The sequence below is a fragment of the Lactuca sativa genome, chromosome 2 (genome assembly GCF_002870075.4).
Source record: "Lactuca sativa cultivar Salinas chromosome 2, Lsat_Salinas_v11, whole genome shotgun sequence".
NCBI lineage: Eukaryota > Viridiplantae > Streptophyta > Magnoliopsida > Asterales > Asteraceae > Lactuca > Lactuca sativa.
Genome location: NC_056624.2, coordinates 175,490,064 through 175,562,152, shown reverse-complemented (window position 1 = coordinate 175,562,152; position 72,089 = coordinate 175,490,064). Strand labels below are relative to the sequence as shown.

The 72,089-nt window shown below is 37.3% G+C and overlaps 1 protein-coding gene and 4 long non-coding RNA genes across 5 annotated transcripts; 1 reads left to right on the top strand and 4 right to left on the bottom strand.

Moving 5' to 3' along the window:
* Positions 1 to 38,712: 38,712 nt before the first annotated feature.
* Positions 38,713 to 39,370, bottom strand: LOC128132091 (uncharacterized). The gene is made up of 2 exons (XR_008230015.1): positions 39,081 to 39,370; positions 38,713 to 38,911 (listed from the first exon to the last, which is right to left on the bottom strand). It is a non-coding gene; the product is annotated as an uncharacterized LOC128132091 (long non-coding RNA).
* A 699-nt stretch (positions 39,371 to 40,069) lies between these two features.
* LOC128132090 (uncharacterized) lies at positions 40,070 to 40,488 on the bottom strand. Its single transcript, XR_008230014.1, has 3 exons — positions 40,422 to 40,488; positions 40,245 to 40,332; positions 40,070 to 40,158 (listed from the first exon to the last, which is right to left on the bottom strand). It is a non-coding gene; the product is annotated as an uncharacterized LOC128132090 (long non-coding RNA).
* Positions 40,489 to 40,750: 262 nt separating this feature from the next.
* LOC128132088 (uncharacterized) lies at positions 40,751 to 41,577 on the bottom strand (the record flags this gene model as incomplete). Its single annotated transcript, XM_052768127.1, has 3 exons — positions 40,751 to 40,804; positions 40,885 to 41,103; positions 41,317 to 41,577. Coding segments are annotated over 2 exons (366 nt in total), but the record flags the coding sequence as incomplete, so codon positions are not given.
* A 1-nt stretch (position 41,578) lies between these two features.
* LOC128132089 (uncharacterized) lies at positions 41,579 to 42,211 on the bottom strand. The gene is made up of 3 exons (XR_008230013.1): positions 42,102 to 42,211; positions 41,924 to 41,999; positions 41,579 to 41,642 (listed from the first exon to the last, which is right to left on the bottom strand). It is a non-coding gene; the product is annotated as an uncharacterized LOC128132089 (long non-coding RNA).
* A 20,048-nt stretch (positions 42,212 to 62,259) lies between these two features.
* On the top strand, positions 62,260 to 65,799 carry LOC111902778 (uncharacterized). Its single transcript, XR_002853961.3, has 4 exons — positions 62,260 to 63,555; positions 64,572 to 64,716; positions 65,146 to 65,336; positions 65,472 to 65,799. It is a non-coding gene; the product is annotated as an uncharacterized LOC111902778 (long non-coding RNA).
* Positions 65,800 to 72,089: the final 6,290 nt, after the last annotated feature.

Genomic DNA, 72,089 nt, shown 5'->3' with positions numbered 1-72,089 from the left:
GACCTTGAACATTCGATTCACCATTCTTTGGTACGTTGTCCCTACATTTTTAATACCAAAACCCATAGCAATATAGAAATATATACCTGTAGGGGTTATGGACTTAGTATCCTCTTGATCAGATGGTTCCATTTATATTTGTTGGAATCCAGCCGAGGCATCCATGAATGTTAGTAATCCATGGTATGTCGTGATATCTCTCATGGGGTCGATGTGTGGCAACGGGAAAGGATCCATAGATCAAGCCTTATTAAGATTCGTGTAGTCTACACATACTCACCATTTTTTGTTCTTATTTGTACTACCACCACATTGGTTAGCCATTTTGGGAAATTGACTTCTTTAACCATTCATGTCTTAAGAAGTTTTTCAACTTCCTCTTGGATGATTTGGTCCCTTTCGGGTGCCAAATTTCTTCTCTTTTGATGTATAGGTATGAAAGAAGGATCAATGTTAAGTTTATGAGTTATAATTTTATTATATATACCTGTCATATCCTCATGCTTCCAAGCGAAAGTCTTGCTTCTATCTTTTAAGAACTTTATTAGTTCTTTCTTGATTTGTTATGGTATTAAGGATCATATGAGGACATTGGCTTCAGGATCCTTGGGGCTTAGGGGAATTTCCTTCACATCATGTTCTCTTTCTTCTAGTACACCTCGTGCCCCCTGATTTAATTGCTAGGCTTGTCGTGGTACTGATGAAGGATTCATTGAAGTCTTGTAGCATTCTTTGGATTCTTGTTGATCACCGATGATCTTCACTGTCCCCTAAGGGGTTGGCATCTTGACGCATTAGTGGTACATTGCTGGAACCGCTTTCATGTCATGGATCTAGGGCCTACCTAATATAACATTGTAGGAAGACAACACATTCATAACACAAGAGCGTTGCATAGAATTTACCCCTATGATGTAGATGGGTAGCTTTATATCTCTAATAATATGTTTCATTTCACCGTTGAATCCTATTAGTATTAAGGATCTCTTGGTTATTTCGGATTCTGGAATGTTCATCCCGACCAGAGCATTTAAGAGTATGATGTTCACTGAGGATCCTACGTCCACTAGGATCCTTCTAACAAATCGATGTAGAGATTTATCACCAATCCATCATGATGAGGATTTCGGATATTTTCTTTATCTTATTCATCAAAGGTGATTTATTTCTCTCCTGTTATCGATGTGTTCTTCTGGGGTCATTCTTTTTTATTTGCCTTGGACTTAGAAGCATATGTTTTTGCTATAGAGTAAGAAGTTCCAAAAATGTTCAAACCCCCAAAAATAATGTTAATTACCTTGGCGTTTGAAGGATGGGATCCTGTTTTTTCAAGTATCTTCTCATGATCTGGCTCATTTTCTTTGGATCTTTCTTTTCATCTTCCTAGGATCTCTTTATGATTTCCTTTGCTTAGGATATAGATAATCTACTTTTTAGGGCTATGCAATCCTCAGTGATGTGACCAAGATCATCATGGTATGCACACCATTTAGACTTGTATTTCAAGCCACTCGATTTGTCTCCTTTCCTTGGCCACCTAGCCTTTTCACCAAGATCCTGCATAACAAAGATTAATCCTGAAACATCCACAGAAAAACAATAGTCTGTGATCATGGGGAATCCATATTCTTCTCCTTCATCTTCAAGGACATTAACCCTATGATGATTAAGTTTGGAACATGGTTTTGATTTATAGGATCTTAAAAGCCTCTATGGTAGTGGCCATGTTGATATTAGCAATGTTTAGTGCTTCCTTGACAAACCTGCTTACGAAATCTCTAAGGGATTCCTTACGATCCTGGACTACTTGATAAAGATCACTAGTGATCCTTTCGAATGCCTTGCTACAAGGAAACTGGTTATTAAAAAGATTAAATAAATGGGAAAATAAGTAATAGAATAAGGAGGAGCATTGCGGAGCCATATTAAGGCTGATCCTGTGAGATTCGATTGGAAACCTTTTCATAGACAAGCTTCTTTTAAGTGTGGTGGAATGAGAATGATCTCTATTCTCTCTCTCTCTCTCTCTATATATATATATATATATATATATATATATATATATAATGTGATATGTTCTTCAGGATCTGTGGTTTCATCATACGACTTCATGGGGGAGGGGGGTATTCCTGGTACACTCGAGATCATCTGTCTCAGTTATTAAAGTTCCCTAGCCATGATAGGACTTATACATGCTTCAAGACCCTCAGAGTTAGTATTAAATGCATTATTATTTAGTAAGTTACCAGTGTCTTGGTTTTTAAGGGTAGTGAAGGCTTCGTTAGGATCCTGAATCACAAGGGTTTGATTATTTGCGATTGCTCCCCAAGTTGAAGCAACAACAAGTGCCGATGTTGTAGTATCTCAACGATTCCCGAGGGATCCTGCGCTATCGAAATCGAGGATCTTGGGTTGCAAAATCGAAGGTGTTGTTTCATGCGGTTTGTGGATTTCCTCTCTCATTCTTTCCATCTCCTTGAGTATTGTCTTGTTTTCCACCCATTGTTGGTTTAGTTATTGCTTTACCATCTTCACCATGGAGAAGAGTTCACCGTTAAAGATTGGAACAAGAGGATATTGGAATCTCAGGGATCCCTGATTCACATGGCTGATGATTAAAGAGGTATTCTTTTTAGAGGTATCCGAAGTTTTCATCTGATAGGGAGGTCCTTATGGAGGTGGTGGAAGATTTTTTTAGGAAACAAGAGTAATAGAGGATCAAGATAAAGTTGGTTGTGTAGACATAATTTTCGAGAATTAAGAACACCATGGCGCCATGGTGGGCACCAAATTGTTTTAGTCAAAAACCGATTAAGTGGATATTAACCAAGGTGTATGAGAGGATGTGGTGTTGTGAATAATGTGAGTACTGAATTGAGATAAAAATAACATGAGTGGTATACAAGTAAAGCCATTGATCCTTGCTAGGATCTCTAACATAAAACCTTGGGAGGTGATAATGATCACCTGCCTTGTATGATCTTATTGATTTGAATGTAAATTACAGAGATGATGATAGAAATATGATTACATGTGTTTTGCTAGCTCTAGGTCTGTAAGGTGTAAAAAGATTGTTCCCATTGTGTGTTTTTTTATAGGTGTATATATAGTCTAGGTTATGTAACTAAGAGTCTGATATTTCCAGGATCCTGCTGAATTGGTATTTACACGTGCTTTGACTTAGTATTTCCAGGTCTTAAGCTTGATTGGAACGTTTCTTCATTGAGAATGAGTCTTATGTTGAACATTTATTCACATATGAGAAATAAATAAGAAATATATCCATTAAACTTGTTAGAATATAATAATGGCAATGTTTAGGATCGTGAGACTCCTTTAAGATTCGGGATCCTAGATATGATTATTTAATGTTTCTTGTACATTTGATTCTATAGTTTTTTGTATTGTTATGCCATTTTGTTTTGGTCAAAAAATAATTGAACTAAGATAGACCAAAGTGTATGAGAGACTGCGATGTTCAGTATAAAGCAAATATGTAATGTAGATCAAAGCAATACAAATCATTTACGAGGAAAACACTTGATCCTTGCTAGGATCGCCGACATAAAACCTTGGGAGGTGATAATGATGATGTTCCTTGATGTTTTTATTGATTGAAATGAATAATTACAGAGAAAATAGAAAGAGTATGAGTACAAGTGATAATATTCTACCCAGTATCGTGTGCAGTGTGATGACTACAAGTTTTTTATATAGTCAAAACCTAACAACTAGAACTCCAAAAATTCAAGGATCCTTAGAGATTATTTATAGTCGTTGCTTGACTTGGTCCTCCAGGTCTTTTCCATGGCTGTGACGACTATACGTTGAGAATGTGACTTTGAGTGGTTATTTCTACACATGTGAGAAAGACAAAGGAACATATAGTTGTTATAAATAATAAAAAATTTTATTCAGGATCCTGGAGTTTATTCAGGATCCTAAGCTTCGAGGATCCTGAGCCTTTGATTATCCTTAGACTTCAGGATCTCAATGTAGTTCCGAGATCCTAGCCCTAATAATTGCCCCCAAATTATTCCTACGAAATATTTTGGAGTTAGTTTGCCAAAATTCAAAGGGATAATTGAGAAATAAATATGATAAGGGTTTTTGAATTTTAAACCCTAACATATAGGATTTATCTGTTCAAGAGTCATCATACCCGTCCAATAAATCTTTCTCTTTCTTCTGCCATTAGCATAAATAGAGGCAATCGATTAGGGCTACTCTTCCGTGTGTCTTTAAGCATTCATCCAATCATCTTTGAAGATACATTTCTCTCTTCTTCTCTTTAGTCTTTCCTTTCATTAACAATGGGCAAGAAAATGAACGTATCTCATTAGAATATCCTCGCGTCTTCTGAAGATGATTTATTCGATCAGAGGATCCTATCGTATGACGAGATATGTTCCTTCGACGACGATGATATCGGGTCGTTGAAGACAATTGACGCTTTCTCTAACGAAGCTTTTTGCAAACCCATTGATCCGAAATGCCAACCTGACTTTGCTTCCTCGTCTTGGGTCTGCTTTCCCGGATATCCCTTTGGTTTAGGTCTGTAATATCCTTTCTACAGAATTATCTCCAAGTTCTTCGAAGTCACCCAAATTTCTTACATCTAGACCATGCCCATCGTATTGATAATCTTGTTTTGGATTGAGAAACTGAACTAGTCCAGAGGTCTAGATATAGGTTTAGCTGAGTTGGCTCACATGTATGATCTAACTACCTTTGGGAATTCTTGTTTTCTTCTTAGGCTTAAACCCCACAAATCCCTTTTGTTTTGAAAACAAAACATAAGGGCGGTGCTTGGAAGGAGAAATACTTTTTTGTGACACATGATTCGATCCCTGGTGGGGATTCCTACCGAAGTATTGGGTTAAAAAGGGTAAGAATAACTCTTCTTTGCTATCTTTCGATAACAAGTGATTTATTAGAAGGTAATTTTCTCTTTATCTTCTACGTTTTTACTTCTTCTATCATGGGTAAAAAATGGCAATTTCTCGTAAAAACATCCTAGCTCTTCCCGAAGACGACTTCATCGACCAAGGAATTCTTTGCTATGAGCAGACGCGTTCCTTTGGTGATGATGACATTGAGTCTTTGAGACTCAGTGGAGCCTTCCCTCCTGAAGCTGTTTTTAGGCCCTTCGATCCTCTCATCCAACCAGACTTTGTTTCTCCTTCCCAGGTATGATTCCCTGAATATCCCTTCTCCCTGGGGCTGAAATACCCTTTTCCTAGAATTGTCTCTGAGTTCTTTAAGGTGACTGAGATCTCATATATTCAGTCCATTCCTATCATTTGGAGGATCTTATATTGGATCGACCAAGTGAACCTGTCAAAAGACCTCGATATAGGTCTTACTGATTTGGCCTGTATGTATGATCTTACGACCTTCGGGAATCCTCGCTTTCTTCTTAAAGTCAAAACCAAAAAATCTCCTCTTGTCCTAAAAACTAAACATAACAACAGATCTTGGAGAGAAAAATACCTTTTTGCGAGACGTGACTTTGTTCTTGGTGGGGATCTCCTTTCGCATGGTTGGGTTAAGAAGGGTAGGATTCTTTTATACTAATATAAGGATCCTGGAATTCACTTATTCTTATTTTATTTGCTTTTTTGCAACTTTTAAATTCGAAGAGCTTATCCCCATCGCTCAGGAGTCGAAAGTGAAGATTGAGAAGTTCTTGGCCTTGTCTGAAGCTGAGAGATCCATTCGATTTGAACATGCCACTTTGCAAGAAAGCTCTTCTGCTACTGAACTCATGTCGACATGTAAGGATCACTGATTATTTATGCTTATGATGAAGGATCTCAATATTTTTCTGTTATATGTAGGACCCAAGATCACCCGTTCCGGTGCTCTGTAATGCTGTAAAATTTTCAAATAAGTATTTCATTTTTAAAACCACACAAAACACAGTTTCACATTTCTCAAACTCAAATTTATAAGTTGTTCAAAACACAAGACAACAAAATGTTTCACAATATCCCAGAATCCTCAAAACATAATCTCAAGCTGATGTGTATAATCATGTCGGCGCCTTCCTGTGATCCCGAGAGGTACCTGAAACACATTTCACACAGCACTGTAAGCACGAAGCTTAGTGAGTTCCCCAAAATATCACACACAAAATAATTAGCCTCTCATGGCTATATCTCGATAAGAACCCTCCGGTCATATGTCTCAGTGAAGACCCTCCGGTCTCACAGCTCGGGTTGGACCCTCTTGTCCGGTATCTTAGTGAGGACCCTCCGGTCTCACAACTCGGTTTGGACCCTCCGGTCTCACAACTCGGTTTGGACCCTCTAGTCCTAACTCAATAAGGAACAAAATAATATACAATATAAATCACAAAGACAAAATGCATGATATCACATAACTCAGTATAAGCACATAAGACCCTCCGGTCAATGACTCGAATAAGACCCTCTGGTCACACAGTATTACCAGTCAGGTAAGTATAGTGAGAAGACTCACCTCGTAAGTACACAAGTAGGTCTCGTACTCAACGATCGGTCTAGACTCCGCCTACATATCATAATCATCTCTAATTAACAGTTTATAACAACAACTCCAAAGATGTTAAGCTAACCCTTTTACTACCTCTTGGAAAGGGTAAAAGACCATTTTACCCCTCCATGGTCTACAAATTCCATAATTGACCAAAACCTAAAAGTCAAGGGAAGTCAGACCTTAAGTCAACATTCCTTATTGACTTAACTCGTCGAGTGCATCTATGCGTCTCGTCGAGTTCCTTCGTTTCTCTGAAATATTTGGAAAATCCAAGTCAACTCGCCGAGTTTGTAACGCGTCCAAACTATCGGGGGAAAACCCAAACCAATTCGTCGAGTTCCTTCAAGCCATTCTATCATTCAGACATCTTTAAGCAATATTCATCCCCAAAACTATAGATCTATCCTCCTAAGGCCGAAATACCACGTAACGCTGCAAGCTTTACGTCCATGCATGGCATCTAGGGCCAAGTTTGCCAAACCAAAGCTCAACAAAGGGTTTAAGGTATGGAAGTTGGCCAAAACTAGATAAAGATCGAGTCTTTAGTCCTAAAGGTCCTAATAATGTCTAGATCTGAAGTCTTATCTTCAAGGTAAGCTCAAAGCCAATAAGGACCCAAGGGAAATGCTAAAAATGGCCATAAATCTCTAATGAAGAGATCTAAAAAACAAGTGATCATGTTAGTGGATTTTTACCTCCAAATGGCTGCGAGCACTGAAAAAATTCCGGATCCAAGGACTCCTTCTCGTTCAAAGCGTTTTTCTCCTCAAGCTCCTTCAAAAAATGCACCCAAAACACACACTCTTAGCCTCTCACACACACACACACAGATGATAATAGCTCGATTAGGGTTTCTCTCAGGGTGTTAAGGTGATGAGGGAGGCAAGGTAAAGGAATTAAGGTCCTTTTAATAGGGTGCAAACCCTGAAAGTTAGGGTTTTCATGCTCAGCTCCTACTCATTGAGTTGACTCTAAAACCCACGTGGGTATTTCAATTTCTACTCGAAGAGTTGGGGGCCTCCAACTCATCAAGTTGTCCTGTCAAAATGAATATAAATTAATTAAATTTTATACCTGGGAGTCGGGATGCTACATGCTCGCTTCACACTTACTGACCTTGACACAACCATGTATAGGGATCAACTAACGGTGAAAAAGGAGAAGAGCTCGTCTTCTATTCCTCCCAAAATATTAGCCATTGAATTAACAGTGAAAACTCCAGGATCCCGGAAAAGGAAAACAATTGAGTTTGCAGGTCTATCCTTGGAAAACCTTGGAGTTGAGGATGTGCTCCAGAAGTTGGTCTCTTTCACCCAAGCTGTAAGTGTTGGTTTTATTCTCGAACCATATTCTACTTTTTGCTAACCCACTATGTCTTTGTTTCAGGTCTCTGATCACGTTTCCGTAGATCTAAGGATCCGATTGGAGAGGGATGAACAAGCCCTTTAGGGACAAGAGAGGACGTGGAAAGTGACCAAAGAGGATCTATTGAGGAGAGTGGAGATACTCAACACGGAAAAATTTAAAAAGAAGGAGGAGCACTTGCTCGAGATGGAGGAGGTGATATCCGATGCAAAGGTCAGCGCTGTAGTGGCTGTTTGCGAGGATAAGACCGGTCTTGTGGAGGATCCGGAGAATGCAGGTTCCTGGGACATGGCTGGTTAGAACGAGGCACTAGCCAAGTTGACTGGCAAGCCTGCTACCACCAATCACGATCCTATACTACAGCTGACCGAAGGAGGGGAGAAGAAAGATGCAGCCGATGATGGCTAGGCTAAGGTCTAGACCTGTGTAGATTAGTTTAAATAACTTTTTGTGTATTTAGGATCTAGAACAATTAATCTTTTCGTGGGTTGGTGCACAACCCCTTTTTTGAATACAATGGTTGTATTTTCTTTTCACATCTTTCTTTTGATCATCCTGTATAATTGTTTGTGATAATGGGATCCTTAGATCACTAGGATCCTAAAGAACTTAGTTCCTGCAAACAATCCTAAAAAATATATTAGTAAATTATAAGTAACCCTTTTAAACTCAAAGACTTAAGTTCTGGTAACGAAATAATCTTTGTTTAGCATCCTAAAAAGTTTTGGATCCTCAAACTTTACTTAGAGTTTTTCAAAAATAAGGATAGATGAAACCTTTTGATCTTAGGAAAAAATTGAAGTTATGAACTCCTTCTCTTCGTATGAACTTGATGCTTGAAGGGATCTTTATTTTAGAAGCTTGTTGGGAAGGATCCTTATTCGTCAAATTTCAGGAAGGATCCTTAGCTTCTTAAGGAAAGTTTTCGTATTATAATGCTACGAGTCTCATTCATCTTCTGGGGAAGATCCCATCTTGAACTCATGTCTTGAATTTACGGCAAACTTTTGGGAAAAATCCCAAATTATAATCCTTAACGAATTACTGGGGAAAACCCCCGATCGTATGATAAGTGTTATTTTCCTGGAGAAGATCCTAACTTAATATAACATGTAAATGCTATAAATCTTAGGAGTTTCCTAGGGAAGACTCCAACTTAGGATAACATGTGAATGTTATAAACCTTACGAATTTTCTAGGGAAGATCCCAACTTGAGATAACATGTATATGTTATTAACCTTAGATTCAAACTTTAGGATCTTAATCCATGTTCAGAAATAAGAGGGTTACCAAGTCACTGAAGCGTGAAATGATTCCCTTATTTACATCCCATAGATAGATATCGTGCGTTCAAGCGAGGTGTATAAACCTTAACTCGTGTGAAATAGGTAATTAACTCTTTAAACCTTAGAGGGGATTAAATACCCTTATTCGTAGGAGAGATGATTAGTCTCTATTCTTGGGAGATTCATATTGTGGTTCGTTGGATGTCTTCAATCATTGGACTCTCAGTGGTCCCTTGGGTACTAGAATCCTTGAAAGCTCATTTGTTTAAGATCCTTGTAAGTTAGGATCCTCAAGCGTCATGATCCTTAAACGTTAGGATCCTTGAGTGTCACGATCCTTCGATCTCTATATGCAGCAAATGTTAGCTAGGGGTGGGAGTTATCTTTTCTAACACCCCTCCCATGCTTAAGTTAGTAATGATATTTGAAGAAAATAAATAATGAAAAATAGAGGATAAAGGATAAATAGCATGCATACCTTGAGTGTATCAATAAATGACTGACCTTATCTACATAAAATAAGCTTTGAGATGCATCGCATTCTAGGATCTTGGTAAGATATATTCATCTATGGTGGCTAACCAATATTCGCCCTTACCTGCTTCAGCATCTATGAGGTATGGCCCTTCCCATTTCGGAGCTAGTATACCTGCACTAGGATCCTTGGTATTTTGGAAAGTTTTTCTTAGTACCAAGTATCCTACTTGGAATCTCCTGATCCTTATGTCTTTATTATATGCTCTGGTTATCCTTTGTCGATGAGCAACAATACGGATCTTGGTAAGATCCCTAAGTTCATTTATGGTGTCGAGATCCTGGTCTAGGATCCTGCTGTTGTCCTCTTGGTTTTGGAGTAGATATCTTGCTGTGGGGATCACCACTTTAGTGGGGATCATTGCTTCCATTTGAAACACTAATGAGTAAGGGGTTTGGATCGTAGCTATCTTGGAAGTGGTTCTATCTTCCCATAATATGAAAGGAAGCTCTTCTGCCCATCTTCCTTTTCTTCTCATTCAACCTCTTATTCAAGTTGCTTACTATAATTTTGTTACTGGACTCTGCTTGGCCGTTGTCTTGAGGGTGGATAGGAGTAGACATCACCATCTTAATTCCCCAACTTACGCAAAAATCCCTCATTCTTTTGCTTATGAATTGGGATCCATTGTCTCATATAATTTCAGCAGGGATCCTGAACCTGGTCAAGATGTTACGTTTGATGAAGGAGACTACCTCTTTGTCTCTTACTTGGATGTAGGCTTCAACTTTTATCCACTTTGAGAAATAATTAGTCATCATCAATATGAAGACTTTTCCTCTAGAAGATACTGACAGTTTTCCTACTATATCCATTCCCCATTTCATGTATGGCCAAGGGGAAATGATAGGATGTAGAGTTTCTGCAAGTTGGTGCATGATGTTGCTATGTATTTGACAAGCGTCACATTTTTGTGCATGGAGGAATGCGTATTTATTCATTGTTGGCCAGTAGTATCTTGTCCTTAATGCTTTGGAACATAAGGCTCTGACCTAGTATGGTTGGCCACATTCCCCTTCGTGGATGTCCTTCAGGACCTCTGCAACTTCGTGATCTTCTAAACAACTGAGGTATGGTCTTGCCACATATTTTTTATACAACTTACCTTGGATTATAACGAAACTTAAGATCCTTGTTATGAGTGCTCTCTCACTTTTCTCTTCCTTAGGGATCGTTCCATTTTGGAGGTATTCCATGATGGGTTGGATTCATGATCCTGAAGTTAAGGCAGGATCTTGGATGTTGGGATCCTGATGTTGGACCGTTGATTCGGGATCTTCGATTACGAGAACGTCGGTAGTTTCCCCAAGTTCGTGGGAGTCTTTAAGTTTCTTGGTGGGATCCTCGATTTCCGGGATTAATATGTGGATTATAGGGATCCTGGATTCTGGTGGGATCCTTAAGGAAGATCCTAGATTGGCTAGAGCATCTACTTCAATATTTTCTTCGCTAAAAACTTGGTTTAGGCTGAATGTTTCGTATTCTGAGGCCAGGTTTTTAAGAATTTGGAGATATAGAGCTGGCTTTTCTCCTTTCACTGGATAGGATCCATTAAAATGGTTAGTTAGTAGTAAAAAATCGACGAATACCTAAAGATCCTTGAATTGAAGATCATTGGATAACTGTAGTCCCATGATTAGTGGCTCGTATTGTGCTTCATTATTGGTTGTGTAACGCCTGTGTTTCTGGGCTTGCCATTTTTAGCAATGTAATAGTCTAGGTTAACCTTTGTAACCCTTTTTGAAATAATAAGAGTGTATTATTTGAGTAGTATGTGTTTTATGCTTAATTGCTTAATTATGTGGTTTGATTAATTAAGAATAAAAATAAGCGTCAAAATTTAAGTGTAAAATAAACTTAATATCTTTGGATAATGTTGTAGTAGTTGAAGCGAGGTTTCCGAATATATATAGAACGCCCAAATCTGACTTCGTATGAGGAAGTTATGATTTATCGAAGTTTCGACTTTGCGGTATGCAGCCTGAAATACTCGATTTGAGATCGAGCGGTTTTTAGCCGAAGCATTCTAAACGAGGATCGAAGGTCTCGTTGTTGGTATCGAAGCGATAAAAAGTTAGGCAAGAACGGACGTCAAACGAAGAAGTTATGAATTTATAACGAAGTTTTTCTATCGCGGCCTATTAAAAATAAATAATAAAAATAAATTCAAAATTAGCCGACGAAGTCTAAACGAAAGTTGTAGAGCGTAGTCTCACCTTCGCGTGGATATAAAGAACGTCGAAAACGGAGTTTGTATGAAGAAGATATAAATTTCCGAAGTTTATTAATTAATTTGTATTTATTTTTAATTGAAAATTCCGGCATTATCCGAAGGGGAGTCAGCAATCCGATCCGAGGTACGCCCCGCGTACTCATGTACTCCCTGCGTACTCCGAAGATGTTGACACACGCAGCAAGTGGCTTCGGATGACGAACGCAGTGACGATTTCGGATCTGTACGCCCCGCGTACGTGCGAGGCTCAGCCTCTATAAAAGGCTTGCGAGGGCAGCCGAGAGTTTTGTTCATTTTCTCTCTTCTCTCTCCCGTTTTGCATCGTTTTGCATGCCAGAAATACCCCGATGCCCCGGTATCATTCTCGAGCCCCGAGGCAAGTCCCGAGATCCCGAAGATCCCGAGAAGTGCGGTTCCCGAGTCGAAGCTCTGCCCGCGAGAAGTTCGATTTTTGTGAAGATCTTCCAGATCTGCTGAGGATTACTACTTCTGCAAGTCGTAGTGCTGTCTGATCATCTTCTGATCAAGTGAGTGTATACTACCTTTCATAAACACGATAATAATACAAGTATGGTTCGAGTGTATTAAGTATATTGTTGTTTATATGTGTGAGTGTGTAGTTACTTTCTTCTAACGCATGATTATGAAGTATTTTATACGAAATACGTGTTATGTGTAGAATTTGTTGTTATGTGTGTGAATGTATGTTCACCCCCTTCCATCTCATAGATCTGAATTGCTTTCTATGAAATACGTGTTACGTGGGTATGCCTCATCTGTTATGTGGAATATATATTGAATGAAAATGATATACAGGTTTCAAACTATGTATGAAAGTATATATTTTATCTACTAATATGTTGGGTAGAACATGGGTAGATGGTTGGTGTGTAATAAACAGATGAGAGACCTCGATGTTGTTATTGTTGTTGATCTAGTTATTCAGCGGAGTATGGATAACGACCATGGACTCTTTCTAGACAGTCCAGTGGAACGCTAGCAGGTTCATAACCTGTAGGTGTTGTGAAAGATGTGTTCACCGGTGTACTCTATCCCCCTCATGGTTGCCTTTAGGATATCTATTGTTGAGGAAACCCCTTAGCAGTGATGTCCATCCCGATGAAAATCCTAGATTAGGTCCCTTGAGATAGATGTTATTTTAGGGACGTAAAGTGAGGATAACGGGAATGGGTAATCGGGATAGTGATTTGGTTGGTGAAATTAAATATAATTTATTTATTGTGGGTTGAAAACCCTATATGCTCACTAGGCTCCCAAGCCTGACCCACTCAGTTTTATTTGTATTACAGGTAGTGGCGCGAGGGCATAAGATGGTTGAATCATCAAGTTGTTTTGTTTACAAGTCTGTATATGTATATATTTGTTGAATGACTTGTAATGTTATCGTTTATGCTTTTTGGTCTGTATCGGAACATGACATCCCGAGTTTTGATTATATAATGAAAATGCATCTCTTGATGAAACGCTTTGATAAATATTATTTTATCATGTTTTGTTTTGGGAACAAATTCCGCAACTCTTTCAAATCAAAAGGATTTACTCTGAAATTATTTAAAAGCATAAATGAAAAAAAATCGGTCTTTTCTGGCCGAGATTTTGGGGATGTCACAGTTGGTATCAGAGCATTAGTTTAAGCGAACTAGGAATTTGTAGGATTTCTAGACTTAAACTTAGAATGTTAAGTGGAATTTTGAGATGTGTGTCTGTTGGATTTTAGACACGAGCACTAGTTTATTTTAGGAAAGTTGCCTAAAATGCTTTTATGTGCTAAATGTTATATGTTGCCATATATGATATTAATTGTTCGGATCTACGGTCTGTTGCCGACCGGATTTGGAAACCTTATGTGTGTAGGATTCTAAGCGTATGCCTACGTTATTAGAACTAGCATGTAAACATTTCAGAGTAATAAGGATGATTTGAATATCTATCGTGAATGAGGATCTAATTTCACCTTATTCGGTGTGTAGATCAAAAATGGTGAGAACAAGGAGTGGCGTTGGAAACGCAGATGAAAACAGGAATCAACCGCCAGTGATTGAGCAAATACCTGTTGTAGCAGCAGCACCAGAACCAATAACAATGGCTGCGGTGCAAGCCATGATTCGGTCTATGCTAGCCGAACAAAGGGAGGAGATGCGACAAATGTTGCATGATAATAGGGATGAGCCTATCATACCTATTGAGGAACCCGAATTGGTTCCCGAGCAATCGGAGGAAGGGAACAATAGTCGCATGATGAGTCAAGTTGGGACTCAAGGAGAACGAAGGAACGATCCGGAAAGGAGAAACAACAAGGATGGGCGAATGTACAAGAACTTCTTGGGCGCCAAGCCGCCAAGTCTTTCTGGAAGCCCAAAGCCTGTTGAGATAATGGATTGGATCTCCGAAATGGAGATGGTATTTGAAAGTTGCGACTGTAGCAACAAACAGAAGACTGTCTTTGTAGTCAGACAACTGAAGACTGGAGTCTTGAGTTGGTGGAAGTTGTTGGCAGATACTATGCCACGAGGGGAAGCCCTGAAAATGTCATGGGAGGAGTTCTTGGAACAACTAAGGGTGCAGTATTGTTCAGAGATAGATCTGACTGATCTGAACAATGAGTTCCAAAACTTAAAGAAGGGGAGGATGAGCATAGACGACTATGCTACTGCATTTACTGAGAAAATGAAGTTGTTTCCGTACCTAGTGCCAACAGAACTCTCCAAGATAGAGAGGTTTGCTAATGGACTGCCTGCCGACTTTGGTCCGACAGTCAAGATGACAATTACTCTGAAAACGGCTGTTCGTGCAGCTAAGAATGTGGAGGCCCAGGAGAAGGAAAAGGGTCTGGAAAGGATAGATGTTGGTGAAAATTGGAAGTTCGATGGAACTTCAGGGTCCAACAAGAAAAACAAGTTCTCGAAGTCTGGTTCGAGGGGAAGTGGAGGTGAAGCGAAGTGGTGCGACAAATGTAAGAAGAAGCATCATGGAAGATGTGAGGTGGCGAACACATGCTACAAGTGTGGAAAGCCAGGGCACTATGCCAATGAATGTACCCTCACTAAGAAAGTTTGCTATGGTTGTGGTTAGGAGGGACACATGTCGAGGGACTGCTCGAAGAAGAAGGAGGCAGCTAGACCCAACATTCGACCAAAGCCAAAGGCAAGAGCATTCCAGATGACACTGGAAGCTGCTAAAGATGAAGCTGATGTCGCTTCAGGTACCTTTCTCGTTAACGAATTGCCTGCCCAAATTTTATTTGATTATGGAGCCAACTACTCCTTTATATCGCATTAATTTGGTAGAAAGCTAGCTTTGCCTGTTGTTAGACTAGATGATGCGTTATTAGTCGAAGTTGCTAGTGGCAAGTTTGTACCTATTAGCCATCGTATGAAAAACATCTTAATTGATCTGAATGGGAATAAGTTCCACGAGGAATTATTGCCTATAGAACTTAATGGTTTCGACACCGTGCTTGGAATGGATTGTCTTAGCGCCAATGATGCCGAAATTTTATGCAAGAAGAAAATAGTCAAAGTAAACCCGCCTGGGAAGGATTCATTTATGGTGTATGGGGACAAACGCAGAGTGAATTCTGGAATCATTTCATTGATGAAAGACAGAAAATGTTTGACCAAGGGGTGTACATCATATCTAGCATTCGTGATTGATGCTAAGTAGGAAAAGAAGGTGATGCAGAATATTCTAGTTGTGTGTGATTATCCGAAAGTATTTCCCGAAGATCTTCCTGGATTACCGTCTGATCGACAAGTGGAATTCCGTATTGACTTGTTGCCAGGAACAACGCCAATTGCGAAAACACCTTATCGATTAGCACCGACGGACATGAAGGAGCTAATGATGCAACTTCAGGAGTTATTGGACAAAGGTTTCATTAGACCTAGTTCATCACCCTGGGGAGCTCCGGTGTTATTTGTAAAGAAGAAAGATGGAAGTATGAGAATGTGCATTGATTATAGAGAGCTGAACAAGGCAACAATAAAGAATAGATATCCGTTGCCAAGGATTGATGACCTGTTTGATCAAATGCAAGGTTCGAGCTATTTCTCGAAGATCGATCTAAGGTCAGAATATCATCAGCTGAAAGTAAGGGAGCAGGATATTGAGAAGACTGCATTCAGAACTAGATATGGACACTACGAGTTCTTGGTTATGTCGTTTGGACTAACCAATGCTCCTGCAACATTCATGGATTTAATGAATAGGGTTTGTAATCCTTTCCTTGATAAATCCGTGATAGTGTTCATAGACGACATTCTGATTTACTCGAAAAGCCAAGAGGAGCATGACAGACACTTGCGAGAAGTGTTGGAAGTTTTGAAGAAGGAGAAACTGTATGCTAAGTTCTCCAAATGTGATTTTTGGATTCGTGAAGTCCAATTCTTGGGTCACGTGATCAACCAAGAAGGGATAATGGTTGATCCAGCAAAGATTGAAGCTGTAATGAAGTGGGAACAACCGAAAAGTCCCATGGAGATTCGAAGCTTTTTGGGATTAGCCGGATATTACCGAAGGTTTATCCAAGGTTTTTCTTCGATCGCTAGTCCATTAACAGCTTTGAACCACAAAGGAGCTACTTATGCTTGGAGTGATAAGCATAAAGAAGCATTCGAGAAGCTAAAGAAGAAGCTATGCGAGGCGCCAATACTTTCTCTACCCGATGGAGTTGAAGACTTCGCCGTTTATAGCGATGCGTCTGGCGTTGGATTGGGTTGTGTTTTGACCCAAAGAGAAAAGGTGATAGCATATGCGTCTCGACAGCTGAAAGAGCATGAAAAGAATTACCCGACTCATGATTTGGAGTTGGCAGCGGTAGTTTTCGCTCTGAAAATATGGAGGCATTACCTCTATGGCACGAAGTGCAAACTTTTCACTGATCATAAGAGTCTCCAATATCTCTTTAATCAGAAGGAATTTAATATGAGGCAACGACGCTGGCTAGAATTACTTAAGGACTACGACTGCGAGATACTTTACCACCCCGGTAAAGCTAATGTTGTTGCTGATGCTCTCAGTCGGAAAGTCAATCTTGAAAGGAAAAGGCCAAGAGCGTTGAGAATTGAAGTTGTCTCGACTATTGTGGAAAGTATAAAGAATGCTCAAGAGGAAGCTTCTAAAAAGAATGACCGAAAGGAGGAACGTTTGGGCAAAACGTTGGTGTTCGGTGTAAACAGTCACGGACTGAAGGTGTTCCAAGATCGGATTTGGGTACCTAAGTCAGGAGGAATTAGAGGTCTTCTGATGGAAGAAGCTCACAAGACCATGTACTCGATTCATCCGGGTAGCACTAAAATGTATAGGGACCTGAAACCCTACTACTGGTGGCCGATGATGAAGCTTGATGTTGCAAAGTATGTGGCCGAGTGTGTGACTTGCGCGAGAGTAAAGACACAACATCAGAAACCATACGGGAGTTTAGAACCATTGCCTGTGCCTATGGGTAAGTGGGAAGACATTGCTATGGATTTTGTCACTAAACTGCCCAGAACAAAGAATGGTCACAACATGATTTGGGTGGTCGTTGATCGATTCACTAAGAGTGCGCATTTCATAGCGGCCAAGGAGAAATGGTCTATGGAGAAGCTTGAGAATTCTTACGTGAAGGAAATTGTGAGGCTTCACGGTGTTCTGTTAACGATTGTGTCGGATCGTGATAGCCGTTTCACCTCACGATTTTGGAAAAGTGTACAAGAGGAATTAGGTACCAAGTTATGTTTAAGTACAACTTACCATCCACAGACCGATGGTTAGAGTGAAAGAACGATACAAACACTTGAAGATATGCTGAGAGCATGTACTATGGAATTCCTAGGTAATTGGGATGAACATTTACCTTTGGTAGAATTTTCCTACAATAATAGTTTCCACTCGAGCATAAAGATGGCACCTTACCAAGCTTTGTATGGACAGAAGTGTCGTACGCCGTCTTGTTGGCTTGAGGCTGGGGAAAAGCAGTTTATGGGACCGGAGTTGGTTTATCAAACTGCTAAAAAGTTGAAAATAATTACGGAAAGAATGTTAGCAGCTCAGGATCGTCAAAAGAGCTATGCTGACAAGAAGCGAAGACCGATGACTTTTGAGGTTGGGGATTCGGTTTTATAAGATTTGGTAAAAGGGGAAAGTTGAGTCTAAGGTTTATTGGACCGTTTAAAGTTCTTCAGAGGATTGGGAACCAAGCTTACATGCTCGAACTACCAGAAGAACTGAATGGAATTCATAACACTTTTCATGTGTGTTATTTGAGGAAGTTCACGGGAGAAGTTCCCGACATAATTCCAATTTCTGAATTAAGAATCGATGAGAACAAAAGGTTGATTGAGGAACCAGAGGCAATTGTTGACCGAAAGACTAAGAAATTGCGACGCAAGATGGTTGGGTTAGTGCTTGTCCGATGGAAACACACGAATGGGCCAAATCTCACCTGGGAGACGGAGAATGACATGATGGGTCGCTATCCGCATTTGTTTGTTGATGTGTGATTCCGGGGACGGAATCATTCTAAGGTGGAGAGAATTGTAACGCCTGTGTTTCCGGGCTTGCCATTTTTAGCAATGTAATAGTCTAGGTTAACCTTTGTAACCCATTTTGAAATAATAAGAGTGTATTATTTGAGTAGTATGTGTTTTGTGCTTAATTGCTTAATTATGTGGTTTGATTAATTAAGAATAAAAATAAGCGTCAAAATTTAAGTGTAAAATAAACTTAATATCTTTGGATAATGTTGTAGTAGTTGAAGCGAGGTTTCCGAATATATATAGAACGCCCAAATCTGACTTCGTATGAGGAAGTTATGATTTATCAAAGTTTCGACTTTGCGGTATGCAGCTTGAAATACTCGATTTGAGATCGAGCGGTTTTTAGCCGAAACATTCTAAACGAGGATCGAAGGTCTCGTTGTTGGTATCGAAGCGATAAAAAGTTAGGCAAGAACGGACGTCAAACGAAGAAGTTATGAATTTATAACAAAGTTTTTCTGTCGCAGCCTATTAAAAATAAATAATAAAAATAAAGTCAAAATTAGCTGACGAAGTCTAAACGAAAGTTGTAGAGCGTCGTCTCACCTTCGCGTGACGATTTCGGACCTGTACACCCCGCGTACAGGTGTACGCCCCGCGTACGTGCGAGGCTCAGCCTCTATAAAAGGCTTGCGAGGGCAGCCGCGAGTTTTGTTCATTTTCTCTCTTCTCTCTCCCGTTTTGCATCGTTTTGCGTGCCAGAAATACCCCAACGCCTCGGTATCATTCTCGAGCCCCGAGGCATGTCCCAAGATCCCGAAGATCCCGAGAAGTGCGGTTCCCGAGTCGAAGCTCTGCCCGCGAGAAGGTCGATTTTTGTGAAGATCTTCCAGATCTGCTGGGGATTACTACTTCTGCAAGTCGTAGTGCTGTCTGATCATCTTCTGATCAAGTGAGTGTATACTACCTTTCATAAACACGATAATAATACAAGTATGGTTCGAGTGTATTAAGTATATTGTTGTTTATATGTGTGAGTGTGTAGTTACTTTCTTCTAACGCATGATTATGAAGTATTTTATACGAAATACATGTTATGTGTAGAATTTGTTGTTATGTGTGTGAATGTATGTTCACCCCTTCCATCTCATAGATCTGAATTGCTTTCTATGAAATACGTGTTACGTGGGTATGCCTCATCTGTTATGTGGAATATATATTGAATGAAAATGATATACAGGTTTCAAACTATGTATGAAAGTATATATTTTATCTACTAATATGTTGGGTAGAACATGGGTAGATAGTTGGTGTGTAATAAACAGATGAGAGGCCTCGATGTTGTTGTTGTTGTTGTTGATCTAGTTATTTAGCGGAGTATGGATAACGACCACAGACTCTTTCTAGACAGTCCAGTGGAACACTAGCAGGTTCATAACCTGTAGGTGTTGTGAACGATGTGTTCACCGGTGTACTCTATACCCCTCATGGTTGCCTTTAGGATATCTATTGTTGAGGAAACCCCTTAGCAGTGATGTCCGTCCCGATGAAAATCCTAGATTAGGTCCTTTGAGATAGATGTTATTTTAGGGACGTAAAGTGAGGATAGCGGGAATGGGTAATCGGGATAGTGATTTGGTTGGTGAAATTAAATATAATTTATTTATTGTGGGTTGAAAACCCTATATGCTCACCAGGCTCCCAATCCTGAGCCACTCAGTTTTATTTGTATTACAGGTAGTGGCGCGAGGGCATAAGATGGTTGAATCATCAAGTTGTTTTCTTTACAAGTCTGTATATGTATATATTTGTTGAATGACTTGTAATGTTATCGTTTATGCTTTTTGGTCTGTATCGGAACATGACATCCTGAGTTTTGATTATATAATGAAAATGCATCTCTTGATGAAATGCTTTGATAAATATTATTTTATCATGTTTTGTTTTGGGAACAAATTCCGCAACTCTTTCAAATCAAAAGGATTTACTCTGAAATTATTTAAAAGCATAAATGAAAAAAAATCGGTCTTTTCTGGCCGAGATTTTGGGGATGTCACAGTTGCGTTGAATTCACAACTAATTGCCTTGGGTAGGATGTCTTCATATGGTGATTTTAGTATGATTCCCAAGCCAGTTCCTCATTGGTTCGATGCTTCATCTGTGAACAGTGTCCATCTTCCCATGTTTTCCTCTTCTAGAAGTTGTTTGGCTTCTATTTCAACTTCAACTCTTAGATCATCACTAAAGTCAGCCACACAATCTGCCAATGCTTGGGACTTTATGGCAAATCTTGGTTCGTACTGTATGTCATACGTGCTTAGCTTCACAGACCATTTCATCATTCTTCCTGACATTTATGGTTTTGTCATAACATTCTTAATTGGATAGTTAATTCTTACGATTATAGGGTGTGTTTCAAAATAGTGTCTTAATGTAGTAGAAGCTGTTACCGATGCAAGTATGAGCTGGTCTCAGGATCTAGGATACTTTTACTTACATAGTATATGGGATGTTGGTTCCCATTGAGATCCTTGGATAGTACAACGCTTACCGTGTTTGAGGATACTGAGAGGTAAAGAAGGAGTAGCTCCCCATGTAGTGGTTTTACCATTAGAGGCGGTGAGCTTAAATATTTTTTAAGTTCTTGGAAAGCATCTTCATGTTCCTGGGTCCACTCGAATCTTTTGTTCTTCTTCAAGATGTCGTAGAAAGGCTTGCATCTTTCTGAGGATCCTGAGATGAATCTGTTTAGAGCTGCCACTCCCCCTGGTAATCTCTGAATATCCTTTTTCGAGGCTGGTGACTTTTGATCAAGGATGAACTTGATTTGTTCCGGGATTCCTTCGATTCCTCTTTTCGTAACCATGTATCCCATGAATTTACTTGATCTCATCCCAAAGTGGCACTTGGAGAGATTTAACTTCATGTTATATTGGTCTAGGATGTCGAAGGCTTTCTCGAGATCCTTGAGGTGATCCTCAACTTTTTTGGATTTGACTACCATGTCATCAATGTATACCTCCATCGTGTCCCCAGTTTCTCCTTAAACATCTTATTCACCAATCTTTGGTATTTGCTCCTGCATGTTTAAGACCAAATGGCAAAATAGTGTAACAATAAATACCTGTTGGGGTTATGAACGTTGTTTCTTCTTGGTCAGAGGGTTCCATTCGGATCTGTTGGAATCCTACTGATGCGTCCATGAACGTTATAATTCGTGGCCCACTGTTTCGTCTATCATGGAGTCAATGTGTGTTAAATGGAAAGGATCCTTGGGACAGACCTTGTTAAGATCCGTATAGTCCACACACACTCTCCATTTACTGTTCTTATTATGTACCACGACGACATTAGCTAACCATCTTGGGAACTTCACCTCGTTGATCATGCTAGTTTTGAGAAGTTTATCTACTTCTTCTTGTATAACTTGGTTTATTTAAGGGTGCAAATTCCCTTCTCTTTTGATGTATTGGCCTGAAAGATGGGTCAATGTTAAGTTTATGGGTTGTTATGTTTTCTGTCAATACCTATCATGTCCTTATGTTTCCAAGCAAACATTTTGCTTCTGGCCTTGAGGAACTTTATGAGATACTGTTCGTTTTTTCAGGTATAGAGGATCCTATGAGAACTTTGGCTTCAGGATCCTCAAGGTTCAGGGGTACTTCTTTTATATCATGCTCTCTTGCTTCTAGTACGCCTTGTGACCCCTACCTTATTTGCTATGCTTATTGTGGTATTGTTGAGGACTTCATCGAGGTCTTGTAGCATTTGTTGGATTCTTGTTGGTCTCTGATGATCTTCACTGTTCCCCATGGGGTGGGAATCTTTACGCATTGATGATATGTCGATGGAACGACCTTCATTTCATGGATCCATGGTCAACCTCATATGACATTATAAGAGGATAATGTGTCAATCACACAAAAACGTTGTACAAAATTTACCCCCTTTATGTAGATTGGTAGCTTTATCTCGCCGATTGTGTGCTTAGTTTCTCTGCTGAAGCCGATTAGTATTGAGGAACTTGCAATTATCTCAGTCTCCGGAATGTTCATTCTTTTTATCGTGTCTAGGAGTATGATGTTCACTGAGGATCTTCCGTCGACGAGGATCCTTCTAACAAAATGGTTGGCGATATATAGAGTGATCACTAATCCGTCATGGCGAGGATCCTGGACGTCCTATCTATCCTCTTCGTCGAAGGCGATCTCCTTTTGGTTAGTGATCGTTGTGTTTTTTCATGGTTTATTTTCCTTCTCGGTTTTGGATACTTTGGCATGCCTTTTTTCCGCAGAGTAGGAGGTACCGCAAACGTCAGATCCCCTAGAGATCATATTAATCACCTTGGCGTCAGCTGGGGGGGGGGGATCCTGGTCTTTCGAGGATCTTTTGAGGATCCTGGTCTTTTCTTTGGATTTTTCCTTTCTTCTCCCAAGGATTTCTTTGAGATACCCTTTACCTAGGAGATAACTGATTTCCTTTTTAAGAGCTATGCAATCCTCCGTGATGTGGCCAAAGTTCTCATGATATGTACACCATTTGGACTTGTCCTTCCAAGCAGTGGATTTTTCTCCTTTCCTTGGCATTTGGCTTTGTCTCCAAGATCCTGCATGGCAAAGATCACACCTGAAATGTCCATGGAAAACAATAGTTTGTAATTTTAGGGAAATCCTCTTCCTCCCCCTCATCTTCAAGGACATTAACCTTGTGATAGTCGGGTTTGGAGTAAGGCTTCGATTTATAGGATCTTTCGGCTGAGGAGTCAACCTTCCTATTGGGGTGATCGTAAGAGCTTGGTGGGTTGCTCCTTTTTTGAATCTCCTTGTCTTCTTCGAGCCTGATGAATCTCAACGCCCTGCTCCTAACGTCGTCCATTCTCCTACATGGGGTCATTACGAGATCTTCGTAGAAGGGAGAATCCTACTTTAAGCCCGTTTTGAAGGCTTCGACTGCAGTTTCCATATCGATGTTGGGGATACTCAGAGCTTCCCTGCCAAACTTGTTCACAAAAGTCCTAAAGGATTCCTTAGGATCTTGAACCACTTGATAGAGATCTCTAATGATCTTCTCTAATGTTCTGCTACAAGAAAATTGATTGTTAAATAAATTAATCAAATGAGAAAATGGTGTGATTGAATAAGGAGGAATGTTAAGGTGCCATTTTAGAGCAGATATTGTGAGGGTGGAACCAAAGCCCTTGCACAAGCAGGCTTCTTTCAGGTGAGTGGGGATGTGAATAATCTCCATCCTCTCCCTATATTGTTCCACATGATCATCAAGATATGTAGTTCCATCATAGGGCTTCATGCTGGGGGTCTGGAAGCATTTTGTAACTTCAATATCAGCTATCCTTGGAATGAATCTGGAGATCCCGTGACATGTGGGGGATACTTCTGGTACGGTTGAAATAATCCGGGTATGCATGAGATCATTTGTTTTAGTTGCTAGAGCTCCTTAGCCATGATCGGGCTTAAACCTGTGTCAAGATCCATTGAGTTAGTTGCAAAATTATTATTATTGATAGAGGTACCAGAATCCCTGTTGTTGGAAGTAACAAAGGTTTCGTTAGGATCTTGAATCTCGCAATGGGTCGCTGAGGATCATGAGTTGTCAAAGTTCAGGATCTTAGGCTGCAAGACCGAGGGTGCTGCCTCCTGAGGCTTGGGGAATTCCGTCTTCATTCTCTCCACTTCCTTGAGAATCATCCTATTATCCTCCTGCTGTTGGGCGACCAGCCAGTCTCTTCATCATAACAAAGATTTCGCTGTTGGAAATCAACATAGGAGGATCCTGGAGTCCCAGAGTGACCTAAGAGGTGTTCTCCTTTGGAGTTTTAGAGACTTTCTTGGGAGCTCCAGCCGGTGGTGGTGGAAGGTTTTTTGAGGAAATGGGAGGAATCAAGGAGGAGGAGGAGAGAGTCGATTGAGTAGACATGATTTTCTAAGGGATTTTGAACACCACGGCCCCACGGTAGGCGCCAAATTGTTTTGGTCAAAAAATAATTGAACTAAGATAGACCAAAGTGTATGAGAGGCTATGGTGTTCAATATAAAGCAAATATGTAATGTTGATCAAAGCAATACAAATCATTTACAAGGAAAGCCCTTGATCCTTGCTAGGATCTCCAACATAAAACATTGGGAGGTGATAATGATCACCTGCCTTGATGTTTTTATTGATTAAAATGAATAATTACAGAGAAAATAAAATGAGTATGAGTACAAGTGATAGTATTCTGTCCAATATCGTGTGTAGTGTGATGAATGCAAGTGTTTTATATAGTCCAAACCTAACAACTAGAACTCCGAAAATTCTGGGATCCTACGAGATTATTTATAGCCGTTGATTGACTTGGTCCTCTGGGTCTTTTGCATGGTTGTGACGACTATATGTTGAGAATGTGACTTTGAATAGTTATTTCTGCACATGTGAGAAAGACAAAGGAACAAATAGATGTTATATAAAAAAAATATTAGTCATGATCCTGGAGTTTATTCAGGATACTGAGCTTCGAGGATCCTGAGCCTTTGAGGATCCTTAGACTTTAGGATCTCAATGTATTTCCAAGATCCTAGCCCTAACACCTTTTACATAGGATCCCTTCTTTTCGACTATCAAGCCCTTTTACATAGGATCCCTTCTTTTTTACTATCATGCCCTTCACATTGGAAGCTGCAGTATTGAATTCTATAATATTTTGACTGTTATGGATTATACAAGCTACATCATTTAATTTTGAATTTAAATTGGATTCTACAAGTTGAACATGAGTAAAAGTCAAATTCGTCATGATCATGTCAAAGAGCATCCTAAATATAATGAACAATAAAAAAGCATCCATGCACAATAAAAACTACCTTCCAACTGTTTTGTTCAAAAATTGATCAAGTGTAATTGGAACAAATTGTATGAGATGCTGTGGTGATAGTGTAATGTAAGTATCAAAAGGTAATCAATGTGAGACAAATGAGTTACAAGGAAAGCCCTTGATTATTTGTAGAATCTCTGGCATAAAACCTTGGGAGGTGATAATAGTCACTCGCCTTGATGTGTTTTATTGATTTTAATATGAGGTAATAAATATTATGAAAGTAATGCAAGTATAAGAGTAATGCTAGGGCTAATCGTGTATGTTATGTGCTAGATACATGTGTTATTTATAATCTAGTGTAAGTAACAAGAAGTACGCTAATTCCAGGATCCTCCAGAATCAGTATATGAATGTTATTTGACTTGGTATTCCGGGTCTTTTGCCTGGTTGAGATGACTCTCCATTGAGAATAGGTCTTGTGTTTACTAGTTCTGCACATGTGATTAAAATAAAGAAAATATAGTTGTTACAAGTGTTAGAAATATTAGTGGTAATAGTCAAGAGCCTGGGATATGTTTAAGGATTCTGAGGCTTCAGAAATATTTGAGGATCCTGAATATGATTCGATGATCCTGCCCTTAACAATTGCCCCCAAATTATACCTGCGAAATATAATCATTAGTGTTTAGATATTTAGAGGTATAATTTTTAAATAAAAAATGAATTAAAAATCTCCAACGGATGGGGTAATTTGAATTTCAATGGGTGGATTTCTAGCCGTTGGAATGGGTCAAATCACTCTTCTACCTTCCCTTAATTCTTGTATAAATAGGATATGGAGCTTTTCGATTTCATCTCACTATTAGATTTTCTTCTGGAAGTTCATCGAATATCTTCGAAGGTACTATCTTTGTTTATTTTCTCCTTCTTGTCTTTAATCATGGTCAAAAAATCTATTCGATCTCGCTCCAACATCATCGCTATTCTTGATGATAATTTCAAGGAACAGAAAATTTTATCATACTAGGATACTTGTACCTTATATGAAGATGACATCAAGGCCCTGAATTCGGCTGGAACTTTTCCTACCGGTACCATCTTTAGGGCTTTTGATGCTAGGATCCAACCTGAGTTTGTCTCTCCCTCTTGGGTTTGTTTTCCTGAATATCCTTTCACCCTAGGAATTTCTTACCGCTTCTCTGGAATCATTTCTGAATTTTCTAAGATCACTAAAATCTTATACATTCAAGCCATGCCAACAGTTTGGAGGATCCTCTATTGGATTGATCATTTGAACCGCTCTAGGGATCTTACCATTGGCTTAAATGAGATAGTTTATATCTACAATCTTACAACTTTTGGGATCCTATGCAACCATCTCTACGTCGAAATGTAAGGATCCTTCCCATATTTTTCTTTTTTATGAAGGATCCTGAATTCATAATGTTTCTTTTGTCGTGCTCAGGATCTAAGAGTACTCTCTCTGGTGCCCACTTCTCCCTTACTGACCTGGATACGACCATGTCTAGCGGTCAAATGGTTGTGAACAAAGAGAAGACATTGTCCTCACTTCCCATCATGAGAGCTCCCATAGATCTAACAATAAAAACTCCAAGATCTAAAAAGAGAAAGAACGTCGGTCCTGTGGATTTGAGCTTGGAGAATCTCGGGGTAGAGGACACACTCCAGAAGCTGGTTTCCTTTTCTCAGACTGTAAGTACCAACATCATTTTTCTATTCACAATTTTCTCTTTATTGCTTCTAATGTCTTTTTTGTTTTAGGTCTCTGACCATATCTCTGCTGATTTGAGGATTCGGGATGATAGGGCCGAGCAAGTCCTCAAAGAGCAAGAGAAGATGTGGAAAGAAACCAATGAGGACCTTTTAAAAAGGGTGGAACTCTTGAGCCAAGAGAAGGAAGAGAGAGAGAAAAAGAGAGAGAGTGAGAGAGAGAGAGGAGCACGAGGCGATGATGGCAAAGATGGTCGCCAAGGTAAAAGCCAATTTTGCCTTGGCTGTTTGGGAGGCCAAGATCAAACTAGCCGAAGATGTGGCCAACGCAGGATCCTGGAATCTGACTGGGTGGCAAGCAGCCTTAGCCAAATTAAAAGGGTGATCCTTACAACATCAATGAGGATCCTGAAGGGCCGCGGTCTAAAGCGAATGAGGAAGAGAACACCCCAGGCAATGATGACCAAGCCACGGTCTAGGCCTGTTAGTTAAGAATATTTTGCATGATTTTATATAAGACAATGTGTGTTTCTTATGGAATGGATGTACCACTATGTTTATGTATGGTTGTTTCAAACTTCTCTGTTTGCATGGTTAGTTTTCTTGATATGATTGTAGGATTTTTAAGGATCCTTACATAGTCAGGATCCTGAAAAGTTCAAATCTTACAAGAACTTTTTAAGATCTGATTAGCCTGAAACGATTAGTCATCAGACTGGGATCTTAAAATAATTAAGGTCTTTTAGGATAATAAATCCTTTTTATGTAGGAATAAATCATTTTAAAGGATAGATAAGACATGTTTATCCTTGAGATTTGTGACCATTTGACTCATGAGAAGTCTTGAAGCTTCCTTATGGAAACGATCAATGCTTTAGGAGTTCATCAGGGAGGATCCTTAACTTAGTGAACTGAGAAGGATCCCACTTTAGGAATCAGCGGGGAATAATGCTAACTTGGAGAAAAAATTGGGAAGACTCTTGTTTTGTATGATAATGTCACATACCTTGCATATTTTCAGGGGAGTATCCTAACTTTAGCCAGCATGTTAATGTTATATTTCTTAGCAGATCACTGGGGAAAATCCCAATTTCAGGGTAACACGTTAGTTTTACAAGCTTTAGTAAATCACTGGGGAAAATCCCAAATCGGATGATAACATGAAAATGTTATAGAGCTTAAGTTTTTTTTTTCTGGGGAAGATCCCAACTTTGGATAACACGTAGGTGTTATTAACCTTAAGAAATCACTGGTGAAGATCCCAACTTAGGATAACATGTAAGTGTTATAGAGCTTATGTTTGAACATTAGGATCTTGACATGTGTTCAGAAATAAGAGGTTTGCCAAGTCACTAAAGCGTGTAATGATCCCCTTATTCACATCCCATAGTATGATTTCGTGCGTCAAGGCGAGGTGTAGAAACCTTAACTCGTATGAAAGAGGTAATTAAAATTTTAAAACTTAGAGGGGATTAAGTACCCTTTTTCATAGGCGAGATGATAATATCTATTCGTAGTTATATGGATAAGTGCTTGTTGTAATCATCAAGATTACAAAACCATGTTTCTATTGGGATCGTTGAATCCTAGGATCCTCAAATGTTAGGGTCATTAAATGTCAGGATGCCTACCTATTAGGATCCTTGAATGTTAGGATCCTTATGTGTTAGGATGTTTGGTTTCCTGTGCATAGAAAATGTTAATAAGCTAATGCCCCTCTAATGCTTAAGTTAGTATTGGCTTTCATAATAATAAAAAGAATCAAGTAAGAGTAGAGGGTATAGAGTGTGTACCTTGATTTTGTTCGAAAGTGATCAACATAACTTACATGAAGTATGATTTTACGTGGATGTTACCTTCAAGGGTGGCTAGCCAATATGCCCTATTTCCTGTTTTTGAATCAATGAGATACGATCCTTCCCATTTAGGTGCCAATTTACCTACACTGGGATCCTTGGTATTTTGATGTGACATCCTTGGTTCTATTTATAGGGTGAAATATGGATGAAATTTTTGCCACATGTCACCATCTGGTGGCAAGACTTGGGGAGAAGTCAATGGCCAAGATTGTGCCACGCATCCATTTTCGCACAACACACTTCCGACTTCTAAAATCCGTAACTTTCGCATATGAGCTCCATTTTTGACGTTCTTCATGTCCACGCGTAGGTAAAAATTAGATCTACAACTTTCATTTTGACTCTATCGGCTAATTCTCGACTGATCTTAAATTTAACAGTAGGAGGAAATTATACTGTTAAATAACCATGAAAAATTCGTATCTCTTTCATACGGACTCCATTTTCGTCTGTCTTTTTATTGTTGACTTCCTATTAATGAGATCTTCAACTCTCATTTAGGTCGCATAGGCCAAAAACCGCTCGATCTAGAATTTGAGTTTCGAGCCGTGCACTGCTATGCCAAATCTTAGAAAATTCATAACTTCCTCATACGAAGTCAGATTTGAGTGTTCTTTTTTTGTATGTTCTCGGTTTAACATATACTACAAATTTTGTTTAGATAACTAAGTCTAAAAAGTCCTCTATCATAAATTCACTATTTACGTCTCCCGGTGCCGTGCCGGTTTTGCTGTAAAACTTTGACAGGTCATAACTTCTTCGTTATAACTCGGATTTCGGCGTTCTTTATATGTACGGAACCCTTGTGACATATACTATAAGTTGTTTAAGATTATTTATTCTAAATAATATTCTATTAAAAAGTCATTTTTGAAGCTGCGGGCATTACAATTATCTCCCCCTTAGGATGATTACGTCCCAGAATCATCAACAAAATAGGGATTGTATAATGATTCCATACGCTATCTCTTCATCCTAGGTAATAATCATACCTTCTATATTCCTTCGAATCAGTATCTATCTCTTGTAAGTAGTACTCGATCGTGCACCCACTTTCTATCTCAAGTTAGTCTTCCAATGATGACCTTCGAGTCACAATCTCGATTCCTTATTGGAGAATCCTTCTTCTTAAAAAACTTATGATAAGTTATTTGATTACCACCATGGACTAATGGGTCATGTTATAATGACATCTCGTCGTATGATGCGACGCTTAGACTCTGGTCTTTTAGAGTCAAATTCCAGATTTGAAGACAACTTCCTTAATGATTTAATGTGATATAATCACATTCTAACACGTAGCACTTATAGCTACAAGATCTTACAATGATCATGATACATCTATTGATCGCTTCGATTTTACTTCAACCGTGTGGCTTAAGTTAGACGCTACATCGAACTTGGTTCTCTGAACCACGTAACATACTCTTCTTAGTCGGACTCAGTTTGATATGAACACTAGGGTGAAACAAAAATCATCTTCTTAATCATTAACGAAACGATGGTAACGACATAATTGAATAAAACGAATCAATTACTAGCTTTTTGGTAACCTTGTGACTTTCCCTGATCCAAGTGTGAGTCTTGTTCTTCCGGTAGTATAGGTCTCTACTACCATTCACACCTGCTCATACTCGTCCCAAGTATTGTCTTGCAGTTTTCCAAGTCATCATACAAGAAAATCACACAACAACTTAACACATCAGATAGTAAAACAAAGGTTTTATATTATTCCTTGAAACGATTACATAGGTGTTCAAGTTCACCCTAGACTATGCCTCTATTAGGCTACACCTCTTGATACTAACCACATGACTACTTTATAAATTGATCTTCGGATATCAGTTCTCATTTCTGATTCCTTGCATTGCCATCTGCTTCGTCAAGGATCATATGGAATGCTCTTGCCTTCGGCTTTGGCGGTACATTGGGCTTTGTGGATTCTTATTTCCTTGGGCAGTCTTGCATGAAGTGTCCTTCCTCACCACACTTAAAGCAGACTTCTCTCTTGTGCTCCTTCCCCAGACTTTAAGATTTTTTTCTTCTCGTCGGACCTTGTGGATCCTTCAAACTTTCTCTTATCGCCAACTTTAACCTTGTTGGCTGCTCTTCCCTTGATCATATCTTCAACAGACTTGGCAGCCCAGATAGCTGCCTCTAGAGTAGGTGCCTGACATACCGGCACCGCATATTCCCAGGGAAGTCCCTTTACATACTTGTCGACTTTTGTCAGCTCGTCTGGGACAAGGCGCAAGGCAAACTCCATTTTTTCCGTGAAGTTGTTGGTGTATTCATCGATGTACATGCTTCCTTTCTTTAAGGTTAGGAATTGGTTCTCTAGCTTAAGCAGGTTTTGGGCTGAGCAATACTTGTGCTTGAATTGCACCAAAAAATCTGCCCAAGTCAGTTGTAGGGGCTCATTGGGGCTTAGAGTCTTCCCCAAGGTGTTCCACCAGTGAACAACGCCTCCTCTAAACTGTCGTACTTCAAACATGGTTTGTAGCTTGCCTTTGCAACGACATGTCATGAAGGCTAATTCCATCTCCGAGATCCAATACATGACTCCGATTAGATTTTCCTTACCGGTGAAAGTATATGGCTTGCAAGTTAGAAAATCTTTGTACTTGCATCCATTCCTCTCGACTTCGTCATCTTGATTGTTCCTCCTAATCATCGGTGGATCAACTTGACTAACGGTCTTGCTATCGTTCCCTTGTTCAGACTGCCTGCCATTCAGCTCGGTTGGTTCAATAGGCACCATAAGTTCCTCTCGATTTTGTTGAAGTAAATGCCTTGTTTCCTCCATTTGACGATCCAACATCATCTGGATCAACGCTTGCACTCCGACCATCGTGATGGGCTCAGGAGTGGCTACCACAACATGTATTTTCTCAATCACTGGAGGTTGATTCCTGTTTCTGTTCGCATTCCCGACTCCACTTCGGGTTCTTGCCATTTCGATCTATACACTAATTCAGACGTTCGGTGTGTAATGACGAGAATTAAGATAGGAAAGATTTTATTTACAATCGACGTGTAAATCTCCCTATCACTCCGAAAAGTTATATGCCAGTTCTAATACCATAATTAAACGTTTAAAAACCTGAACACATAAAGTTTCCAGATCCGGTCGGCAACATACCATAAATCCGATCATATAATGCATATCATAAATCATTTAGCACATAAAAACATGTTAGGCATTTTCCCTAAAATAAGCTAGTGCTTGTGTCTATTCAGGTGTATTACCTAAATTTATTAGACACATTCCTCACAATCATTGCTTAACATTCTAAGTTTAAGTCTAGAAATAAATCCATATTCCTAGTTTGCTTAAACTAATGCTCTAATACCAACTGTGACGTCCCCATTTTCACGGCCATAAAAGACCGATTTTGTTTATGCTTTATAAAAATCAGAGTACCTCTTTTAGTGAAAATGTTGCGGAATTTGTTCCCAGTAAAACATGATAAATACGTTATCAAAACATTTCTAAAGAAATGTATTTTTATTCATTTTAAAACATTTGGGATGTCATTGTCAATACAAAAACATAAGCATAAACAGAACTTACATTCATTTACACTAGTGATCTACATCTCTTTAATTTCTCAGTGTAATGTAACTTCATATCGACACTTGTGATACAAATAAGCTTGAGTGGGTCAGGTTGGGAAACCTGGTGAGTACACATGGATTTCAATCCCACAATGTTATATCATATATATAATTTAGAACTCACAAAATATACAATTTCACCATATATATATAAGCAACTCTTACCCCACCCCGTTAATCCTTACAACGAGACTATCCATACTCTCAGACCTTAAATTTTACCTGTTACTTAACCCATACTCTCAGATCTAATTCATGCTCTCGGATCAATAACTGTTCCCATTCCATACTCTCGGATTAGGAACAAGTGTCTATGTGTAAATCCATTCTCCTGGATTAATGACGAATGACTATGTCCTATCCATATTCCCGGGCTGAGGATGAGTGACTATGTCTTAATCCATACTCCCAGACTAAGGGCAACTGACTATGTCTTAATCCATACTCCTGGATTAATGACAGTTGACTATGTCTAATCCATACTCTCGGACTAGGGAGAATGACTATGTCTAATCCATGCTCCCAGATCAATGACATATACTAAAGTTCTATTCTCTGAGTATAACTCACTCGTACTCGTAAGAAAATACTACCAATATTCCTCATAATTAATTTAGGTTTACTCTTTATCCTAAATCATCATATATAATCAAGTATGTTCTTTAACACGTATTTCAGGCAACATCAATTAACTGGCACATAAACATATAATGAATATTTCAATCAATACTTGTATTAAAATCATGTTCATGAAAGAGACTATGCACTCACCTGCAAAGGTGGGGACTCGGTTCTCGGACAACACTTCGTTTACTTTAAAACAAATTTCCGTTGACAAAACTTGGTATCATTTACACTAGAGTATAGTCTAATGTTCAACGAGACTAATTAATAGTCTAGCTATTATTACTATTATATAAGCGTTAAACAATACTCTTCACCCACTATGTACAGACATGAGCCAAACATGAAACACTGGAGGGCAAGATCATTTTGGCATATAACACTTCTGAAATCCAACAACACTGGTGACCCTTCAAACCGGATTCCTCGTACCGCAAGTGGTTAAAAAGATATTATAACAACACTTATATAACCCATAATAATAGCTCAAATAATTATTATAAGGTCCTAATAACTTTACTATATTTAAATAAAAGCTATATTAAAAATTAGGTAGACGTATCTTACCTACGAGGGGGTTTGGCTAGAATCCAGGCTCTGTAGGGGCAGAACTTCCGAGCCGAAAGCTCTTCTTCTCGGAGCCGTCGAGCGCTCTGGGGCTTTCTTCTAGCGCTAGGGGAGTTTTTGGGAGGTTTAAAGAGAGTGTAGAGAGAAGAAAGAATGGGAAATGTGTGAAGAAAATGAGGGTGTGAGAGGTTCTATTTATAGGGTGAAATATAGCTGAACTTGGTGCCACATGTCACCATCTGGTGGCAAGACTTGGGGAGAAAGCAATGGCCAAGATTGTGCCTCGTCACCCATTTTCGCACAACACACTTCTGACTTCTAAAATCTGTAACTTTCTCATACGAGCTCCGTTTTTTACGTTCTTTATATCCACACGTAGGTAAAAATAAGATCTACAACTTTCATTTTGACTCCGTTGGCTAATTCTTGACTGATCTTAAATTTTACAGTAGGAGGAAATTATACTGTTATATGACCGCAAAAAATTTGTAACTCTTTCATACGAACTCCATTTCCGTCTGTCTTTTTATCGTTAACTTCCTATTAATGAGATCTTAAACTCTATTTTAGGTCGTGTAGGCCAAAAACCGTTCGATCTAAAATTCGAGTTTCGAGCCGTGCACTGCTATGCCACATCATAGAAAATTCATAACTTCCTCATACGAAGTCAGATTTGGGCGTTCTTTTTTTTATGTCCTCGGTTTAATGTATAATACAACTTTTGTTTAGATCACTAAGGCTAAAAAGTCCTCTATCATAAATTCACTATTTACGTCTCCCGGTGGTGTACCGGTTTTGCTGTAAAACTTCGACAGGTCATAACTTCTTCGTTATAACTCGGATTTCGGCATTATTTATACGTATGGAACCCTTGTGTGACATGTACTATAACTTGGTTAAGATTATTTATTCTAAATAATATTTTATTAAAAAGTCATTTTTGAAGCTTATCGTCTCTAAATTGACTAGCCCGAAGCTGCGGGCGTTACATTTGGAATGTTTTCCTAAGTACCAAGTTACATACTTGGAACCTTATGAATTTAATGTTCTTGTTATATGCTTTATTGATCCTTTGTTGATGAGCAACAATGCAGATACTGGAAAGATCCCCGAGTTCATGACTTCTGTTCCAAACACCAAGGAGTATGGAGTTTGGACAGTGGTTTCCTTTGAAGTGGTTCTATCTGCCCATAGGACAAGAGGAATTTCTTCTGCCCATCTTCCTTTCTTCTCATCTAACCTCTTTTTTAGATTGTTGACTATGATCTTATTGCTAGATTCAACATGACTATTAGATTGAGGGTGAACAAGAGTGGAAATTATCATTTTAATCCCCCAACTTGTGCAAAAGTCTCGAGTCCTTTTGATTATGAACTAGGATCCATTATCGCATATGATATCAACAAGGATCTCAAACCTGGTCAAGATATTTCTTTTGATAAATAAGACAACTTCCTTTTCTTGTACTTGAACAAAGGCTTCAACCTCTACCCATTTTGAGAAGTAGTCCGTCATCACTAGCATGAACACCTTTCCTCTAGGGGCCTTTGGTAACATGCCAACAATATCCATTCCCTATTTCATGAATGGATAAGGGGAAATGATAGGATTCAACAGTTCTGCTAGTCGATGTAGGATGTTGCTATGTCTTTGGCAAGAATCACATTTTTAGGCTTGCAAGAAAGCATCTTTTTTCATTGCTGGCCAGTAGTATCCAGTGCTTAATGATTTGGAGCATAAGAATCTGCCCCCAATGTGGTTGCCACAATCTCCTTCATGTATATATATTTTGGAATTCTGTAGCTTCTTAATCTTCTAAGCATCTAAGGTATGAACCTACCATAGATTTCTTGTATAGTTTTGTAAGTCCCCAAAATTGCTTGTGTATCAATCAGATTCAATTGATGGTGTGGAATCCCAAACAATTGGATGATGTCAGATCAATATAGAAGAGAAGGAGAAGAAGAATAACTTGAATCTAATGATTTGATGATATGATTGATGCTCCTTATAATAGATTCTCTCTCACACACACTTCTTCTCTCTAACTTTCTCTCTCTTCTCTAGCCTCTAGCTGTACACTCCCACATGCACTCCTCTATTTATATGGACCTCCAGCCATACACATGTGTACAGCCGCACACCCTGTGTACGACCGTACATAGGGTGTGCGGCCGTACACACGTGTACGGTCGTACACACAAACCGCAAACACATACAACATTACATAAAAAAATATATTTTCCTAGAAAAGCAAAGTATAAACCATATTTTTGACCCAACTATCTCCCCCTAGGTTTATAGCTTTCTTTTCTAATTGGCCCAACAAACTCCCCCTAAAAAGTAGCTGACTTTTTCTTGTTAATCTTCATTGGGAGCTTGGCTTCAGCATTAATCTTCAAATTTCTTCACAACATCAAGATGAACATATGAATCTTCAATAAATAAATTCATCTTGAGCGGTCGGGTTTTTCTTCAAAATTTGACATTGAACGCACGTTGGGTGAGGAGGCTTCTTGAAAAGATTAATGAAAGACAGCTCTTTTAGCTTGAGAATCTTTAGGGAGAACATCAGAGAGAAATAATCTTGTGGATCAATTCAGCAGGTTCATAGATAGCATAAAATTGATTGAGGAGGCTTCAATGCAATCTGTCAGATAATCTTCAAGAACAGCTTCACCTTGCTTCTGAGGTTGAAATATTGAATGATGTAAGAATAGTCTTCATTTCTTGCTCCTTCGAATGAAAATTCTTCGATGCTCACGGATGGAGCCTTGGCTCAGAAGATCTTCAATACAGTCTCCACGAGTCTCATCTACGCCTGAAATCACTTTTCAAGACAAAACAAAACTAAATGAAAAATTAGCACACAAAAAAATATTTTTGGATTTTTTTTTTAATATTTTCTGGAAAAATAAAAACAAAAACAAAAACAAAAATATTTTTTTGGATTTTCTAAACAAGATATAACACTATTTTTGGATTTTTAATTTTCTGATTTTTGTTTGATTTTTGAATTATTTTTAATTCTCTCCCTAAAATTTGTGCATAGAGGAAAACTATGAACAAATTTAACAAAAATAAAAATGATATCTAACTTTTAGAATGATTGGGGATCAAAGTTTTTAGACAACCTTTGTCCGCTTGTCGGTACCTTCTATCTTCACGTCTTTGTCTGGTCGATCGCCGATATTGTTGTCCACTTAAACACGAAAAATTGTAACAAAATTAGGACATACTATAAGTGACAAGACTATGTGATCCTAAGTTCCTAGATATTATATCTAATCCTAAGTTTCTAGATACTATATCTTAAGGACCATTCAGCTGACGATGACCAGGGATATTGTTGTCCACCTAAATTGAGCAGCGAGATCTATAGACATTCTTTGAGTGTTTAATTTTAATTGTACTGGAACATGTTTCTCGCTTCCAGATATGCCCCGGTAATCAAGGACTTCCAGAGTACTCCTTACATCGGATGAGCAGACCATCATTAGGGGAGAAGATAGATTCAGAGTATTATCACTTATAGTGCATATGCTATGTACCAGGTCAGATTGTTAGTCACACAAAGGAGACAGCATATGGCTAACAGATAAGAGGAATTTCATATGTATATATATATATATATATATATATATATATATATATATATATATATATATATATGTATAATATGCAGAGAAATAGAGTTGCATATGTTACAGTGCAGGTCGGATCTCTTCCAATCACGCAGAGGAGGTAACATATAACTAACAGACAGAAAGAAAGAAAATGATTTTCTACAGACCTAATTAATCGGAATTTACCGGTTGCCCCATCAATACCGGAATTAAGGACATAATCCGCACATGGAGGAAAAGTTAAACCACGGTTCCAGATACGTGTTCAATTAATGTGACGAGTAGATTCCCATATATATCTCCCTGCTCAACCTATCCGAGCGTCGTATTGTCAGGCTGAACGGATCTAACTAGGTCAAGATTTGTCAAGTCATTGATTTCTTAAGTTCAACTCTGCCTAGTCATGTCCATTTAGAATCTTTCGTGCCTACCGACGCTAGACCTGGCAAACGTGTCGTGTTGTGTCGGGTTCGTGCCGTGTCAAGACATTAAACGGGTTGAGAGTGCATGACCCTAACCTGACCCGTTTAATTATCGTGTCGTGTCGTGTCAACCCGTTTATTTTCGTATCGATTTTGTGTCGGGTTTCGGGTTAAGGTTTAAACCTTAAAAATATATTTTGTCATGTCGGGTAGAAACATTTTAAAGGTTGAAAAGCAAGAGTCATGGAGGGAAAAAAAATGAAAAAGTGAAATGCTGGATTTGGGAGGTGTAATGGAAAAAAAGTATACTCTCTTCGTCCCATATTTATTGTCCATTTTTGACTTTTGAAGTTTTTATTTTTCAGCTTTGACCTTAAATATTTTTATTTATGTTATAAATTATTTGATAAAACTCATAACAATGAAAAGATATTTAAAACACAATCCATTCATACATTTTGCATTAAGTGTTATATATCAAAAAACAAAAATATTTAAGGTCAAATTTGAAGAATAGAGACTTCAAAAGTTAATATTGGACAATAAATATGGGACAGAGGTAGTAGTCACTACAAGAAAAAAGGCCTTTTACGACGCTCATTGCGCGTCGTAAAAGGCTCAGATGACGCGCAAATGCGTGTCAAGGAAGGCCCTGTCATAAAGAGAGACGACGCGCTTTTGCACGTCGTCTATAGACGACGCGCATTTACGACGCTCATTTACGACGCGCGTTTGCGACACGCAATGCGTATCAAGGAAGGCCCTGTCATAAAGGAAGATGACACGCATTCGCGTGTCGTAACCTTACGACGCGCGTGTTAATGACACGCAATGCGTATCAAGAAAGCCCCTGTCAAGAAAGGCCATGTCATAAATGAAGATGACACACATTTTTGCGTATCGTAAATTTAAATGTTTAAAAAAGATAAATTTATATATTTATTAATTTTTAAATTAAATTTGCATTTAATTTCTCATAATAGAAATAAAATACCATATACAAAAAATACAATCCATTGCATAATATAAAATAAAATTTCATACTCAAAAAATAAAATAAATTACACAAATTGTAATGTCATACAAAGAATCATTCAAATGTTAAACAAAAATAAAACATTGCTAACATGGGTTATACATTCCTATAAAACTAACAAATAATCATACAACTCTTTTTCTTACTGGAAAGGAATGTCAAACATGATTACAAGTCTCCCTTAATCTTGATTACTCACCTGCTTAAGTAGAATGTTGTTGTTGAGAAGGTTACCTAGCAACAGAGAAAAACACAACACCTCTCCCACAATCACAACATCATTTACAGAGAAAGGTTGTCAATTACTTTCATTAAGACTTTCATTCAATCACAAAAATATTAAATAAAAGGGTGAAACAGTAACTTACTTGTGATAAGTTGATCTCCCTTAGAGCAAACACAGCTAAAGCATTGAACAAGACCCTATTTCCCTCTTCTTTTAAAGTTTCCAGAATGTTTAGAATGCTCTCCTTACTCATAATATATAATCAATAATCAGATTGAATTATATATTATGAGTAAGTAATAAAGTACATGTAACACAATAAAGTATTATTAAGGAACTTATGAGTTCAAATATTATTTTTTACACTCAGATGCCAAAATATTTTATGTTATTCTTCTACAAGTTGAGAACCAACTCAAACATGAAAGATAATAGTCCATCTGGCAGCTTTTGATGACATGGCAAATGAAATTTCTCAGAGATAGAATAATACTTGTACTATTAAAATGATGGCAACCACAACAGGTGGTCCAATAACTACAGCCAAAAACATGCCTTTAATCATGTCTAGAAAGAAAAGAAAGATTGTTTGCTGCAATCATAAATCCCATGTGTTACAAACTTATATCCAAATTTAAATTAAATAAAAAGAGAAAACTGTAAAAACAAATTATATCCAAGGTAATACACCATACAACAAAATAGCAAAGTCCATCAGTATTTTTCAAAAAAACACCGTTTTCTTAATTATTAGAACACATTAGGAAAGCTTTATACTCTTTGATTTAAGAAGCTAAGTAAACTATAAGAAATCCACAACAAAAAGAAACTATAAGAAATCCACAACAAAAAGATTTGAAACTTACCTGTCCAGTAAGAAGAGGGGTATCAGCAACAAGCTTGAAAGCAACAGGCCTTGGAGTACGCACATGCCAAGCCTGCAAATAAAAGGTGCATCAAGTATAAAAGAGAACAAGGAAACTGATATTAAAAACAAGAACTTTGATCATTAGAATAAAAGAGAGAAAGAAAAATAGAGAGGGAATAAATGGAATGGAATGACTCATTCCATTCCATTCCATTCTATATTCCAACCTTTACCTTGTTTTCTTATCATTATCAGTTGTATCTGCACCTCAATTTCCTTCACTTCAAATTCTTGGGTGTGTGACAAACAAGAGTTACCATAAGTTTCTGAGGCCAAACTTGACCCATTCAATCTGGGGAAAAAAATATGCAAATTGCCAAATTACCATATTATCCCTCAAAAAGAAAAATAGGAATGATGCAAGTGCAACACTCTTACAAGTCACTATCGAGATACAATGCAAAATGATTTCCCCCACCAAGCGCTAAATACTCAGTTGAACAAAGAGTAAAATACCGATTCACCCCTAATAAATGCACAATTAACATAATAAATCCCAAATAAATATTAAAATTATAAAAGATTTTTTTATATATTATCAAGAAAATGCAGTACCTGTGGGGCGATATATAACAGGACGCCCTGGTGTATTTGTAAACACAAATTTATCATTCGATCCCTGTATAGTATTTACTCATCATAGTGAAAAAGGGTAGAAAAGTCTTTTGTCAACATATAGAGAAACGAACTTAATTAAACAATTACAAACCTGGTATCTTTTCTTTGTTGATGGTTTCAAAGGTGCCTCAACTAAACCACCAAACACTGCACCTTTACGATCTCCAACAACCTGAAAATGTTTAATCAAGTTTCAGTTAAAGGGTAAAGTTGACATTTTGCATAGTTACTGAAGACAAGACATTACTAGTAGACTTAACCCAGGGCAAATATTGCTTCTTCTATATAAGGTTGAAAGAGATATGCCATGCCTCCATGTACTAACATATAAAAAAGATAATGATATATCAAGATTCAAGAATAATGTGAAACTGAAAATATGATGAAGATGAAATTTTACCTGTATAGTAAGACCCATTTCTTTCCTTGACTGAGAACAGGGAGTGCAACATAAAGATCAGAACGTGTATTTTCTGTCATAAGTTGTGAAGGTTCTGACATTTTTGGAAGTTTATCAGAAGGAAAATCTGAGAACAAGAGCCTCAACAAGTGCTCCAGTTCCACCAACAGGGTATTCTAAACTACAACCTGGTTTATACCATTCTGCAAACATATAAATCTGCAAATATGTGGATATATATACAGGCAAAAGATTAGACATTTAGAGAACTATAAAATATGAAGGAATAGAATGGATTCTGTTTGGTTGGAATGGAATGGATGAGGACATGTGGTAATGGAATAGCCCATTCCATTCCTTCCTCAATTCCGTCATTCCAAAAAGTAAAACTACCTTAAAAGAAACTTTTTAATGTATGATATGATTATGTACCATTTCTGCTGAAAGAACACCATCGGATTTCACTCCAGCAAGTAAGAAAGACAAAAGATCCACCCAATTTCTAATGAAAGGATCTTTGAGTCCCAATGAATCAACTATTTCTGAAAAAGGGCGTAAAAGCTTTGTGGCACCAAGAACACCATGAGGTCCCATTTTTGCAAATGATTTTAGGAGTGGATATGCATATCTAACTACAGCAGTAGAAACAACTCCCAAATCACCTCGAATAGATAAAGGTGGCAAAGCCATGGCAGCTGCGTATTGTACTGTGGGGTATTCCTTCTTGATTTTAGATTTCACTTGGATCCATGATCTTCCTGCATATATATACATGACCATAAATTATTATATGACTTTAAAGTTGAAAAATGATATCAACTTTAAAAAGGTTAAATGCAAGAAAACTTATTTACAGATTATATAGAAAAACTTATTTCTATCATTACTCATGATTTTGTTATTTTTCAAAACAAAATAATAACTTTCAAATCATACATCCAAACACCCCCATTATCATTAAACCAATTCATAATCGTTTATCTACTAAAATAATTATAGTCAACATATTTATTCAAACAAGGAACCAAAAAGACCTTACCCTCGATAACAAGCCCATAGTAAAGCAGAAAAATCAAGTTGTTCCATGGAGAAGATGTCACTTGTTCAAGCAACACCTACAAATATATAGATCAAATCGCGAATTAGGTGTCATATAATTCAGTTGTAAGATTGTAAATTTCCATTGTTATCCTTATTATCAAAGGTTCTTAGGATACCTTTTTGGCAACTGTTGTCGTGTCTTTTTTGCCCTTTAACAACTTATCCAACAATAAGTGGTAGAAATGCCCAAATGGTCCAAGATATGCACACCCAAAAAGCTACAAACACTCCCGCATTAATATTCTATACTGATTCTTATATATATATATATATATATATATATATATATATATATATATATATATATATATATATATATATATATATATATATATATATATATATATATATATATATTTGACTGGTGCTTTTTCATTTATTGCAGAGAGAATAAGTTATGTGACTTTCATATCCTGATATTTTATATGTGACACCCCGACCTTACGGATATTGTCATTTATTCTTAGTATTCTTTAATTCATTAGGAATGGTGAAAAGTTTAACAGCAGAACATGGTAACCTGCTATCTGGTAACACCAATGGTTCCTAAGTGCAAATCAAGAAAATAAGAGCAACAAATATCGCAGGTTTCTCTCCCTCCTTGAAATTGAGCACAAGTCTAAAACAAAAGAAATATGATGAAATTGAACACAGGGCCTAAATTCTTTGAGAAATTTTCAGAATTCAATGAAGAACCATACATGTTCAATAGAAAAATCATAAATCAAAACCTATATATTATCAAAAAATCGGACCTGATGAGAAGAGGAAAAAGGAAGAAGCGTACCTGATGAGAAGGGGAAGGAGACTTCAAAAAATTGGAACAGATGAGAAGAGGATCGTCGACGATTGGTTGTTGCGGGAGAAGAAAATTGGCGTTGAAGTAGGAGAAGAAACGATGGAGTCGCTGATTTCTTCCTTTGGTAGGGCAAGGGTATAATTGGAAACCCTTCTCCCTTTCTTCCTCCTTTCTCAGTCAGTCGATTTTTTCCATCTTACCCGATTAGATTAAGCTTTCCGAGTCAGATACACAAATTTAGTTCATCAAACGTCTTTATCTGACCGGGTCATCAAAAAAAGTCGTTGATGTCTGAGATTCGATACCTTGAACCAAGAAATCCCTAAATCTCTATGAGATAGGAGCGCCGACACCTCGATCGATTTTGTTGAGAAGCATCGAGCATAACACTAAATCTTTTGGGAGTCGCAGTCGCATGCCAGGAGAAGTGAATGTGATGTTGCAGTGGTCTGTTAGAGATAGACAGAAAGGAGGGACATGGATGGAGGAAAAGGGTGGCCTGGTGGTTCTAGGGTTTTTATACAAATGGTGGTGTTAGTAACCAACGATGGTGATTGACCATGGAGTTTCGAGACCTTGACTTTAATGGAGCTATTGTTCTACTTGATATGGAAATCACTCTAAATTTGTAGTTGTAATACAACTCTTCTATTGATTGAGAGGCTAAGAAAGTACTTGAGGAACTGAAGATCGAGGGAAGTAGATGAAGGGTTTTTGAACTGAAACCGTAGTTCCAACAATAGTCATGGTTCCAAAAACTGTATCCCTTTGATCAATTTCATGGCCTGGTGACCAAAAAACCTTCGATTTCACTAAGAACCGGAACCCTAGTTCCAACAATAGTCGATTTTTGGTATTTGATTGAGAGAGAGAGAGAGAGAGAGAGAAGAACGATTGAAAGAAGGTAGAGGAGAGCTTGGCGGGGTTTTTAATTTTTTCAGAATTTCATTTCCCCCTTTCCCCCACTATTAAAGGATGGAACGCGCGTTCCATTAAAAAATATAAAGCGACATCCGTAGACGACGCACATTTTATTATAGGTGCCCTCCGTGTTTTTTTAGACACTAATTTAAGGGCGCGCAATAATGTGTGTCTTCTATCCTAAATTTTTTTGAAGAGATGACATTTTTCTAATGTCACTCTCCTTTGCGTAACATAGATCAATGAGCGTCGTATTTTGCGCGTCGTAAAAGGGCTTTTTTCTTGTAGTGAGTAAGTTTCGAAAGCAAAATAAAAAAAGTTAGAGTTGGAAAGAAAATGAGACAGGAAATGAGGAGGAGTAAAATTTAGTCACTTTGAAAGTTTGAATTTTACTTTTAATTTTTGAGTTTGGGCCACTACAAATGTATTTAAAATATTTATTAGAATATGATATATATATATATATATATATATATATATATATATATATATATATATATATATATAAGTAAACGGGCCATCTTCGAGTCATCTTCGAGTCATCTTCGAGTTGAAAGTCTTGACCCTAACCCTACCCGTTTAATTATCGTGTCGTGTCGTGTCAATCCGTGTACATAAACGGGTCAAAATCTCTGACCCTAACCCGCTAACTTCGTGTCGGGTTGTCGTGTCGTGTCAGATTTTGTCAGGTCTAACCGGCGCATCAAACCAGAGCATTGACCCTTCAACTTTGGGTACGTTACGCAGACTCAGATTGCCCGTTATCACTCACTTCCCAAAACATCTCCCTCAAGCACATTCCATAACCAATATATTATTATTTTGATTTTCTATTTTTTTTGGATTTAAAATTTTCTAATTTTTGTTTTGTTTTTATTTCTCCCCCTAAATTTGTGCATAGGAGAGAAATGAAAGTAAATGCGCAAATTTAAACTATCCTAAAACAAAAATTTGCCTTTAAAGCGAATCAACTTAAGAAAAACTCAGGAGTACAGAGAAGAAAACTCAAACCGTAAGTCACCGATTGAATTTGCATCCAGAAGATCTGAGAACAGCACGCGTAATCTCAGAACAGATCCGAAAATTCTTCATGTCATTAAGCACAAACCCCATGTGATCCCTTCCTTTCTTCCCTTCCCGCAACGGACACAATATCTCTAACAAATGTCTAAATGTTGTACAGTTGAGAGATGTCTCCTATCAAGTGCCAGGAACAACCACTACCAACAAACCGAAGTCTAATGATATGCCTCCATAGTTGCTCTGACACAGAGCGGGATCAGTTGGTCTTTGGAACCCAGTCCATTTTGAAACTAGGTCGACCTTTGTCATCTTTGCACGATACTCTCTCCCATGACATGTCCTACTTATCACAAACAGAAGATGTAAAAATATTAGAAGCGTTAGAAGATTTGGGAGAGTGAGCCTTTGGAACCCATTTGTAGTTGGGTTTAACCCATTTCTTTTTCGATCTGATGGGTGGCTCAGTATTTGCTTTGGGACTTGATGTCAGCCGTTGATATGACTTTGATTTTGGCTTCATGGGAGCATCTCTTGGATTTGACTTCTTGGCCGACTTTCCCTTCTTGTTCTTGGGAGTTTGATTCTTGGCCTTGTGGGTTTGATTCTTGGCCTTCTGTGTGTTCCAGTCATCATGGTCTGAACGTGACCTTGAGGGGTTTCTTTTGAAGTATCTCCCTCTTGGCGCGTTCTGCCAGCCTTGTGCATAGTAAGGAACATATGGATGATTTGGACAGTTTCGGGCAATGTGTCCAGGTGTTCCACAGTGAAAACATGTCTTTTTCTTCACTGTGGAGTTGTTTCTTCCTGCCCCTGGTGGCGTGTCTTTGCCTTGTCTCTTGCTTTTCCCACACGCACAGTTGCAACAGGCACTCTGTTTAGCTTGAAATGGTGGCATGTACTTCTCAACAACAGGTTGATCAGAAGCAACTGAGTTCGAAGCAACAAATTCAGAGTTCAAGGAGACATTTTTTTGTTCAGTAGTATTCTCCTTGTTCTCATCCTCTACTACTTTACCTGTACAAGTAGAATCATTAGTATCGCTCATCTCAACATCCTCAGTTGGCCCTGATTTTTCAGTCTTAACTGAAGCTGAAGCAGGGGTTTGTCCATATTGAGCAGGCATTTCTTCCTCATTGGGCTCAAGGGGTGGGTTATAGTTGTGATTGAAAGGTGGAGGAACACTATCATACCCTAAACCATTGTTTTGATTATCTTTGAATTTTAATTGGTTTTCAAATAATGACTCGAATGTCTTACTTGACGCGGTGTAATTTTTAAAACTAATATATGTTTTTCCACACTTAATTTTCAAAGCGTCAAGTTCTTCAGTTACAGCAGCAAGTTTGTGTTTAATGTGATCGTAATTTTCACACTTGTTGCTGTACTCTTCCTGAAGCTTCCTAAAGTCTTTGGTTTTTGCTTCTAGTTGTGCTTTTAACGATTTCTGACCTTTTCTTAGAGTATAGCCTTCATATTTAAGGTCCTCATTTTCCCTTTTTAGCAAATCAATTTGTTCGAGAAGAAATTTAATCGTAGCTTTACAAGATGGAGTACATGAAACTTCATTTACCGGATTTGATGTGGAACTGATTTTCTTTTTTTCTTTTTTAATTGCCCTTTGACTTAAAAATCGAGAAAGTCAACCTTAAAAATTCAAATTTAAAAAATCAAACTCAAAAGTCAAACTTAAAAGTCAAACCGAAAAGCCAAATTTGAAAAATTAAAAGTCAAACGAGAAAGTCAAAATCTAAAGTCAAAGGTCAACTTTTAAAAGTCAAAGTCAAAATTTTAAGTAAAAAGTCAAAAATAAAAGTTAAAACTTAAAAACTAAAATTTTTGGGTTGAAATTGGATTTTAAAAATAAAATTTTGAATTTTTGGGGTTGAAAATGTCAATTTGCGAAATTATATGCGAAAAGGATGAGTTACATTCTAAATTTCGGATGTAGGGCGCAAGGGGCCTCTTAGACGAGTTGGTAAGGCGCTGGGGCAATGACCTGGAGGTCCAGGGTTCGATGCCTGGCACCTTCAAACACGTTTCCCATTTTTTTTAATACAAAGCTGCTGTGCGAGAGATGCGAGACCGAAGCGAAGATGCTGAACCGTACACGAGACCGCACACCGGGGCCGCACACCGAGACTGCTGAGCCGCACACCTTCAACAGATTCGCGAAAAAAACGACGTTTTTCAACCGTTTTTGCTCCAAAACTCGATCAAAAACTCGTTTTTATGAAAAATGCAAAGAAGAACCCCCCCTTATTTTTCCGAGATCTATCCAAAAACGCAAATATCTTTTCAAAATAAGATCAAATAAGCTCTAGATCTGACAAAATTGACTGATACAACCTTGCTCTGATACCAATTGTAAGTCCCCAAAATTGCTTGTGTATCAATCAGATTCAATTGATGGTGCGGAATCCCAATCAATTGGATGATGTCAGATCAATATAGAAGAGAAGGAGAAGAAGAATAACTTGAATCTAATGTATTGATGATAGAATTGAGGCTCCTTACAATAGATTCTCTCTCACATACACTTCTTCTCTCTAACTTTCTCTCTCTTCTCTAGCCTCTAGCCGTACACTCCCACATGCACTCCTCTATTTATATGGACCTCCAGCCATACACATGTGTATAGCCGCACACCCTGTGTACGGCCATACACAGGGTGTGCGGCCCTACATACGTGTACGGCCGTACACACAAACCGCAAACACATACAACATTACATAAAAATATATTTTACACAAACCGTAAAGTATAAACCATTTTTTGACCCAACAAGTTTTCCTTGGATCATCACAAATCGTGAGACCTTCATGTTAAATGTTCTCTCTTAGTTTTTTCTTCTCATGGGATTGTGCCATTGTAGAGGTATTCCACAATGGGATGGATCCAAGATTTGGAGTGTTCTGGAGGATCTTGAATATTAGTATCCTGGAGGTTAGGATCTTAAGGAAGCGGTTGAGGGTTAGGATCCTCGATTATTGCCACGTTAGTTGTTTGCTCATGGTGATTGAGATCATTTGGTTTATTGGAGGGATCTTTTATCGCAAGGATCAATATATGGGTTATAGGAATCCTGATTTTAGGTCGGATCCTAAGGGAAGATCCTAGGTTGGCTAGCACGTCAGCCTCAACATTGTCTTCTTTCGGAACTTAGCTTAGGCTGAAAGGCTGGAATTTAGAGGCCAATTTTTTGAGGATTTGGAGGTATAGTGCTAGTCTTTCGCCTTTTATTGCATAGGATCCATTAAAATGATTAGTTAATAATAAGGAGTCAATGAATACCTGAAGATCCTTGATTTTAAGATCCTTGGCTAGATGTAATCCCGTGATCAATGCTTCATATTTAACTTCTTTGTTGGTTGCATTGAATTCACAGTTGACTGGATGGGGTATGATGTCCCCATTTGACAATTTTAGTATGATCCCTAGGCCTGTTCCTCTAAAGTTTAAGGATCCGTCAGTGAAGAGTGTCCATCTTCCCATGCTTTCTTCTTTCTGGAGTTCCTTGCTTTCTAACCTTGATTCAGGTTGTAGATCATCACTGAAATCATCCACAAAGTCTGCTAGTGCTTATGACTTTGTTTTTGATCTTGGTTCATACTTGATGTCATATGTGCTTAGCTTCACGGACCACTTTTCCATCTTACCTGATATCTCTGGTTTTTGCATAACATTCTTGATAAGGTAGTTAGTTTTCACATGTATAGTGTGTGTTTCAAAATAATGTCTTAATTTTGTGGAAGCATTTACTAATGCAAGTATTAGTTTTTCAAGATGGGAATAACATTCTTGATAAGGTAGTTAGTTCTCAGGATCCAGGAGACTTTTACTTACGTACTATATGGGATGTTGATCCCCATTGAGATCCTTGGCTAAAGTTACACTTACAACGTTAGAGGATACCGAAAGGTATAGGAGGAGTTATTCCCCATCTAGTGGTTTCACTAGCAAGGGTGCAGAACTAATATAATTTTTGAGTTCCTGAAAAGCATCTTCGTGCTCTTTAGTCCACTCATATCATTTGTTCTTCAAGATGTCATAGTAAGGCTTGCACCTTTATGAGGATCTTGAGATGAACCTATTAAGTTTTGGTACTCTTCTTGTTAGTCTCTGAATATCCTTCGTCGAGGATGGGGATCTTAAATCGATGATGGATTTTATTTGCTCCATACTTTCTTCTATTCCTCTTTTAGTCACCATGTATCCACGTAACTTGCCTGACCTCATTCCAAAGTGGCACTTGGAAGGGTTCAACTTCATGTTATATTCGTCTAGTATGTTGAAGGCGTCTTCAAGATCCTTGAGGTGAACCTCAACCTTCTTTCACATTTTCACCATGTCATCAATGTAGACTTCCATGGTGCCCCCAGTTTATTCATGAACATCCGGTTGACTAACCTTTGGTATGTTGCACCTGAATTTTTAAGACCAAAGGGCATAACAGTATAACAATATATACCTGTTGGGATAATGAATGCGGTATCCTCTTGGTTAGATGGTTCCATTTGGACTCGTGGGAATCCCACTGATGCATCCATAATCGTTAGTAGTTCATGGCCAACTGTAACATCTATCATGGAGTCTAAGTGTGGTAAGGGGAAAGGAAACTTAGGGCAAGCTTTATTTAGATCTGTATAGTCCACACATATTCTCCATTTTCCGTTCTTCATCTGTATGGCGACCACATCGGCTAGACATCTTGGGAACTTGCCTTCCTTGATCATCCCTGTTTTGAGGAAATTTTCTACTTCTTCTTGGATGATCTGGTTTCTTTCGGGTTCAAACTTTCTTCTCTTTTGGTGTATTAGTCTGAAAAAAGGATCAATGTTAAGTTTATGAGTTATGATATTCTTTTCTATACCTGTCATATCCTCATGCTTCTATGAGATGTTTTGCTCATATCTTTTAGGAACTTTATTAGTTCCTGTTCGGTTTGTTATGGAAGTGAGGATCCTATCAAGATTTTGGCTTCAAGTTCCTCGAGGTTTAGGGGAACTTCCTTTACATCCTGTTCTCTTGTCTCCAACACACATCATGCCCCCAAATCTAATTGTTATGCTTTTTGTGGTACTATTGAAGATTTCATCGAAGTCTTGTTGCATTCCTTGGATTCTTGTTGATCACTGGTGATCTTTACTGTCTCCCATGGAGTGGGCATTTTGAAAAATTGATGGTATGTCGAGGGGACAACCTTCATATAGTGGATCCATGGTCTACCTAGTATAACATTATAGGAGGATAATGTATCGATTACATAAAAGTGGTGCATAGAGTTTACCCCCTCTATGTAAATAGGTAGCTTTATTTCGCCGACGGTATGTTTTCTTTCACCACTGAATCCGATCAGCATTGAGGATCTTTTGACTATTTTCCTACGGGGATGTTCATCCTTTTCAAAGCGTCCAGGAGTATGCTGCTCACAGAGAATCCTCCATCAACAAGGATCCTTTTAACAAAATGGTTGACTATGTAAAGAGTGGTTACCAGGCCATCATGATGAGGATCCTGGACGTCTATTCTATCTATTTCGCCAAAGTTGATTTCCTTATTGTTTGTGATCGATGTGTTTTTCCGTGGCCTTTCTTCTTTCTCCGTCTTCGATAGTTTAGAATGTCTTTTTGCTGCAGAATAAGAAGTGCCACAAATGTCAGATCCTCCAGAAATCACATCGATTACCTTAACATTTGCAGGAGAGGATCCTGGTTTTTCAAGGATCTTATGAGGATCATGATTCTTTTTTTTGGATATTTCCTTTCTTCTTCCAAGGATCTCCTTGATGTATCATTTGATGAGTAGGTAACTAATTTCTTTTCTTAGGGCTATGCAATCTTCCATAATGTGAGCAAAGTCCTCATGGTATGCACACTACTTAGACTTACCTTGCCAGGTGGTGGACTTTTCTCCCTTTCTTGGCCATATCGCTTTGTCGCCAAGTTCCCGCATGGCAAATATTAGACCTGAAACATCCACAGAAAAATAGTAGTCAGTGATCTTAGGAAATTCTTCTTCCTCCCTTTCATATTCAAGGGAATTGGCCTTATGATGATTGGGTCTGGAATAAGGTTTAGATTTGTAGGATCTCTGGGTCAAGGATTCGGCATCCCTATTCGGATTCTCATATGAGCTTTGTGGGTTGCTCCTCTTTGATCTCCTTGTCTTCTTCGAATCTTATGAACCTTAAAGTTTTGCTCCTCACCTCATCCATTATTTTTCATGGAGTCATTACAAGGTCTTCGTAGAAAGGAAAGTCTTTCTTTAGTCCCATTTTGAAGGCTTCCACGGTAGTTGTCGTGTCGGTGTTGGGGATACTCAGAGCTTCTCTGCCAAACCTGTTCATGAAATCCTTGAGGGATTCCTTAGGATCCTGGACCACCCGATATAGATCACTAGTAATTTAGTTTCCATTTCAATGCCGATCTTGTGAGGGTGGAACCAAAACCCTTTCACAACCAAGCTTCCTTCAAGTGTGTGGGAATGGCAATGATCTCCATTATTTCCCTGTATTGTGCCACATGTTATTCAGGATCAGTGGTCCCATCATAAGGTTTCATGTTGGGAGTTTGGAAGCGCTTTGGGACATCGATGTCAGCGATTGCAGGAGCGAATCTCGAGATCTTGTGGCTTGTTGGGGAGACTTTCGGTATAGGTTGGACTACCCCAGGTATGCTTGAGATCATCTGTCATAGCTATTGAAGTTATTTGGCCATGATCGGCTTCATTCCTGCATCAACATCCATAGAGTTAGTGGTAAATGTATTATTAGTGATGAAGTTACCAGGATCCTTGTTATTGGGAGTAACAAAGGTTTTGCCGGGATCTTGGATCATATGGGCTTGCTCTGTTTGAGCCGTGACCTACGAGGGAATAGAGGCTGGTATTGAGGATCCTATCCCGCGACGATTCGATAGGAATTCCGTGTTGTCGAAGTTCAGGATCTTGGGCTACAAGATCGAGGGTGCTGCTTGTTGATGTAACGCCTGTAGATCCGGGCTAGTCAATTTAGAGACGATAGGCGTCAAAAATGAATTTTTTATGAAAGATTATTTAGAATGAATAATCTTAACTAAGTTATAGTATATGTTACAAGGTTTCCGTGCGTATAAAGAATGCCGAAATCCGAGTTATAACGAAGAAGTTATGACCTGTCGAAGTTACGATTTTTCGAAGTTTCGACTTAGCAGTATGCAGCCCGAATAATCGCTTTGAGATCGAGCAGTTTTTAGTCGAATCAATCTAAACGAGAATCGAAGATCTTGTTGTTGGTATCGAAGCGATGAAAAGTTAGGCGGGAACGGACGTCAAACGAAGAAGTTATGAATTTATAATGAAGTTTTTCTGTCCCGGCCTACTAAAATTAATTAATAAAAAATAAAATCAAAATTAGCCGACGGAGTCTAAACGAAAGTTGTAGATCGTTGCCTCACCTACGCATGGATATAAAGAACATCGAAAACGGAGTTCGTATGAAGGAGATATGAATTTTCAAAGTTTATTAAATAATTAATATTTAAAATTAATTATAAAATCCGGTATTATCCGAAGGTGAGTCATCGGACTCATCCGAAGCGAAGCGTGACGTCCCTCGCACTCGAGTTCTTCGGATGACGCATGCCATGACGATTCGGACGCGTACGCCCCGCGTACTGCTGTACGCCCAACGTACTCCGAGGCTCCAGCCTCCTATAAATAGGATGCGAGGGCAGCCGGCTCATTTGCTCTTTTTCTCTCTTCTCTTTCCCGTTTTGCATCGTTTTTCGTGCAAGAATTATCCCGAAGCGCCGGTATCATTCCCGAGCCCCGAAGCAAGTCCCGAAGCCCCGAAGATCCCGAGAAGTGCGATTCCCGAGCCGAAGCTCTGCCCGCGAGGAGTCCAGTTTTTGTGAAGATCTTCCAGATCTGCCGAAGAATACTACTTCTACAAGCTGTAGTGCTGTCCGATCATCTTATGATCAAGTGAGTGTGTAGTTACATTCTTCTAACACATAAATATTAAGTATTTGCTATAAAATACGTGCTATGTGTATAATATAAAGTTGTTTATATGTGTGGGTGTATAGTCCCTTTCATAAACACGGGTATAATACAAGTATTGTTTGAATGTATTAAGTATATGTTTGGGTGAACGTGTGGTTACTATCTTCTAACACATAAATATGAAATATTTGTTATAAAATACGTGCTATGTGTTTATATATTGTTGTTTATTTGAGATGAGTGTGGAATGGATGTTTTATATAGTTTTTAAATGAGTTAAACTGTATATGTATTTTATATCTACAAATATGTTGGGTTGGACATGGGTAGATGAGATAGTTGGAAAGTGATAAATGATGAGGTATGAAAGATGCGCTTAAGAATAATATCGGTAGATGCACCAAGTAGTGAATGTCGTAATCTTGGCAGATGCGCTTATAGGATAATCCTGGCAGATGCGCTTATAGGATAATGTCGGCAGATGCGCCTAAAAGAGAATGTCATAAACCTGACAGTCGCTCCTCATAGTGTATGACGTAATCCTGGCAGAGGCGCTTAAAGGATAATGTTGGTAGACGCGCCTTATGTAGAAATGGAAGTTTTGTTCTAATTCCTTAGGTCAATCCTTAGGAATGAATGAAGGAAGGATAGTTGATTAATAGGGTAAAACCTTAAGAAATAAATGGTGATGGGTAATTGGGTTGATTGTTTAATGGTTGAATATAATAATTATATTATTGTGGGTCGAAAACCCTATATGCTCACCAGGCTCCCATGCCTGACCCACTCAGTTTTCTTTGCATTACAGGTAATGGCACAAGAGTATAAGTTGGTGGACTTGACAAGAGATTTTGGATTATAGGCTAGTAGTTATGAATAACTGTTGTAAGGTCTATTTTGTTCTGTTTATGCTTTTGGTCTGTATTGAACATGACATCCTGAGATCTTGTTATATAATGAAAATACATTTCTTTAAAGAAATGCTTTGATAATTTTTATCATGTTTTGTTTTGGGAACAAATTCCGCAACTGTTTTCTTTAAAAGATTTCTTTGATTTTATAAAACAAAGCATAAACAAATCCGTCTTTTCTGGCCGTGAAAATGGAGATGTCACAGTTGGTATCAGAGCATTAGTTTAAGCAAACTAGGAATTTGTAGGATTTCTAGACTTAAACTTAGAATGCTAAGTGAAATTTTGATATGTGTGTCTGTGATATTTTAGACACGAGCACTAGTTTATTTTAGGAAACTTGCCTAAAATGCTTTATGTGCTAAATGTTATATGTTGCCATATATGATATTATTTGTTCGGATCTATGGTCTGTTGCCGAACGGATCTAGAAACTTTATGTGTGTAGGATTCTAAGCGTACGTCTACGATATTAGGACTAGCATGTAAACGTTTCGGAGTGATAAGGCTGATTTGGATATCTATCGTGAATGAGGATCTAATTTCACCTTATTCGGTGTATAGATCAAAAATGGTGAGAACAAGAAGTGGAGTTGGAAATGCTGATGAAAACAGGAATCAATCACCAGTGATTGAGCAAATACCTGTCGTAGCAGCAGTACCTGAGCCAATAACCATGGCTGGTGTGCAAATGATGATTCAAACAATGTTGGATCGTCAGATGGATGAAACCAGGCGGTTGCTTCAACAGAATCGTGAAGAACTATCAATTCAAGTGGAAGAGCCTGAATTAAATGAAGGGCACTTGGAAGGAGGAAACTTCAGTGGATCTGTTGGTCAAGCCAACCCACCGATAGTTAGGCAAAACAACCAGAATGGAAGGAATGATGGAATGGGATGCAAGTATAAGGATTTTCTGACTTGCAAACCATCGACCTTCACTGGAAAGGAGGATCCGATCGGAGTTATGGATTGGATATCGGAAATGGAGCTAGCCTTCATGATGTGTGGTTGCAGAGGCATGTTGCAGACCACTTTTGCAGTACGTCAGTTCAGGGGTGGGGCTGTTCGTTGGTGGAACACTTTGGGGAAGATGCTAAGTCCTAATGAGCCACTACAACTGACCTGGGCAGAGTTCTTGGTGCAATTCAAGCGCAAGTTCTGCTCGACCCAAAACCTGCTAGAGTTGGAGAACAAATTTCTGATATTGAAGAAAGGCAGCATGTCAGTGGATGAATACACTAATGCCTTCACAGACAAGATGGAGTTTGCTTTGCGCATCGTCCCAGACGAACTGACAAAAGTCAACCGGTACGCAAAGGGACTCCCTTGGGAGTATGCGGTGCCAGTGTGTCAGGCACCTACTCTAGAGGCAGCTATTTGGGATGCCAAGTCTGTTGAGAATATGATCAAGGGGAGGACTGAAAATAAGGTTGAAGTTGGCGAGAAGAGAAATTTAGAAGGATCTTCAGGTTCTAATGAGAAAAGAAAATTCTCGAAGTCTAGAGGAGGAGGAAGGGATGAGTCAAGGTGGTGCGATAAGTGCAAGAAGAAGCACTCAGGAAAATGTGGCGCGGAGGTGACATGTTTCAAGTGTGGAAAGCATGGGCACTACGCCGATGAATGTATTTTCAACAAAAAGGTGTGTTATGAATGTAACGAAGAGGGGCACTTCAAGCAAGACTGGCCAAGGAAAAATCAAGCAGCAAGGCTAGAGGCGCCGCCAAAGCTAAAGGCAAGAGCATTTCCATTGATCCTTCATGAAGCAGATGGCAGTACAAGGAATCAGGAATAAGGATCTTATATCTAAGATCAAGTTATAAAGTAGCGATATGAAAAGTATCATGTATGTAGCCTATTAGAGGCATAATATAGGGTGAACTTGAACTTTTGTGTAATTGTTTCAAGGAATTAATATAAACCCTAGTTTTGCTAACTGATATGTTGAATGATTGTCTGACTTTCTTGTATGGTGACTTGGTCGACTGCGAGACAATACTTGGGACGAGTATGAGTAGGTGTGAAAGGTAGTAGATGCATATACTACCGGAAGCACATGACTCGCACTTGGATCAGGGAAAGTCACAAGGTTACCAAGAAGCTAGTAATTGATTCCGTTTTGTTCAAGTGTGTCATTACCTTCGTTTCGGTAGTGACTAGTAAGATGTTTCTTGTTCCGACCCTAGTGGTCATATTTAAATTTGAGTTCGACTACGAGGAGTATGTTACGTGGTCTAGAGGACCAAGTTAGATGTAACATTTGACTTAAGTCAGAAGGTTGAAGTTAATGCGATTGATAGTGTCGTGCTCGTTGTTAAAAGAAGTTTGCAGGTAGAAATGTTACATGCTGAAATGTGATTATATCACATTAGAATATGAAGGAAGGTATAATTCCATTCTGGAATTTAACTTTATTAAAGACCGAGTTTAAGCGTCGCATCATGCGATGAGAGGTCAATAGAGCACGACCCATCGGTTTGTTACAATAGATAAAGGAAAGTATTTATCCTGAGAAGAAGAAGGAGTCCACAATGAGGACTTATTTGGTAACTTGAAGGTTACAATTGAAAGTATAACATAGTACGATAAGCAGATGCAAGATTGGGCATCTTCTGCGGTTAAGAAAGCCATAGAGTTAAATACTCTTTCGAGGAAACATGGAAGTTACGGTTATTACCTAGGATGAAGAAATAACGTGTGGAATCATTATGCAAGTCCTATTTCGTTGATGATTCCGGGACGTAATCATCCTAAGGGGGAGATAATTGTAACGCCCGTAGATCCGGGCTAGTCAATTTAGAGACGATAGGCGTCAAAAATGAATTTTTGATGAAAGATTATTTAGAATGAATAATCTTAACTAAGTTATAGTATATGTTACAAGGTTTCCGTGCATATAAAGAACGCCGAAATCCGAGTTATAATGAAGAAGTTATGACCTGTCGAAGTTTCGCGGCAGAACCGACACGACGCTGAATGACGTAAAAAGTGAATTTACGTTAGATTGATATTTAGCCTTAGCAATCTAAACGAAAGTCATAGAGTTCATTAAACCATGAGCGTGCATAAAAAGAACGTCCAAATCTGACTTCGTATGAGGAAGTTATGATTTTTCGAAGTTTCGACTTAGCAGTATGTACCCCGAATACTCGCTTTGAGATCGAGCGGTTTTTAGTCGAATCAATCTAAATGAGAATCGAAGATCTCGTTGTTGGTATCGAAGCAATGAAAAGTTAGGCGGGAACAGACGTCAAACGAAGAAGTTATGAATTTATAACGAAGTTTTTCTGTCCCGGCCTACTAAAATTAATTAATAAAAAGTAAATCAAAATTAGCCGACGGAGTCTAAACGAAAGTTATAGAGCGTAGTCTCACCTATGCGTGGATATAAAGAACGTTGAAAACGGAGTTCGTATGAAGGAGATATGAATTTTCAAAGTTTATTAAATAATTAATATTTAAAATTAATTATAAAATCCGGTATTATCCGAAGGGGAGTCATCGGACTCATCCAAAGTACGCCCAACGTACATCGAAGCGTGACGTCCCTCACACTCGAGTTCTTCGGATGACGCATGCAATGACGATTCGGACGCGTACGCCCCGCATACTGCTGTATGCCCAGCGTACTCCGAGGCTCCAGCCTCCTATAAATAGGATGCGAGGGCAGCCGACTCATTTGCTCTTTTTCTCTCTTCTCTCTCCCATTTTGCATCATTTTTCGTGCAAGAATTATCCCAAAGCCCCGGTATCATTCCCGAGCCCCGAAGCAAGTCCCGAAGATCCCGATAAGTGCGATTCCCGAGCCGAAGCTCTGCCCGCGAGGAGTCTGGTTTTTGTGAAGATCTTCCAGATCTGCCGAAGAATACTACTTCTACAAGCCGTAGTGTTGTCCGATCATATTCTAATCAAGTGAGTGTGTAGTTACTTTTTCTAACACATAAATATTAAGTATTTGCTATAAAATACGTGCTATGTGTATAATATAAAGTTGTTTATATGTGTGTGTGTATAGTCCCTTTCATAAACACGGGTATAATACAAGTATTGTTTGAATGTATTAAGTATATGTTTGGGTGAACGTGTGGTTACTATCTTCTAATACATAAATATGAAATATTTGTTATAAAATACGTGCTATGTGTTTATATATTGTTGTTTATTTGAGATGAGTGTGGAATGGATGTTTTATATAGTTTTTAAATGAGTTAAACTGTATATGTATTTTATATCTACAAATATGTTGGTTTGAACATGGGTAGATGAGATAGTTGGAAAGTGATAAATGATGAGGTATGAAAGATGCGCTTAAGAATAATATCGGTAGATGCACCAAGTAGTGAATGTCGTAATCTTGACAGATGCGCTTATCGGATAATCCTGGCAGATGCGCTTATAGGATAATGTCGGCAGATGCGCCTAAAAGAGAATGTCATAAACCTGGCAGTCGCGCCTTATAGTGTATGACGTAATCCTGGCAGAGGCGCTTAAAGGATAATGTTGGCAGATGCGCCTTATGTAGAAATGGAAGTTTGTGCTAATTCCTTAGGTCAATCCTTAGGAATGAATGAAGGAATGATAGTTGATTAATAGGGTAAAACCTTAAGAAATAAAGAAGATAATGGTGCTGGGTAATTGGGTTGATTGTTTAATGGTTGAATATAATAATTATATTATTGTCGCCAGGCTCCCAAGCCTGACCCACTCAGTTTTTTTTGCATTACAGGTAATGGCACAAGAGTATAAGTTGGTGGACTTGACGAGAGATTTTGGATTATAGGTCAGTAGTTATGAATAACTGTTGTAAGGTCTATTTTGTTCTGTTTATGCTTTTGGTCTGTATTGAACATGACATCCCGAGATCTTGTTATATAATGAAAATACATTTCTTTAAAGAAATGCTTTGATAATTTTTATCATGTTTTGTTTTGGGAACAAATTCCATAACTGTTTTCTTTAAAAGATTTCTCTGATTTTATAAAACAAAGAATAAACAAATCGGTCTTTTCTGGCCGTGAAAATGAGGATGTCACAGTTGAGGCTTGTGGATCATTGCCCCATTCTCCCCACTTCCTTGAGTATCGTCCTATTATCGTCATGTTGCAGTGTGACTTTTCATTCCAATCTCTTAATCATAACGAAGATTTCGTTATTAGAAATCAGTACCGGAGGATCGTGAAATCCTTGGGTAACGACTAGAGAGGTGTTTTTTTTGGTGCCTCAGAGGTTCTCTTGGGAGCTCCACCTGGGGATGGAGGAAGATTTTTAGAGGAAATGTGAGGATTTGAGGAAGATGATAAGGTCGGTTGGGTAGACATGATTCTCGAGCGATTATGAACACCACAACCCCACGGTGGGCGTCAAATTATTTTGGTCAAAAATTGATCAAGTGTAATTCGACCAAAATGTATGAGAGGTTGTGGTGTTAATGTAATGTAAGTATCAAAAGGTGATCAAAGTGAGACAAATGAGTTACAAGGAAATCCCTTGATCCTTTGTAGGATTTCCGACATAAAACCTTGGAAGATGATAATAAACACATGCCTTGACGTGTTTTATTGATTTTAATCAGAATTACATAACTTTTGAGATTACTCATTTTCCTAGTCATCTTATCTTATTCTTTTATAAAATTAAGAGCTTCTTCATTTGTCTTCCTTTTGTACATATTGAATTCATATTCCATAATGACAATCCTTACTTAATAGGATCGTCACACCACTTCATCTTCATTCTTTTTGTTGACTGTCACTTTATCATCATCCCATTACCGAAATTTATATTTAATTTCTGGATTATTTTAAAACAAACAATGCAAAACTTAGTGAAGAAAACCTTACGAGATATAGATTAAAACCCACATAGCAATCAATTAGGGCAAACCCTAAACCGTTTTCTAGGATTATTTTTGGTTAGTGAAGTCCAAATACAAGAGAGGTAGCCAAAATCATAATCATAAGGATTTGCAATATCAATTTTCAATTTTGACATGGGTATGTTAAAACTTAAGCCGAAGCTGTGCGTATTTTAGGAGGAAGCCATGAGAGAAATTGTGCACCTTTTTTGAAGAGTAGTGAAGAAGTACTTGCCTTAAAGTCGACTAATAGAGGAAATGTGTATGATAACCATGTATTCACATATAATTTCTACATCATCTTTATTTTTTTAATTATAAAAAATAATAGGTAAACTTTTTGTATCCGGTGGTCTATGGTATTACATGTCAAGTGTAAAAAAAATATTGATAAAATGTGTATAAGAAAAAAAAGTTTATATTTTTATATGTCCATCAGAGATAGTTACTTTTACGAGTCATTTCCCTTATAAATTTACATATTTAGATGTGATGGTCTTTTTATTTTAGTTGTTCATCAAGTTATTTAAAACTTTTATTAAATCATATATCAATGGTTTCAAACTTCCGAAATATTTTATGAAGTACGAACAATTATTTGGTAGACCAATGACATCACAGAGTAAATTATATTAAGTTGATTGTGCCAAACTGCAAATAGTTCAAAAATGCATGCACGCCATGACAATGATGGTTCAGTAGGATCTTTTGGACTTTCCAATTATTACATATTCCTTTCATTCAAAATTCACAATCTATCTCCAATCACCTGAAATTTAATATAGAGCTAAATACAAAAAAAAAAAAAAATCAGTTTTTATTTTTAGGATTTTCTAAAATATGCCTTAAAGACATATATAAGAAACATTAATTAATGACAAATATTATCATAATTAAATATAAAATACATTAGTTGTAAGGAATATTATCATAATTAAATATGAAATATAATAATAATCTACATAGTAAATATATTCTGTATTTAATTATGGTAATATTTTTTATTATTATTACTCATTATATGTGCTTTATGGCATATATATATATATATATATATATATATATATATATATATATATATATATATATATATATATATATATATATATAAAAGAAATTCCCTTTATTTTTTTAATTGTAATTTTATAATTTCATTTTCTTCGTCACGACATTATATTATGAAATTATCATTTTATTAAAATAGTGAACTTTGGAAAATATACTTCTTATCACTTATTTAAACTATAATGACATGATATGGATTAACATATTTTTATGTCCTTTTATTGTCAATGTGTAATATATTTGTGTAATATATTGATGATGCGATAATTTTATGATTTTACCCCATTTATAAAATGTATTCAACAACATCGACTACAATTTTAAGTTGTAATCGATGTTTTAAAAATCAGTTTGAATCGGCCAGTTGAATTAGGAACCAAGACGAGATTATTTTAATAATTATTGGTTTTATGTTAATTTCTATACCAAATTGAACCATACGGTTTCTTTAAAACTCGGGTTGAACCAGTGTGATAAAACTGATAGAAAACTGCTTGAACAATTTATTAGAATTTGATAGTTGGATTTCACTTAGCACATTAAAATGTAACGTCTGTGTTCTTCGCTAGACATAGTTATTAATCTGTATCTACATCGGTCAAAGATTAATATCTTTTGGAAATAAATGAAAGAGAATTATTCAAGTATATATTTGTTTATGTGATAGTGTACATTATATATATATATATATTTGTTTATTCAAGTATATATATATATATATATATATATATATATATATATATATATATATATATATATATATATATATATATATATATATATATATATATATATATATATATATAAAAGCACCTAGGGTTAAGGAATAGTATAGTTTAATCATTTTGAGTTTTTGCCGCACTTCTTTAGCAACTTTTATAGTTTTGGTCCCTCCTCAACTTTTTAAAATTTTTGCCACAAAAGGTTCAATACTTGGTCACTTTTGGTTAATCCTCTGACTTTTTTCAAAGTTTTACCACAAAATTTTCAAAACTTTGCCACTTTTGGTCCCGCCTCAACTTTTTACCACATTAGTTTGTGGAGTTGACACTCTTGGTCCGGTAGCTTCAATATTCTCTACTGTTAGCCGGGTTCAAGAGTTTTTCACTTTCGGTCCCTGACATTTACCAAGTGTGACACCTCAAGTTTTTTCCACATTATTTTGTGGAATTGCCGCTTTTGGTCCATCTACCTTTGATATTCTACTATACGAACCTTATTTTTTGTCATATAACAACACATATATATTTAGCAACCTTACAGTTTTGGTCCCTCATCAACTTTTTCAAAATTTTTCCACAAAAGATTAAATACTTTACCACTTTTGGTCCCTCCTCAACTTTTGACACTTTGCCACTTTTGGTCCATCCTCAACTTTTTCAAATTTTTAGCACAAAACTTTCAACGCTTTTCCACTTTTGGTCCCTCCTCAACTTTATACCACATTAGTTTGTGGAGTTGGCATTTTCGGTCCCGCAACTTCGATATTCTCTATTGCTAGCCATAAAGGTTTAAGAGCTTCCCACTTTTGGTCCCTAACATTTACCAAATATGGCACCTCAAATTTTTGTTACATTAGTTTGTGGTGTTGTCGCTTTTGGTGCCCCGACCTTTGATATTCTACTATACGACCTTATTATATATAGATTAATTTTAAACCCCTTTATTGAACAATACTTCACTATTATTGGTGGGATTTTTTTTTTATTTTTCTTTGTTGGGTTTTCTTTTGTGAGAACCACCAACTGCTACACGTTATGTTCTATGATACATCATTGCTACGTGTTATATGTTCATCTCCCACCTCCCACTGCTGCCAATTACAAATCGAAACATCAAATGATATACCACCCTGAATACGCATTCTTTCCGCCACCGACTCATCTAACTTATCTCTCCAAAACCTCCCGTCTATCTCTAAACTCATCGACATCCAACATGAATCAGTCCTCCACTGTTTGTCGTGCGTTTGCCTCACCTGTTTCGCCTCTGCTTCTCCTTTACTTCTCATCTATATTCTTTATTTTTTTTTTTTTCATAATTTCTCCCGACAGCACAATTCGTAAACTTGAAGGAAAACCCATGTTTGGTGTTGAGGGTGTGCGACAGTGGTGGTTTAGCTGATGATAATGATGAGCAAGGTGGTTGGTTCCTTTGTGTTTCCATCTTCCTCTCTCAGTTAGCTTATCGATTGAAGCAGAAATTCTTATATGGATTTATATTGTGGAGATTTAAATTGAAGACAATCTATAAAGAAATTAAACATAATTTATGGTGTTGAAAAGTGATCTATCCTTTAATCACGTGTTCTTCTCTGCTTCTTCCAGATCTTGGACCCATCGATTCAACCCACCGCATGCATGTTTACTCCACCACCATAAGAGTTATTCAAGGTTTTCATTGGGCTAACTGCTACCTCTCATGGTCTCCGATTCAATCTCTCATGTGCCCCTACCAGAGACATCCTCGATTTTGTGTCTTCTCCCTCCGATAACTCCTTCCGTTTCGAAGGAGGAGTTTATTTTCTTCATCAATTCCGTCCCCTCGATTTCGTCTCCTTCCTGCTTTCGGTTGTTGATGAGGGTGATCATGCTTTCATCGACAATAATTCTAGCCTACAAAAGGCACTTATTTCCACACCCGTCTGCTACTAATGGGTTCTGTCAATTTCGATAGCAAAATTTTGATTTCCCTATATGCATAGAATGAATTATTACATGGATTTAAGCTATCAGTTACATGATTGAGTTTTTAGAGATGCAAATTCACATCTTCCAATTTTATATCAGTGTGCTTTAGTAGGGATTGATGTTTTGATTATTGAGTTTGTTTATGTGGTTGTGTTTGTGATTTTAGGGAAAATTGGTGAAGGGTTTTCGCATTAGGTTTATTCTCCAATTGAAGCAAGGCGCATTTGGAACCGCCGATGAGCGAGATGATCGGAGGTGGTGGTGTTTCGGCAGAGCATAATGCGATTCCATGGATGAAAATTCGATTTTCTCTTCTTTTATCAAGTTAGGGTTTCTTAAGTTATTTATCTTCAGTTATTTCTTATACGAGGAAGTACCCTCTGATTTCGAATCCATATTACTTCCATTATTTATCTCAAATGTCTTACTTTAGTTTTTGTTTGTGATGAGAAAACAAGAAGCTTTGATTCCTCCTATTGTCATTCTTAACTCTTTTGTATTCAATATTATTCATGTTAGCACAATCTTCTATTCTTTACGGTTCTTCAGTCAATTGGTTGTTAGATTTTGGAATTTTTTCCCCTTTAAAAAATGTACATTTTGATATTATACAACACTATTTGTGGTTAAAGATTATATAACCATTTTATACAAGAATATGTTAATAGGTTGGTGAACAGATTTGCTAATGTTGGGGATACTGCTGTAGAAATAGCAAAGGTTATAGTTTCATGATAGTTTTGTTTCAACCTAAACCATGTTGTTAGAAATAGTATCTAATTTATATTATTTGTATGCTTGTTGGTGGTTTATTGAACATAGGTTTTGATTTCCAGAATTGATTCTTACATAATTTATTCAAAGATACAAAAGCACTTTTTGATTTAGTAGTCACATGACTCACATCTCTTTGATCATGTTATAATTTTAGAGCCTTTGTCGTTTTTTACAAACTAATAGTCTTTCTTGCTTCCAAAGATCAAAAAAAAAATTTATTTTACAAGAACAAACTATTTTCAAGATATTATTTGAAAATTTTAACCAATTATAGGATTCCACTTTCAATTTTCCTTACTAATCCTTTAGCCTTTATATAACTAAAATTGAAAGTTCGTTGTTGTTCCTTTTTTCTGTCAACTTAAGTTTTTTTTTTCTTTCTAATTTGTGCTTCAAGGTGGATTGATGATAGCGTGTATAGGTGGATGGCAGCTCTTACTGTGGTTGTTGATTTCAGTGGCATGGTTCTCTAGGCATGCTTTTCTGTATTATTTAACATTGTCAAATAAAGAAATGGAAATTAATATCTTGAAGTTAGTTATACAAATCTAACTGATTTGCAGGGGGAATTCTGTTCGCTGTTCCGTTCATATCACGAAGGTGGATTGTTCATCGACTTAATCGATTGTCATCAGTAGATGATGAGGTGTTCCACTTATGCTAATGTTCTGACTCCAGGACTACGAATGCAAAAACGTTGATGAACAGGTAAAATGGGATATTGTTATATGCTACTACATAAGTTGGTATATTAATAAATTTTAAAAAACAAAATAATTCACTATAAAGTATAATAAAAAAACATCTTCTATTTTTTTTATACATAGACACGTCATTCAAGTAAATATGAATTCAGAAGATATATAAAGCTTAAAGAAAGTTACATGATGGCTTTCCAAATCATCATTTTGACTTCCTTGCATTGATTATTTCATTCTTATAGCTTTTATTCAAAAATAATCACATGTTTACTACTTCTAATTCTTATTTATAGTACTTACACTATTACACTATATTTCACACAAGCATCCATACACATCTACTATCTATGCAATCTTGATTGATAACTTTAGATAGATCTTACAACAAGCACAATGTACCAATATCACAATTCTTTTCATAATTGATGTTTCACAGCCAGTGAAGAGAAAACTTTGGAACAAGCTAAAATAAAGTTACATCTAACAAATCATCCAGCCCTGGTCATGCATCTACAATCAACATTCTTCTTTACACTCCTATATCTGCAAAAGGTGGAAAAGTCAATAGTAGGTCAAAGGGTACAAAAAGCAACAAACCCATTCCTCAATCCCCTCTTCACATTTCAGGTGAGACTTTAATACATTATATGAAGTCATAATATGTTTATAAGTTATATTAAGTCATGATATGCTTTTAAGTTAAAAAACAATTGTTATTTGAAGGAATTGATTTCTTGGATTAATTTTAAACTATTTATGCAGGATCACCTTCTCCAACTACTCGATATGCCAACTCGCTTGCTAACTTTTAATTTCTACATTTTATATTACTTTTAAATATAAAGAAAGCAGTTATATTGATGGAAAATTCTAAAGTTTTTGCGTCTTTTAACAAAGAAATTCATCAGTCTCATTACATATGCTGAAGATTTGGAAGATGGTGTTACTCTATATTACAGGTATATCAGATAGTTATTGTAATTTTTTGATTATATTGGTGTTTTATAATATATCATTTAGTGTTTGTAGTTTGCTCTTCAAACTAATTGTCATGGGTTTAAATTGATTCTTTGTATAATTAGCAACATTTAATATTACATTTTGTTTTAGCAACATAGGAAAAATTAGAGCCATTATATCTAAAGCATTGTAAAGTTTGTTACTATTTCCTGTTTCTCAATAAAAGACTATAAAATACTCTCCAAACCCCGCAACTTGAACACCCACAACGCGAGATTCTTCTCTAGTTTTTCTCAAATAACAACAATATATTTAATTACCAATGATAGCAATAGAAATCAAATAAAGTATTGTAACACTATGTAAGAATGCTGCTACTATAGGTAAAAATAAACTTTTCAAAGTACAATACCCTAATTTGATTTTTTTAAAGAGTAAATCTTTAGATTTTTAAACTTTTGCAATGCATACTTTTAGAGTTTTACATTTTTACCCCAAACTTTTGTTATGTTAGACTTTGGTCATAAATAATCTAAAAATTTAGCCATGAAGTTTTTTATTTTAGACTTTAGCTACAAAACTTTCTTATTTTGGCATATTTAGTCTTTAAACTTTCGTACGCTCGCACTTTCTACCACTTACTTTTTCGAATGCCACTTTCTATCTCTTACTTTTGTATAATATCACTTTTACCCCATAATTTTGTACACCGACATTTTCATCTCTTATATTTTGTATCTTTGCCGTTTGTAGGTTTCACATGTTTGGTCCTTACGTAGGAAATAAGTTACAAAAGCGGTCCTTGTAATTTACATAATAGGTCCTTGTGCATATTTATATTTATAGGAATGATGTATATGTTAAAAAATTATATAAATGCCCATTCCTAATAACAAATTTTGATTTCTTATGAAAAAATTATGATTTTTTAAAGTTTTAGTATGACACAACACAACAGTGTGCGACACAGAGATCGAAAATAGAATGTGTTTATTGTTAGCTAAAATAGTGTAAACGAGAGTTGATCTTGTAAATACGACCTGATTATAAAGACAGCCGAGAAAGAAGTACGTATGTATGAGTTATGGTTTCACATAGATTTTAACAGTGTAATCTCTATAAAAATATGAATTTAAATTAGAATGAAAATTAGCAACTTGAATCTAAAGGAAAGTGGTAGTACTCATAAATTCTTATGCGTGGATATAAAGAATGTCAAAAACAGAGCTCGTATGCGAAAAATAAGATTTTTTGAAGATTTGAAAAATACCTGGTAAGATGTTGACATGGCGGCTCGATAGCGCGTCACATGACAGGTCGCGAATGCTCTTAACTGCCTCGGAACCAGAGATGTGGCAAACTTATGGCCACGACATGGGGATTCATGAGGACAACAACTCTTACACCGACTTAACACATGGCACGAGGAGAATGTGACATGTGGCACATTTTCCTTGCGGTTTTCTTTCAAAATTTACCGCAACCTCGAGGCCAGACTTTAGGATTTTCTAAGTATTAGTACCGAAGCTCTAGAGAATCAGAGTGCCTGATTAAATATATTTTTCACCTTTAATCAAGTGAGTGAATAATTATAATAAAAGTATTTATCACTCGAATATTAATTATATATTAATTGTTCATTACCTGTATGGTTGTGCTAATATTATTATATTCGTAACATATGATCAAGAAACTTTATTCAAAGTAAATTTCTTTTAGTACCGTCTTGTATAATTATAAGTTAAGACTCATAAAGGAGGTGTGTCACACCCCCAAACCAGAACAGCGGAAACGTTCGGGGGCGGAGGACGTCATGTTCAGTATCATAACAGTTCATAGTAAGGAAAGTACACACCACCATACATATAAAGGTTTCAAAATATTTACATAAATGTATTTGTTACATGTTCAAAAGATAATTACATAAACATCTTTCAAAATAAGTAATTAACGTCGGAGCGTTAATCCCCAAAAGTTGGTTTCCAAACTTGCTTAGCGGTTCCCTGAGAATACAAGTTATTTAAAAGAAAAAGTGTCAACATTTAAGTTGGTGAGTTCATAAGAGGTTTTGAGAAAAATGTAAGCCATTCCAAGGTTCGTACGTTTTACAAGAAAATCCTTTAATTTCTTATAAAAGTATGAAATGCATATGGATGTTCGTGTTGTGAATTGTAAATAGTTGCACCAGGAAAATCCCTTATTTTCCTATTAGTTGATTGTTTTAGATACAGGAAAATCCCGTATTTTTCTAAAGTAGCAGGCAGTCTCTAATGTCCAAGACCGAAAATCGCAAGCAACTGACATGCTTAAAAGGTTGAGACATAGTTTTATATAATAAAGCTATAAGAAGATCGCACTTGTTAGATGAAGAATAGTTTTAATAACTACTCAATCATGAAATCAGAATACCATAATAATTGTCTATCTGGTGAGTTTTATAACCATACTAAACATAATATGCATGTGGTGACAGTCTTCAGGCGTCGAAATGTTTATGACAAACTGTCACCCAAAGGATTGTAGCTAACAGTCAGGGCGCAGGATCATGACTTCCCGTATAGATCTATACACATTTGACACGCTCTCCAAACAGGAGACTCTGGTTATAATAGATAGGACTTTAAGTTGTACCTTTTAGTAAAAAGGTAGCGTTGAAGATGTAAATGTCTCACGGATTCTCAACTAAGTCTGTATTAAGGTGATAGTTTTGTATATAATGTTTATTCTCTTTAACAATGTTTGACTAAGCATAAATCTTGAGTTCTTTGAATGCATAAAATGGTTTAACAAGGATGGCTACCCTGAATACTATGCATTTTATATAAACCTAGCGCATGCAAGATATAACAAGAGTTTTCACGTTTTCACTCGGGATTAACCGGATGTTTACTTCTATTCTCCCCCGAAATGTATTAAAAGTACATTATAAAGTATTTGAAGGTGTATAAAAGGGGTATGAACTCACTTGATTGAAGTGGTTGTTTTGAAGTAGTCGAGAGAAGAATCGAGCAGAACTTCGACTAGGGAGAGTTGAAATCTCGGGATCCTCGGGGATCTCGAAAGTGTAGAACTTCCTTCGGGACTCGAGTATGAAAAACCGGGGATTCAGGAAGACTTATCGAGGTAAACACGCAGAGTAACATCACTTAGAAGTAAAGAAATGAGCACCAAACCCGACACCCTTAAGCTTCTATTTATAGGGGCTGATTTGGGGTCTCACGTCGTGAGTTTTGGATCCTCACGTCGTGAGGCTTAGTCAGCATGATCCTCTTGATGATTTGACATGGCTGACACTCTGGAACCCATCAATCATGAGCTCACGTCGTGAGCATGGTCCCCTCACGTCGTGAGGCTGAGCCAGCCTCGGATTTTGTGTCCCGAACTTGTAAAATCCGTAACTTTTGCGTACGAGCTCCGATTTCAATGTTCTTTATATGCACACGTAGGTGTGAAAAGGCTCTATGACTCTCATTTAGACTTCGTTGGCTAATTTTGAATTTATTTTTATTATATTATTTTTAACAGGCCGGACCTAGAAAAGTCCGTTTAAATCCCATAACTCCTTCATCTGATGTCCATTTTCGTCAGACTTTTGACTGTTGTACTCCTATTGTTGGGGTCTTCAACTTTCGTTTAGGTTGTGTCGGCTAAAGACCGCTCGATCTCTATTTCGAGTTTTTAGTTGTCTACTGCTAGGTCAGAAACTTCGAAAAATCATAACTTCCTCATACGAAGTCAGATTGGGGCGTTCTTTTTATGTATGCTTGCCGTTTAAAGATATTTTCAACTTTCATTTAGATGCCTAAGGCTAAAAAGTATTTTATTGAGATTTCTCGATTTATGCTTAACAACGCTTTACCGGTAGTGTTACGAATCTTTGATTGGTCATAACTCCTTCGTTATAACTCGGATTTTAGCATTCTTTATATTTTTGGAAACCTTATCACGATATCTACTACATAGTGTACCCAAATAGAGCTGTTTGAACCTTTCATTTTCGATGAAATTCTTATTACTTTACAAAGAGGTTACAAGACTCAACTTTTAGTCATTACATTGACTTGAAATAACGGGTTGTTACAAGGTTTTAGTTCGAAGTAAGTAGAACATCTGAATAGTTTCATATTTGGATAATGTGTAGTGTAGTAGTCCTCCTCTTTTTGGATAGTCAATATTGATAGGTCTAGATCAAACAACCGACATGTATGTCTGAGTCATCTCCCAGAGTAAGATGACAACATTTTATTATTTTAGACGATCTTCTGAATTACGTTGCTAGTGTGAGATCATAACTCACAAACGTAGATAAAATAGGATACCATATTTATCAAATACTCTGAATATTGGTTGCCGTTAAATGGATTACACTGGCTAAGGACTCCCCTAGTGTAGGTTCCTTTATCGGTATCAATTAACAATAAACAAATAACATAGAAGAATTAACACAAATGTATTCACTAAGAATATGTTCTCACTAAGAGAATAAGCATATAGCTCCAGGGTTCGAAGATAAACCAATGATTAGAACCATAGTATATAAAGAAAAGTAAATACAATGTGAATCCCTACAAACTAGGGATATCACCTAATCTATGATAATAATAGAGTATATCCGATATCACTATGATAGCGGATCAGCTAACTATCTATGTACCTTCTAAAAATACAAGAGATTACATAAGATATACATATCACACTAACATGATTTTCCAAACATAACTTCATGTTGGTGCTTGTGAGACGCTGACGCTGATTGAGTCAGTGTGATTGTTTTACGTCATTAGATTCTATGGCTTGACCTTAAAATCTCTCCTAATCTGATGATGTCAAAACCCAAAGTCTTCTTCTTCAGAAGGATGGTAGAACTCATTAATATCTTCTTCAACTTTCATTTCTCTCCCTTAGAGTGTTATGTAATTCTTTCATTTGTTCTTTCATTTCTCCCCCTTAGAAGTACATTAATATAGATTGTTATATAATTCTTTCATTTCTTCTTTCATTTTCCCCTTAGAAGTATAGTAATATATTATTTTTCTTCTCCTTTTCTCCCCATTTTTCACATCATCACAAAATCTCCCCCATAGGAGTTGATTGATCAGCAGATTGAGCATCCCATATGTGAAGAGAACAAATGGAGAAGCCATTGAGTAACATGTTGATGTTGATATAAGATCATTTTTTATACATTTAGAAATCTATGAGAAGAAGGTTAATTGATCTAAGAGATTGTATTTGGTGAGCATCAATCATCAGTGACAAAAAAACAGAGTCAACATCAGTGTATGAAACATGAAGCAGAAATATAAGAGGGATTTTGGTGTATCACATTATTGTGTTGTAGCAATAGATGATCATTTACAAAATGTTGTTAGGTGTCATTAGTGTACGGTTCTATATGTTGAATCATTTACCACTTTTATTAGAAGAATAATTTGGGAGAGAGTGGTATGATTTGTGTAATACATTCCGGTGGAGAATGTACCCATCGACATAGAATGTTGACTTTTTATCAGTGTATGGATTTTACAGTGAATCATAAGATTCTTTGTTAGAAGGTTTAGGGAAAGAATGGGTAGGTACGTGTAATACATCATAATACATGATATACCCACTGACATAAAGTTTTCAAGTCCTCATCATCATCTGGTATCATATGCTGAATCATAAATCTTTAAAGAAGAAAAATAGGGAAATAAAAGGGGGGTGCATGTAATATAGCATGGTACATGGTATACCCATCGACACATTTTCAAGTCCTCATCAGCATCTGGTATCATACGCTAAATCATAAGATTTTAAAGAAGAAAGTAGGGCAAGAAGGGGTTGGTGTGTGTGATAAACTATGGTACATTGCTTCACCATTAGCATAATATTTCAAACTTTTATCAGTGTATGGTATTGTATAGTGAATCATCAAGTTTTATGATAGAAGACTTATTATGAGAGAGTATGATGTCTCAGTCACACTGAGGTGTAATCAATATGAATCATAGACAACATATAACTCATCAACAGGGAGTGGTTCAACTCATAGCATCATAGAGTATAGTTTCAGTCTAGAATCAACGATTCACCATCAATTCATTATGGTATGGTATAGTACAAAATTATGAAAATAAATAAAGACAAAAAGAAACTGTAAAAAGAAAAAAGTCAAAATGAAATTGTGCACCTTTTTTAGGAAGATCATAAAGAACTGATATGGTGTATCTTTTGAATTAAATGTTCGTAAAGTACTTCCCTTTCTCAAGAAACCGGCCATACCAACTTCTATCTATAAAAGAGAGACAAATTAGCTCTCATTTCACACCTCAAAATATATCATGATACATAGATTTTAAGCATCAATATATAAGGGGAAATATTCTTATCCTTCAAAGATGAGATTATTTTGATGGATTCTAAGCTTCATAATAATCA